Source organism: Sesamum indicum, linkage group LG8 (assembly GCF_026168435.1).
Source record: "Sesamum indicum cultivar Baizhima isolate 11 linkage group LG8, ASM2616843v1, whole genome shotgun sequence".
NCBI lineage: Eukaryota > Viridiplantae > Streptophyta > Magnoliopsida > Lamiales > Pedaliaceae > Sesamum > Sesamum indicum.
The window spans coordinates 27151993-27221775 of NC_142664.1; the positions used below are offsets into that span (position 1 = coordinate 27151993).

Consider the following 69783-nt stretch of genomic DNA (forward strand, 5'->3'; position numbering starts at 1 on the left):
GGCTAAGAATTTTCAGGAAAAAAATGATTTTTTTTTTAAATTTTCTTTTAGAGAATTGACAAAATTCAAACTTAATATCAAAAGTTACTTGCAGCCACAAAAAAAAAAAAAAAAGGTTTAAAGGCACTTTTTCTGATCCTATAATTGAGATATCATTCGTATGTATAAGCTAATAAATATAACACTTATTGTTTTTAAATTATTTGTTTGAACAAAATTACTTCTCATGTTATGTTGTTGGAATCACTAAACACAGTTTTGTGAACAAAGTCATGGATCTATATATATATATATATGTATATATAGTTAAAAATCTTGTCCTGTACTATACATTTTGGGCGCATCGCAGGCACACACAGCAGTAGGGGAGATAAATGTATGTATGTATTTTTGGATATATATAGATAGCCAAACAAAATGAGTGGGACAAGAAATGTATGGTTGAGGTAGAATGATGTTTACTTATGTGGCCGTTGGTTGTCGTGTCAAGGAATATTTATCATTCACTCATTCCTCACCCACACCTACCTCACATATGTTGTCCCCCAATATCTTCTTCTACTCCATTAATATTTGCGGGGATTATGAGTAGTTGTTGTGATTCAGGTCGCGTTGTATTCGAGTTGATTAATGGATCATAAGGTTAATCTCTCCACTTGAGTGAAATATTTGAGATTACTCAATTTGTTGGGACGACATAATAATAACCTTATCATATTTAGATCAGTTCTGTAATAAGGGAATCAAGATGAACCCTATACAAATTGTGTGAGATGATGCATGGGTGATGGCTATACATACCATAAAAATAAGGGTAAATTTCGTCGAGTTCTTATAAAATTTGATATAGTACTCTAAAAATAAGCATTGATGAGGATATGGTACTGAAAATAAGGAAGACAATTTTTTTGCCCTTGTAATATTTCGTGTCTTTCTTGTTTTTTTATTTATTAGATTGCTCTTCGGTATACGAATTTAAGAAAAATAATAATTATTAAATTTCAAACAAGTTTGAGATTATATTCGCTTTGGATTAAATTTCAAATAATTGTAGGGTTATAGATTTCAATGCTTAATTAATTTAAATAAATATGATACATAATAATAATAATAATATAAAAGCAATAGAGCATAGAGGTGGGCCAAATTATTTTTATATGCTTTTCTAACTTCAATCTCAATTGGGCTTCTCAAAGGCGACCGTATGAGTTGTACTTCTGCCCACGCCTGTTGGGCCAACCTAAAGACTCATCACTTTTAATTAAATAATTATAATATTAGTAAAAGAACGTAGTTATATTTTTTGAATTTTAATATAATTATAATATATTTTTATTATTTATAAAATTATTGATATTTCACGATTTAACGCACATTTAACAATGAGTTTATTTTTATATGTCTTTATGCTGTGACGAGGTATATCTCTATTATTATAAGGTATTTTAAATGAAAAAAAATTATTAGATTTACAATAAACAGTAACACGTCAATAAAAAATAAATATAAATTTTTATTTAGTTTTTTTTATTAATATCAATAGTAAATTTTCGTTGAAATTTATTTGTCGTACGAGAACGGCAGACATGGACTTATATGAATAGGAAGAGGGCGGCATAACTGTGGAATTTCCTTTTTCTATTGGTTTCCAGCTTTGTAGGTTTTTGGCTGTAAGCCTTTTGAGTTCTTTAGAGATTCCAGTTCAAACCGTCTCCAATTGTGAATAGCTGTTGGATCAAGGAATTTGACCAAGAACCCATTTTTATAAGGCCAACGTCAATGTCAGCACTACAATTTTTTATTTCTATTTTTTTTCTGGCCTACAATGTCAGAATTGAATATTATGCAATTAATCATGTAGTTTATCAGTGTTCTTGATATGGGTTTGTACTTTTTTTTTTTTTTTCTATTTTTGTAGGCCATGTTAGCAAAAGACGAAAGAGTGATACAGGGTGGAATGCAAAGACATGCTTGTGGCCTTATAGGCATGAGGAATCATTTTTACAAGGTCATATGAGCAATCTTTTTGACTTATTATGAGTAGGCGTATATAGAGCAAAATTTATGTTGTTTAGATAATTTTTGTATGTTCTTGTTGTTCGAGATTGGTTTTTATCAAGATAGTTTCATGTCCATCAACTATTTATGCAGTCCGTAAAGTATTGAAAAATTATTATTTTAGTTCTACATGTAACGTTGGGACAGATTTCAAGCTCTAATAACATATGAGCGAAACTCATATATTATGATGATTGTGATTGTGCCGAATGAGACCTTGTAGGACTTACTCGGGTGTGACCAAGCAAATATTTGGAATTGTTTTTTTGGTTGGGAGCAGTTATATTGAGACACACAATAGGCATATTTTTTACATGTAACATCATTATAAAACTGTTGAAATAAATTGGAGACTGAGTCAGTTTGGACTTATCTGTGTCTGGTTAGGCATAGGGGTGAACTACCACAAGGACATTTGTCCTAAGCTTCTTTTCTCTCTTCAAGAAACTTTAGATTTCTTCATCAGTTTTAAAATGTCTATGGAGAATATGATAAGTCTCTTGGAAATGAGTTCTAGAGTTCTGGTCTTCCTCCTGCTTGTTTCCACTCGGATTCTGGCTATATTTGCAGTCACATATAGTGGTGATCGTAAGTAATTTTCCATGATCGCATGTTGTTTCAAATTTCTGTGCAAACACTTTTTGTTTTGCATTTGTTATTCTTGGTCAGTTGAACTAGGCCTGACATGCATCCCTGGAGTCTGGGAGGTTTAGTATTACGGTACTCCATTGATTTAGGGACGAGTTTCTTTGTCTATACTTGATAAAATAGCTCAAAAACTGGGACTGAAAAATGATTCAGATGGCACATTTCTCAGGACCACTTTTGCTAATATTAGTTGGTTTGATGTCTAGATAAATTAGCTACATGTTATTGAATTTTAAGTGGCTGTATGACTCTTGTGGGCATAGTCGGGAATATTACAAAAATTTATTAACGATATTGGTTTCAGATATTGTAGCAGCAAAAACTATTTGCAGGATGTTGTTATTCTCTTTCAGCGTGATGATATAAAAGACAGAAAATATAGTTTACTCCAGTGATTATTGCTTACAATTCATACAGGAAAAAATAAGATAATGCTTTCTGTGATTAATTCTATCAAAACAGATCCTCCAGTGCAGCAACACATCTCTACATATATTATGTATGGAAAAATCGGCAACATATGACATCTCTGTGCATCAATTAATAATTCCTTTTGAAACACCACTAGAAAACCAAAAAAGAACTGAAAGTCACAGTAGGATGAGGCTGAATTTATTTTCGTTTCTCATCTGGTATCTCTATGGATAGTGTTAAAGATTAGGATACAGTTATAGTGATCGTTAAATGTTAAATGGTTCTCATATAGACACAAGACTTAAATGCATTTTTCAAACTTATCTAGTATGCTCATGGTTGTGGTGGGATATACTTTATGTTGCATAGAAGTAAAATCCACCATTTTGTATCTGTTCCAGTTGCTGCTCTAATTGCTCTCAAAGCTACCTGGAAAAACCTGCCGCCAAACTGGGTGGGTGGTGACCCTTGTGGCAGCAAGTGGGATGGTATTAATTGCACAGATACACGTGTGACATCTTTGTGAGTCAGCATTTAAATGCTATGAAATGCTTCCCCATAGTTTTCTTATAACCTTCTTTTTTAATGTTAGTACTTTAATTGCAGAATGTTGGCAGGCACGGGCTTGGAAGGTAGCGAGTTCAGTGATATTTCATCATTGACTGGATTACAGTTTTTGTATGTTCCTGTTTCTGTTGTTCGCTTCTAGGTCCTAAGCTATTATTATTCCATATTTCAATACTCATATGTTACTCTTACAAGAATCCATATGAATGGCAATCAATTGGTTGGTCTACAAGCAAACCATATCAGTCAATAAATTTACTCCTGTGCAATTGGATCTTTCCTCTTTCTGCAAGCGCCTTTTATAGTTTAACATTACCAGAATTGCATTAATAATCTTTTTTCTCTGGTATTAAAGGTGGTAGATAGTATTTACCAGTTACGGAATAATTTTTGCAGAAGTTCAGTGATTTGGGTTCTGGCATAATGCGGAACTGGTGGCAGACTTATGGTGTCAATTATTTCCATTGTGTCCTGCCACCTTGTATTACAGTTCTTGTAGTTTCAAGAAGGAGAAAAGAAAGAAAATAAACATACTGGATTCTCATTCTTAGATCACAATTATGGTCCTAGATTCAATTGCATTCAACAATAGAATTCATCAGTGTCCTGCATTTTCTGATTCAATGCTTCTGTATGCAGGGATCTTTCCAATAACATTGGTCTGAAAGGGGTTCTTCCATCTTCTATAGGGAACTTGAAGAACCTTACGGTTTTGTATGGAAGAACTTCACTTTTTCCTGTGCCTGCACTTGGACTAACATGTCAATTCGTACTTACATTGTATCTACGATTTTTCTTGTCATGTAGGATTTTGATCGGCTGCAGCTTTTTCGGTCCTATTCCCGATTCAATAGGATCTCTCCAGCAGCTTGTATACATGTGAGGAGTTAAATCGTATACACTTTTTTTACGTTGTCAAAAGTTTATCAATTAGCATTGACTTCTGAAGGATTTCAAACTTCCTTGTGGTCCTTTTGGGATTTCATAATAACGCAGCTTAACTGGGAACTGAATATTGTAAACTTTGTCGTTTTACAGATCTTTAAACTCTAATAGCTTTAGTGGGTCAATTCCACCTTCCATTGGCAATTTATCTCAGCTGTCTTGGCTGGATCTTAGTATGAACAAGCTTAATGGCACAATCCCTGTCTCTACTGAAACTGCACCTGGTCTGGATCTGCTACTTCGAGCTAGACACTTGTAAGCTTCCTCTTTTAGAACCATCAACTTTTTCAGTTTTCCTTGTTGGCATACTTTATCTGATCATGCGAATGCCTCTTCATTGTTTACAGCCATTTCTCAAATAATCAGCTTTCTGGCTCGATCCCTGATCAACTATTCAGTTCAAATATGAACCTGGTACACGTGTGAGTTTGCTTTTTCACTCATTGTGTTTCTGTATCTACAAACCCGATCATTTGTATAAACAATGTACTCTTGGTTGCTGTAGTATTTTTATTTTCATTTGACCATCAACAGAAAATTTTCATACTTATTTAATTTTCAATATACCAACTTAAAACTTCTATAGGAATGCATTGAGTAATTTATTTTCAGAACTTTTTGGCATGGGTTATTACATTTTATTTCTGATATCACCTTCCTTAGTCAAACACCAAAACAGCAGCATTTCTTTTCTTGCCATCGTTGCAGAGTGGAAGACACAGGTTTTTGGATATATTTCAGAAAATTGTGTTGAGAAAATTCTTAGTCGCTCTTCTTCACCGTCTTCAATTTGTTTTTCTTTTAGATTCTTTGGAATCATTGAGATATCAGTATATTAACACGGAAAAACTTTATGCTTGGTCCTGTACTTAATTAAAAGGTTAGTCACCTCATCAATCGTTTCGACTTTTATCTCTCATTAACAACACCATTTTTCACTTTAGGATATTTGACAACAACAAACTTACAGGGAACTTACCCTTTTCTCTCGGATATGTTCAGACATTGTTGGTCGTGTGAGTATCTCTGCCAGTCTTCTCAAATTTGTACGATACTTTGTTTGCCCTGAACTATTTCTGCAATGATGCTTGAAAATCTTCTCTTGGATACAGACGCTTTGACTGGAATTCTCTTGATGGACCTATCCCTCCAAATCTCAGTAACCTTACAAGTCTAAATGAGCTGTAAGTGGACCAAAGCAAAAATTTGTAGCACGTACTGATTCTCTCAGAAGTAAGATGTGAAACTGCTTTCTTTGAAATTCCTAAAGTAGTTCCGTTTGGTGGTTATCCTCCCAGGTACTTGTCCAATAACAATTTCAATGGAAATATTCCCAACCTCACAGGCATGCACTCCCTATACTACGTGTAAGTTGGTAACAAGTATTCCAATCTGTAAATTCATGAGCACCTGAGCAAAGACGGTTGACTCGTTTTTGTGATATGAATTTCAGTTCATAAGGAGTTGGTTATTTACTCCTATCATGGATTGTTTGTTTCTCTCCATCTCATCATTGACATTCATGTGATGTCGTTTGTTAGTCTCAGATGGCTGCCTGATCAATGACAATTGCAGGGACATGAGCAATAATAGTTTCAAAGCATCAGGAGTTCCGAAATGGTTCTCAAGCCTCCAGTCTTTGACAACATTGTACTCTCTTTCTCTCTACTTCTGTCCTCTCTATTTTTCTCATTAGCTGCAAGCTTCTGCTTGTATGTACATATATTTGTTGTGTTCGGAGTCTCATTGGTAATGGTAGACCCTTCTCTCTGTGGCACCAGAACCTTGAAAATGTTGGTCATTTGTATTTTCAGAATGTCACTTGAAAATGTTTATTGTGCATGTTCATTATATCTGTGAAATCTTTTTATGCAAGTAGATCCAGTTAGTCAATTATAGCATAGACCCTTTTCTCGCACTAATTAATAAGTGATTCCAGAATAATGGGCAATACAAGACTTCAAGGACAAATTCCAGTTGACATCTTCAGACTTCCTCAATTGGAGACTGTGTAAGCTCATATCTAGGAAATTCGGATCCTCAAGCTATACTCGGATATAGATGTATTGCCATGCTTTCTCCAATTTATAACAAATGTCTCATCCATATCAGGGTGCTCAGCAACAACAATTTAAGTGGAATCTTGGATATTGGTAATAGCTACAGCAGTAACTTGACAGTTGATTTGCAGAATAATTCCATCACTGACTTTCAGCAAAAATCAGATTACAACTTGCAGCTAACGTAAGCCTATCTTTTAGCTTAATTCTTGCATTTGCAAAATCTTAGGCTGCAGTCTACTAGGTTCGTTGAATATAAATAAATATTGGGTTAGTGTTATTACTCAAATACAAACTCAGCTGAAGGTGTTTCTTGCTTTCTGTCTGTGACAGACTTGTTCAAAACCCTGTTTGCAACACAAACGGAGCAAATGCAAAATTTTGTTCTGTTCAGAGGCGTAGCAACGATCTTTTGCCATCAAATAGATGTGGAGTAATGTCCTGCGGTTCACATGAAATATTGAGTCCTAATTGCCAGTGCTCACATCCATACACTGGAACTCTGCACTTCTATTCTTTTTCCTTCACGGATATGCAAAATTTAACATATTACCGCATCCTTAGTAGGTCTCTGATGACTGCTTTTCGCTCCAGTGGGATTCCAGTTGATTCAGTCAACCTTAGTAGTCCAATGATAGACATTTACCTACAGTTCCAACTGCAAATATTTCCTTCTGGCGAAGATTCATTCAATCGGACATCAATTTCTGATATGGGCTTCCTACTCAACCGCCAACCCTTTGAGATCCAATATTTTGGACCATTTTTCTTCATTGATGAACAATATTGTTGTCTCCCAGGTACCCTTGTTACGCTCACAACTGGACACACTGTAGCATTACTTCCAGTGATCATTTATTGTTATGACAATGAATCTTTGTCTAATCCACCCTAAAGGTTATTAATTTAATAATTACCTTTTAGGATCAAAAAAGCCATCCCATGTTGGCATTATTGTTGGAGTAGCAGTTGGTGGTTCGATTCTTGTGCTCCTTATAGTCTTGGCTGGAATTTATGCTCTTCGTCAGAGGAAAAAGGCGAGAAGAGCTATGGAAATGAGCAATCCATTTGGTAAGATAGCTCTTGACTTAGACAAAGACAATAAAATTGTCAGCTAAAATCCATCCTATCTCACCAAATGTCGAATGAATGCAGCTTCCTGGAACCCTGAAAAAGAGAGCGGTTCCGTCCCGCAGCTTCAGGGAGCAAAATGGTTCTCCTTTGAAGATCTGAAGAAATGCACCAACAACTTTTCAGAATCAAATTGCATTGGTTCTGGAGGATATGGAAAGGTTCTTACATTCTTAACATTCTCTGTTTTCTCATTTGTGAACTAAAATTGTCTTCTTGGTACCCCTACTTTCAGTTGATGCTTGGCCCCCATCCCCAGAATAACCTTTGGATTAATTATGGTTAGATGTCCAATTCAAATTACTTTTTCATCTCTTTCATGCATAGAGAAGTGTTTAAAGGCTTGTCTTTCGCCCAACCTATTATTTGGTTAAGTTATTCTAATTTATGTATTCCTGGTACTCATTTGTGCTTCAGGGATTGCAAACTTGTTAAATAATGTGTTGCCTCCTCACGCTGCATAAAATTATCTTCATATGTATGTCTAAAGGTATCAGTCGAACATGTATAAACCCTATGTTTCATGGTGCACTGACAGGTTTATAAGGGAACTGTTGCTTCTACACAAGTAGTAGCTATAAAGCGAGCTCAACAAGGATCAATGCAGGGAGCGACTGAGTTCAAAACAGAGATTGAGCTTTTGTCAAGGATTCATCATAAGAATGTCGTCAGCCTTGTGGGATTCTGTTACGAGCTGGGGGAACAAATGTTGGTCTATGAGTATATATCTAATGGTACACTTAGGGATTGTCTCTCAGGTGACTACCTCAATTCTCAGCTATTTGTACCATGAGTGGTACTTCTTCCCATATTCTACAGGATCAGCCACACCCAGCAATGTGCCAAAAGTTCTCACTTGTATCTTGCATAGGCCATTTAACCTGAGAAAGACAGATCATTAGAATAGGCTAATTTTATTCCTTCTTGTTTCCCACGCATGTTTCGGTCCTGTCTTACAATTCTCAACACTTAAATCTTGTCTTAGTCCATGAGAACCTAGGATAAGGTACTAATTACTCTGAAAAGGTTAGTCTATGTGGATTCATTATCATTAATATTCGTATCTGCAGGGAAGTCAGGATTCTGGTTGGACTGGAATAAAAGACTGAAAGTAGCCCTTGATGCTGCCAGAGGTCTGTCGTATTTGCATGAACTTACCGATCCTCCCATCATACACAGGGATGTCAAATCAACCAACATCTTGCTGGACAATAATCTAAATGCAAAAGTTGCTGATTTTGGCCTGTCAAAACTCTTGGGTGATACTGGCAAGGGTTACGTTACAACGCAAGTCAAAGGGACACTGGTGAGTGAATGAAGTTCAAAAACTTAAGCCTGACTGATAAGTTTAAAAAGAATGCAGACCCGCAAAAATTGTTTTTGGTTTCTTTCTCTTCTCAAGTTCTGTTATGATCTCATTATAACTGTTTAGTTCCTCCTGATCATCTTCTTCCTTGTTTGATTCCTGAGAAGCAAACTGTTTACCCGTTAGCACACATTGGTCTGATGAGCGACATAATGCATTGTTTTTCTTTATGCGAGTAAACACTTTATATCCTATCAAAGATGTATCATTTTCACTCCAGGGATACATGGATCCTGAATACTACATGACTCAACAGTTAACTGAGAAAAGTGATGTATATAGCTTTGGAGTCGTACTACTAGAACTGATGACTGCTAAAGCCCCGATACAGCACGGAAAACACATCGTAAGATTAGTTCAGGAGGCAATGGGAAATACGAAAGAGGCTCAAAATTTTGACCAGATCATTGATCCAACCTTGGAGTCAGGATCAAAGCTTGTCGGCCTGGGGAAGTTTGTTCACCTGGCAATGAGCTGCGTGAGAGAATCGGCTGCTGACAGACCAAAGATGGGCGAGGTCGTGAGAGAGATAGAGAACATCATAGAGTTGGTTGCTCTTGACAGAAAAACAGAGAAGAGGTTTGATTCATCCAGCTTTGATGAAACAATCGACGAGAGTCCGCTCCATTCTTACGCCGCTGAGGGGTTTGATGTAAGCTATGGTTCGTTCCCTTTCCGTTTACAGCATCAGTGAGGGAGTCCGACGCTCTATTCACAGTCAGAGCAATTGTTTCCGTCCACAGAACAGCCCGTTAAAAGAGGACGGAAGATTGTCAGTTTCTTGATCCTCTGTTTCTTAACAGGCCAGTAGGCTGTTTCATTTGTTGATCATAGAAAGTGCATGCATACATTAGGTAAAGAATGTGAGTAAATACTGTAATGCTGTTGGCTGTGTCAATTCAATACAACTTCTTTATTTTTTTCGAAAACAAACAAACAATACTCATAATTCCCGTTTGGTTTCGTGTGATTAGGCATAATAAGATTACTTATTATACATAATCACCTTTTATTGTATATCAATACCAGTCTCAATCCTGATTTACGGGATAGTATATCCCACTTCTTGGTGGGACATTTTTCTTACATTTTTCCATTGGTTAGTATATTTTTCTTACATTTACGGGATAGTATATTTACGGGATACATTTTTCCATTGGTTAGTTTAAGGTAGAATTAAAAAATTCCTTTCTTACATGGCCTTCCACTTTCTCCCGGTCTCCCTCTCTCTCCCCTTTTGTCTTGTAACATACATATATGCTTAAAAGAATGCATATTAAATTATAATAATTTAATAATAAAAATATTAATTTATTTTTTTGGACTTTTAAAAAATATTTGAATTTTGATTAGTTGTTAAATTTAAAAAATTAAACATTTATTTTTTTTATTATTATTGAATATCTATTATGAACTTCGTTTAAAATTTTTTTTTTACAAGAATTATTAGTCTAAAAATTATTTTTCAATTAATATAAGAGTTTTTTTTTGAAAACTTTTGTTAATATTTTGTTTATAAATCTACCCTCCAAATTTACTTTTACATTTATAAATTATATACAAAAGTTATAACATGTATATTATAAACATAAGTGTAATAATAATATAACATATAACATAGAGCGTTCAGAATTTAAATTTTTGGAACAAATTCACATAGAGGCGCGGTTTTAATTTAAGTTTCTATTAATTAAATTAATAAATCATTGGCGAATAATAATTTACGGTTGCTATATTTCTAATTTAGGCCCAACTGCATATATTATAATTTTTTATGACATATCACTTCATTGATTGTAATAACTCATAATCATTTTGAATTAAATCACCCTATATTCATTAATAAAATATCACCAAACCATTACATATAAATTCTTCACCACTAGATAGGAAAAATTACAAGCAACAGCTATGTGATGTTACAAATGAACCTTTTTATAAAAAAATAATAACAATTTATCCTATATTTTTTAAAGTATAATAACTTACCTTCCTATATTTTTAAAATGAAGCAATTTACCTCATTAGACAGAGTAGTAAATTGCTTCATTTTAAAAAATATAAGGGAGTAAATTGCTATAATTTTTTTCATAAGAGAATAATTTGCTCATTTTCAATATCACAAGATAAATTGCTATTCACCATCACTAAATATGTACATTATGTATCTTCTCAGTTTTTTTATATATTATATCAACAAAATAATCTAAATATGATTTGATATTTAAATACTTTTTATCCCTATCAAAAAAAAAAAAAAAAAATATCATATGTATTCTTCAAACTGAATAAAATCACTAACGAAACAAATCCTTGTTCTTAGGTAAACGTTTACCCATACATGAAATCAAAACACACACACACACACTGAAATTTAGATATTAGCACGTCTTGACCTGAGTGCTGTTATAATAACTCGGTCTTTCACCCACTGCCATTTATATATTTCTTCCAAGCCTTAAAGGCGTGTGGTGCTTAACTTTTATAATGCGCTTATCAGTCAACTTGTGTGGAATATTTCCTCAGAAAATGACCCAAGAATTGGATTTCTTGAAAGAACCTTTAATGGGATTGAAAGGTCTTATTAATGTAATCATGTACATGAGTTGAAGTTTCATACTAAATCAGCATTTGTGCTGAGCAAATTCTATTTTTATTCTGCATGTTGTCTCAAATATTACAAGCCTGCCAAAACTGGCTGCCTTTTATGACAGGTTGAAGGAGATGAATGTTTGGCTAAGAAGGAGGAAAATGATAGGGGCCCCTGTTTTGTTCAAATTCTTGAACATGGAATAAACAATGTAACCTTATCTAGGAAGTTCAAATGTAGCATCATGGTGTGAACAAATAGAATATGTTTTCTTAGACATTTTCAGCAATCTTTGTTAAATCAAGTGGTAATTGGTAAGATATTTGATAATGAGTTGGTGGGGAGAAAGGTATTATTTGCATTCAACTCTCTGGATAGCTGGAGACAAGTCAATGTTGTGAAGCAGGTGCCATCTTGAAGGTTTCTCCTCCTGAGGCTATACACATCGTTCGAGCTTTTGAACTCTACTGTTTATAGGATTATGGTTGTCTGTTGAGTAATGATGAGTTGGAGAATTCATCTGTCTCTGCTGGTTGTTTTGGTCCAAGTTTCAGTTCTTGCAGCATGGACAGATCCATATGACTGTAAGTTTGCTGATTCTTGCTCCAAGGTGGTCTCTTCCTTACTGCCGATCTTTACTACGTATGATAGTAATGACCAGCAGTTCTAGATATTCAATTATTTTCTGAATTACTGTTTGGTTTCAAGTTTTCGACATGATAGCTTGATAAAGTGGTTGAAATTAGAAGCTATGCAGTTTCTCAAGAAATTCATGCATCAATGTGCTGTCTTTCTAATAATTTATGCTGGTATTTCTGTGTGGCTCTCAAAATAAGATATTCCGACAGTAGTGGAGTCTGAAATAAATTTTGCTAGTGTTTGAGTAGTTCTAACCACAAATTTTGTAGTCAGCCGGCTCATGATGTAACCCTATTGTAAATTAAAAGAAACTATTTTATCTGATACACAGTTGCTGCGTTGCGATCTCTGAAAGACATATGGGATAATGTTCCACCAAACTGGTCAGGGGCTGATCCTTGCGGAGATGGTTGGAGTGGGATTAGCTGCATTAACAACCGCGTTGTGTCCATGTAAGTACTTTTGCTAGTATTCACAGTACTTCAAGAAAACAAACTATGATATCATTTTATCGTTAACGCTTTCATGTCAAATTTCAGCACATTAGCGAGCATCAATTTGAGCGGTCAGCTATCTTCAGACATTGCAAAACTAGCTGAGTTGCAGACCCTGTAGGTTTTCTATTCTCCTGTCAAAATTTTATTGCTGCATGGAGGAAGGTGTCCTGTTTTGCGAAGTTGGTTATTATATCTGTTTTAGAGAGGGCTCGGTGCCTATCAGTTTGTTTGCAACTTTCCTCTATTGCGATATTAGTTCTTGATAATTAGCTTATCTGTACAGGGATCTATCATATAACGAAGGTATGACAGGACCTCTTCCATCGGCAATTGGAAATTTTCCGAAGCTAACAAGCCTGTAAGAAATCTTGCAACATTTTAATGAACCAGTTGACGCAAATCATAAACATATTCTAAGGAATTCTCCCTACTTGCATAGCAGAATTCTTGTTGGTTGTGGATTTTCTGGTCAGATACCCCCTTCAATAGGATCTCTACAACAGCTGGTATACCTGTAAGAACCCCGGTGTTCCATCTTTCATGCTTAATGTTTAAACATTAGTCTTACCCATGCAAGAATACATGACAGTTTAATAGCATTGTAGTAGCACGACTGCAAACGCTAATGCTTTGAGTTTTGGAAGTTACACTCTTCTAATCGTAATCTTTTGGCATTGCAAGTCTAATGATCTTATTCTTTCCGGTAAAGGTCGCTTAATTCAAACAAGTTCGTCGGAGAGATACCACCTACCATTGGTAACTTGTCGAATCTTTATTGGCTGGATTTAGCCGATAATAAGCTCAGTGGAAAGATCCCTGTCTCTGATGGAAGTACACCTGGTCTTGATATGCTTGTCAAAACAAAGCACTTGTATGCATACTCTTTTTTCACGTTAACATCGACTTGCTTTTATGAGTTTGATATGGTTAATGCTGTATTAACTCATCCTGCTAATCTTATGCAGCCATTTTGGAAATAATCAGTTGTCTGGTGAAATACCTCCCAACCTCTTCAGCTCAAAATTGACTCTTATACACTTGTAAGTACCTCTAAATATGTTTAAACTGAATGATATGGAAAATCCATTACTTCAACTGAGAACGCATACCAAATTGTTTAGCTTTGTCTTAATAATGTTTGTTTGAGTAGACTTCTTGAAAACAATCAGCTGACTGGAAGCATCCCTAGCACACTTGGGTTCGTGCAGACTCTGGAGGTTGTGTAAGTAACATTATCCCGTTTACTGCATCAACATTTTTCGGGCTTCAGAGAATGTGCATGAAAAGTATTTCATTTAGTGCAGGCGGCTTGACAGGAACTCTTTAATTGGACCAGTTCCACGAAACCTCAATAACCTCACCTCCGTCCAGGAGCTGTAAGTAGAGAATAAACGAGTAATTCAGTGCTTTATTTCTACGCCTGTCTATCGACTGTTACATCCAGCACCTACTTTGTGAGTAAAACACACATCTGATCGAACATTTTCAGGTTCTTGGCAAATAACAGGTTGGCTGGACCTTTGCCAAACCTAACTGGCATGAATTCCCTCAACTATGTGTAGGTGACATAGACTTTAGTATAATGAAGAAGTTTATTCAGCATAGACAGTGAGTAATAATATACTGTTAACTAAAATTTTGCAGGGATTTGAGCAATAATTCATTTGCTGCAACGGAAATTCCACCATGGTTTTCATCTTTGCAGTCCTTGACTTCACTGTATGTCACTGTATGAATGTGTGCCTAAAGAGGAGCTGTTTTTTATGTTATTTATAACCTGATATTACCTCTGAACTTGCAGGATAATGGAGAACACACACATTCAGGGGCAACTTCCAGTTGCTTTGTTTAGCCTTTTCCAGTTGCAAACTGTGTAAGTGAACTTTATTTCTTTTGACGGCATGTACGGAAACCCATTCTAGACAAGCTCACAACCCCACCTGGTTCTAGTTTCTTTATTTTCATTCCTTCCTGTTAACTCTGCGATCAGTGCATTGAAGAACAATCGGATCAACGGTACCTTGAATATTGGCTCCAACTACAGTAACCAACTGCAGCTGATTGATTTACAAAACAACTCCATCCAAGGCTTCACTCTGCAAGCTGGTTACAGTGTTCAAATCATGTAAACACTCACTGCTCTAAATCTTTTTACTTCATTTAGATGAAATGGTGACCTCATTGTCATTGTACTTTTTCATTGTTATAAGTATCGCTGAGACTTCTTTTTCTTGAAACGTCACTTGTTTTTGGTCCATATACACAGCCTTGTAGATAATCCAATATGTAATGGTGGATCAACACAGAGTTTCTGTAGCATTCCTCGGCAGTCTAATTCATCGTACTCGACGCCAGCTGAAAACTGCACGCCTCTTTCCTGCACTTCAAATAAAATTTCCAGCCCAAGCTGCAAATGTGCATATCCCTACACGGGTACACTCTTTTTCCGGGCTCCTTCCTTTTCCAACTACAGAAACTCGAGTATTTTTGCCTCTCTTGAGCAGGCATTGATGGTTACATTCCGGTCTCATAGCATGCCCGTGGATTCTGTTTCTTTGAGTAATCCAACAAAGAACTTAGATGACTACCTTTATGTGACTCTGCAAATATTCCCTTCTGGTCAAGATTACTTCAATCACACAGGAATTTCTGAAATTGGATTTATGCTGAGTAATCAAACCTTCAAGCCACCACCTGCATTTGGACCCTTTTTCTTTATTGGCAACAGCTATCCATACTTTTCAGGTGAACTCTCCTAAGGGCAAATTTGAAAGAAAAAATTTTCGTTTCTTGCTGCCTATTAACTTCTGTTTTCATGTTGACTGTCACGTCATCCTTCAGGTGGGACGGAGAGGTCAAACAAGTCATCCAACACTGGCATTATCATTGGAGCAGCAGTTGGTGGTACGGTCCTTGTTTTGTTGCTACTCCTTGCAGGATTTTACGCTTTCCGCCAGAAGAAAAGAGCTGAAACAGAAGCCAAGAAGAGTGATCCGTTTGGTATGTGTGAGACTCAATCTTAGCCTAACTTCTGTTAAATACCTCAGCAGCCGTGTCACCAACGTATTCATACTTGCAGCATCCTGGGACCCAAACACAAACAGTGGTGGTGTTCCTCAGTTGAAAGGAGCAAGATGTTTCTCATATGAAGAACTTAAGCGAAGCACAAATAACTTTTCAGAAACCAATGAAATAGGAAGCGGTGGCTATGGAAAGGTTAGAATCAGACCATCTATTGGTGTTAGAGATGTTTCTGAGTTATTCAATCGACCTGAGCAGTCTGTAATTGATCTTTGGGTGTGTTTCTCAGGTATACAGAGGAATTCTTTCCAACGGACAACTGGTTGCCATTAAAAGAGCTCAGCAAGGATCCATGCAGGGTGGTCTGGAGTTCAAAACTGAGATTGAGCTCCTCTCAAGGGTTCATCACAAGAATGTTGTCAGTCTAGTAGGCTTTTGTTTCGAGCATGGTGAACAAATGCTGGTGTATGAGTACATTGCGAATGGCACATTGAAGGATAGTCTTTCAGGTACTCCCTCTCCTTCTATACTTATATCTGATAAATAGTCTTTTGTGGTGATCTTAGTACATGTGCAATATGGGAAATCTCTGTCTCACCCGTTAAATTTGGAAGTTACCCTTTGTTTTACAAAGAATTTAGCTGGAAAGAAGAATGTGTGAACTTACAAGCTATATAAAGACCACCTGTCTTCGGGTGTACCTAAACAGAATGGTCCCTTTCTGACAGAATGGGAGGAAGACATACATTCATTTTCAAGTTTATAACTTTAACAGGCAGACTTTGTGAATGGATTATAGTTTGTGATCTCGGTTGTTTGTAATTGCCCCATAGAAATGTCACAAGTTCAGTGATACCTTTTCAGGACGATCAGGAATTAGATTGGATTGGATGAGGAGACTCCGAATAGCTCTTGGAGCAGCCAGAGGGGTGCAATATCTGCATGACCTTGCGAACCCTCCCATCATACACAGAGACATCAAATCAAACAATATCTTGTTGGACGAACGCCTGAATGCTAAAGTAGCCGATTTTGGCCTCTCTAAGCCTCTGGGTGAATCTGAAAGGGGTCATGTTACCACTCAAGTCAAAGGCACAATGGTAAGTATAACTTTAAAGCAATCTCTTGATCTCCACATGTTTTGCCCTTTTCATGTGAAGAATTATGTGTTAGTTCTTGAGGTTTTGCACTAGAAATCTCAAATAACTATAGCAGGAAGCTTTTTCTGATGATTATCAATACTTAGAAATGTCATTCGATTTTTCCAAAATCAGGGATACTTGGATCCTGAATATTACATGACACAGCAACTGACTGAGAAGAGCGACGTATATAGCTTTGGCGTATTGCTACTGGAACTCTTGACTTCAAGAAGTCCTATCGAGAAGGGGAAATACATTGTTAGAGAAGTGAAGCAAGCAATGGATATGACCAAGGATATGTATAACCTTCAGGCCTTTCTCGATCCAATAGTTGCTTCAGGTATGTCGTCAAGAAGTATAGAGAAGTTTGTTGATCTGTCTCTGAGGTGTGTTCAAGAATCAGGCATTAACAGGCCGACAATGAGTGAGGTGGTTAAAGAGATAGAGAGAATCATGGAAATTGCAGGCCTGAATCCTAATGCTGAATCTGCATCAACTTCAGCAACTTATGAAGAGGAAAGCAAAGGTTTGAACCATCCCTACAGTAACGAAAGTATGTTTGCCTACAGTGGGGGTTATCTCCCTCCAAAGTTGGAACCTAAGTAGGGTTGGTTCATGATGAGATGAACTAAGTTGTAAATTTCTATTTGGATCAATGTGTTGAGAATTGGGCATGTTTTGGATGTAAGAGCCTAGGAAAAGAATGCCATGTGAAAAAGAGAAAGACATGTAAACTGCTGTAGTCATTTGATGAGTGAATGATTGTATTTCTTGTGCAAAGAAGTCATTTTTTACTAGGTTTCTTATTCGGTGTATCTGAAATATTGATTTAGCAAAAGACAAGAATATGAAAGAATGATTGATGATCAACTACTAATCAGGTTATCTTGTTTATATAAGTTCTTAGTCAATATTTGCTGTAAATTGAAGAACTAATATGTTTTCAGGTGACAGTGTTCAAGAACAACAAACAAAATTCCATACAATACAAAACAACATGGCTACAGTTTAAAAAATTTGACCTTTCTCAGACCTTTCCAATCCCAGGAAAGCAACGTCTGAAAGCTGATTCCCCTCATTTGACTGTGAGGTCTTTGAACGTGGTTATTTCGGTAGATCACTATGAGCTAGAGAAAGTCAGCAACGAGTTTGATACCTCAAGTCATCGGCTTCTCCAGCACAGCAGAGAAATACCACTCATTCTTATCAATGCCACGGTCCAACTTCATGCCAGTATTCCACCTTAGTCTTCTGAATCCAACACGATCAAACATTGGTACATAAGTAGCATTCAGCTGTGAGCCAAAGCAAAAAAACCTGTCCAGCCAGAACAGTCCCCCAGGCCTCAGCACCCTGTATATATCATACAGAGTGAACTCAAGCATAGCATCAGGGATCCAGTTGCTGAGCACATGCATTGAATGGACGATATCCAAAGTATTCTCAAAAAATGGAAACCTCTGTGAAACGCTAACGTGCATCGGGATCAGCCCCCGTGATGCAATGAAGCTGTTGAAAGGGCCATCAAAGTTCATCGACGTTGTGACAATGGTCACATTCTTCTCCTTCATCCTGGCAGCAAAAGTCCCCGACCCGCCTCCAATATCCAGGCCAATCCGAATGGTTCCTGGTGGCTTCATGGCAAGAACTTGATCAATTCCATAATCCAGCCCGCCATTGTCAAAAAGCCATCTAATCTTCTCCCTTCCTTCTAAGTGAAAGCAATCTTTGCAATCATAGGACCCTGGAGCCTTCCTTCTTTCCACTAGGCATGTGTAGTTCTTGCAGGTGTAAGGGTCCCAAATAAGGCTTGAATCTGGTGGAATAGACCACAGACTCTCCGGCAATGGAGTTGGCTCGACATAATTAGCCGGTGACTTGGGGTGGCACCGCCGTCTAGGAAGCGGCTCACAGCCCTTAAGCATGAGAGTCTGCACAAAAACATCATCAACAGGACACTCTCCTCCAACCTGATATGACATATACTTCCTCAAGTCTTCTTTATGCTTCAAGCAACCCCCTCCAACCGAAGAGTAGACTTCATCCGACCCCATTCTCGGAGTGTATCCTAGTGGAAGCTTGTGAGGGCCAATGGCGAGCTTAGCCTCATCAGATACATCATCAAGAAGATCATTGTAAGTAAACTTTGTGGGGTTAGAGGCTTGATCAATGGCTCCATTGAGGCGGGAGAGTTGAACAACGAGCTCCTCGACTAAAGAGTGAGCTGACCTGAGTTCCTTCTGCAAGTCTGCAATCTGAGAGCGGCTGGCAATGAGTTCGTCTCGTGTCGAATTGAGCTTGAGCAATAGGGTGGTGGAATCAAAAACAGGGGAGGTGGAGAGTTGGGAAAATCTTGAAATGGGATAGTGCATATAAGAGTAAGGCCCTGTGAAGATGTATATGGTGAGAAGGTTGGAAAGTACAATGAGCATTAGTATCTTCAGCTTGTATTTCATTTGATTGTGTTGGCATGAATGCTTTCTGGATATGGACTCTTCACTTCCCATCTCTCTCTCTCTCTCTCTCTCTCTCTCTCTCACACACACACACACACAGAGAGACTTGAAACAAGTTCTGATTTACTTTTAGGACTTGTTTGGATGAAAGGCAGGCCTCATCTGCGAGCAAGAGAAGAGAATATAGAACAAGAATTAGGGAAAGAGTCTTGGAGAGAAGGAAGAAATGACACAGTATGCTGCATGCAGCTTCCACTTTATACGAATCTTGTATAAATTACATCCACACACGCTTTAACATTTGGCATAATTATAAATATACTCTTTTAAAAATCGAATATTACAATCACTAACCCCCAAAAAAAGTGTAAAAGTATTTGAATCCACTTGTACTTTCTCAAAAAGGGAAAAAAAATATAAAATAAAATTTGATGGAACGACAAAAACGCAGCCTAAAAGAGATAATAACATCTTACATTATCCTCGTATAGTTATTTTCACTTTAAATTAGTATTATAGCAGTAAAGTGACTATTGATACTTTATCTGAAGTATGGCCCAAAAGGGCATTTTAATTTTTCATAAAGGGTATTTTTAAAACAACACATCTAAAATTATCGAATTCCCAACAAACGTAGCTACATATAAGATGGAACAAACTTGAATCGGTGTAATTATAATTTTGGTATAAATGTATTAAGAATGGGAGAGTGGATCTAATTTATCCAATTTTATAGACATTTGGTTTGGTATAGGCACTTGTTCACATGTTTGTTTGAGTATGATACAATCTTGTAAGAAGGGGCAATTAATGTGGTAGAGTTGGTAGAGAGAGTGTTAGGCGTGTAGCTCGCCGGTTTGGGCGTTCCAAGTCTGATTATCTTATGCAACTCTCAATCTAGGATCTTGAAATTTTTAGATCCAAATGCCCTTTAATAATGCACCTATCACTTCAACTTGGATTAGCTTTTAACGTATTATTCCTCAGCCCTCTCAAGAATTCAACTCTTTTGACCAAAAATAAATAAACGGAGTAATTTATATCTGATATTATTCTTGAAATTAGGTTTAATTATCAAAATATTTGTCGCCCTTTATAGAATACAAGTACATTTTATGAGATTGTAAGTGTATAAATTAATAATTTTTTTTTAGAAACGAAAGATTACGTAAACACTTCTTATAAGAAGAGTATTTGTAATTAGACATAACCTTACGCGAGATTGATATAATTTATTCAAAATATATGAATTGCAACCATAGACTTTTAGAATATGGAATCCTATATGTGACAATAATCAACGCTATGTGAACTAGGCAACTTTTTGTTTTTGGGCACATGGAGTAATTAAGAAATGTGACAATAATAAGAACATTAATTGTATTTTTATTTTTTAGATTATTTTATTTTCTCGTGATTATAATTTAATAATATTATTCCATTTTCAATAGTTTGACCGTGTAATCGCAGTTTTATTTATTTTTTAATTGCAAATTAATATTTTATATTGAAATAAAGATATTGCTAAGTTTTATACCTATGTGTATATATAAGATGGGCTAAAATGTATTTTATCTTATGTATTTTGTTGAAATAGTTAAAATACTCTCTGTATTTTTAAAATGGCTAAAAACCCTCGAAATTTTGTAAAACTCAACAAAAAGTATCCATTTCGTTAGTAATTAACGGAAGGTGCACTACACGCGCTCATTGTGCGTTTAGGGGTGTTTTTTTAGCTGTTTTTAAACTTATTTTGTTGGTGCTTTTGACTAAAATACTTTTATGGTGTTTATATATTTACATGTTTTGAGAGATTTTTTTTTTGCATTGTCATCTATTTAAAAAATAAAGTATTTTTTAAATATATTTACTTAAAAGTATGAAAGAAAAATATAATTTTTTTAAGTTTTATAATTTAAATTAAAATATTAAATTAACATCAAAGTATAAAATTAATATAGTAAATTCATTTTTCAAATTTAAAATATCTTAATTAATATAAATGTAAATAATTATAAAAGTTATATATATTAATAATTTAAATTATTCTTTAGTTAAAAGCATTTAGATAAATTATATTTAAATTTAAATAATTTTATAATTATTAAAATTGAAATTAAAACTTTCTTTTAATGATATTTAACATAAATTATTTTTAATTATTTAATATAATTTTTTAATTAATTTAAAATTCAAAATTCAAAAATTATCAAAAAAATATAGGGATGGTGGATGCCGCTGTCGCCCAGATTGGAAGCTACGACGAGTCACCCAAATTCGGGGGTTGACTGCATCACCGTCGCTGTCGCCATCGCCCCCTCTTGCAGGTGGGGATGGGGGGTGGAGAGGTCGCGGGGGGATTGGGCGGTGTGAGGTGCCGAGGAGTTGTGGGAGGGAGGTGGACTGTTGAGAGGGCAGCGGGGTTAGGGGATGAGGGTCAATTTTATTTAATTTATTTTTTTAAAAAATAATATTTTTTATAATTTATATTTAAAAGTAGTAAAATATAAACCCTTGATGATTTTTTAAATTTATGATTAAACGGTTAAAATTAATTGATTATAATCAATAAAGAATCAACGATTATTAAAATAAAAAATAATATATATTAAGTAAGGGTATAACAATTATTTTGTATAAATATTAATGCCGTTAGTTATATTTAACGGAGAGGAGCAATTAAATTAGATTTACGAAAACAAAAAGGGAGTTTTAACCTATTTTTAAAATAAAAAAGAATTTTTAGTCAACTTTTAAATTTACAATAAAAATATTTAGATAACCCTAAAGACTATGAGTGAATAGATCAGGGTAGAGTGGTTGGGCGAATTGGGAAAGCTTAATTAATTTATGAGCATCTTTTTGGGTGTTGACAATATTAAATTCAAAGTCTATATATTAAATGAAATTCATTTATTTCCAATACCGCAGTGAAATGTTTGGCAGATCTTTATTATTTGGTAGAGTCTATGATATGATAGAGTACAACAAACTGGTTCATCATATTATTTGAAAAATTAAAAACACCTATTAGAAAGCCGTCTAATAGATACCCTCTTGCTTGTAAGGCTATTTATTAAACGATCGTTAATTTCAAAAGAGTGTTTATAATTTTTTAAATAACTAAATGGTATTTATAATTACGATAAACATCAAGAGACTCAATTGTAATGGGATTTAAATACAATTAACCCTAAAAACTAGTATCATTTGATACAAACGTGTTGGTTTTTAGTTGAATTTGATAGTTCTTCCAATGTTTATTAATATTTATACCAAAACTGTCCTATTCGATATAATTGAGTAATCAATTATTTTTTTTCAGAATAATTATTCTTTAATAATCAAATCCCACATTGTCTGCAAAAAATTGACCTGCTGCCAGCCCGGTCGATAAAGCTCCCAGTTTTTTTATTCTTATCTATTTGAATGCATACATATATTTTCAAAGTACAATTACAAAATTGGTCTACTAAAATAAATTCATATGTATTGAGCTAATAATTTTAGTTCTATAAACTTCGATTTAATAACAATTTTAATGCTTTTGGTCAAAATTGGCTGAAAATTAGTTGTTCAAATTGGGAATTAGGCCTAAATATGGCACGCATATGGGAAAATTGTAACTCAAATCGGGCTTGACAGAATCTGAATCAATTGCAACTTGTCGTGTGATTAAGGAAAGTGACACTACACAACAAGTCTAATATACTTCCTCTGAAATTGATTTGGTTCGTCCAAATCTGATTCGAGTAGAAATTTTCCATGCATATGTATGTATATATGATTCTATAATGCCAACAAGACGAGGAGAGAGAGAGAGGAGAGAGAGAGGAGAGAGAGTTCATGTTCATTTGGCTAGTCCTGCATCTACATAGATTGCTACGTGTTTTAGTTGAGTCTAATTGACAGATAAAACCTTAATCGTTAATTTATCTTATTCAAATTAGTTGAAAGAATTAAAATTGTCGCTAAATTAAGATTTATAAAACTAAAACTATCAGTTCAATATTTACTGAACTAGTTTTGCTAAACCCCTTATATATTTACGATTTCTTTTTCATATTTTCATTATTTAATAACATAATAATATGGGTAAAAGAAATGCCCTCCTTTTGTTCTGTCAATTGTAACACTTATCCGTCTAAGTTTGAAAATTACTAGCTTTCATAACACACGTAATACTTGTGTGAATACAATTAAATTGACATGACAGAGGTTTTAAACATAAAAATCACTATATGAATAAAAGTTGCTCAAGTCATCAACATAAATCCAATTGGGGATAAATATTGTAGTGATAGGGGTGTAAAGATTATATCGACTATTTGAAAGAAATAAATAAATTATATTATCATCGATCTTTAAAAAAATAATTGATATTCTGAAATTTGGTCTTGCAGTGACACAAATCGATCAGTGAGTGATAAAGTAATTTTTTTTTACTAGCCATCAGGGCACGCAATATTTGTGAGCAAATAATCAAATAGATACAATATAAATTAAAGATAAATATGATAGTGTATTAACGGCTAAAAGATGATGTGGACCATTTGTAATAAATAAGCAATTATATTGGTATAAATATTTAAAAATATAATTAGTATTAAATTTGGTATAATGGTGTCATCAATTGCTGTATGTTTGTAGGTAAAACTGTCCTTATTCTATATACTTAGCTGTTGTGGAATATTATTTGTGACTGACATAACAAATTTGTCTTTATTTTTTTAAAATATATTATAAATCAAAGTAAAATATATAAATATACATTACATTAAAAAAAAGAAAAAATAATTGATTTATTTTTGTGATTGTTGTGAGTAGAGTGATTGCAGAGGTTATTTTCTTTTTATATTAGTAGAGAGAAATAAAATATCCATAAGAATAACAAATACAAGAACAAATATCACCTAATCCCAACATGTTCTTGCAATCAATAGAACCAAAGTCCTGGGGAATTGCTTTCTGGGGAAGTGTAGCCCTGTAGAACAAATCCAGGATGGTGGAAAATGTAAGGTAGTTGAGCTAGGTGTTCAACTCCAGCGCTAGAACAACGCATCCAACTAACACACCTTAATGAACATGGGACCATTTGCTTCCCTTTTTTATAGCACTCCATGCAGCGCATGTTTAATGCCATATACGACGACATGGTCTCCTCTCACCTCTGTCATACCAAATCAAACATACATAATACAACACATTAATTAATTAAATCTCCATAAATGGCTTCCTCCCTCAGTCCTCGCCCTTTTCTCCTTGTTTGTTTTGGAATCCATTTGCCACACCCACCTGGGCTCAAGATTTCACTTCGATTGAGGGTTTGATGTTGGCTTAAAGTTTGAGTTATTGGTTGGAATTGCAATGGGAAGTAGGGAAGAGGAAGGACGATCCTTGGCTGAAACGCCCACCTGGGCTGTTGCCACTGTCATCACATTTATGGTTACCATTGGGTTTCTGATTCATGGAGGTTTAGTGAAGTTTGGGAAGGTTGAAATCCCTCTTTGATTTGTGTTTATGTTGGATTTCTTGGAGTTTTTGTTGAAAATGGTTCAAAATCAACATGGGTTCTCGAAAATTTTGTTGATTTTTTGTTTGTGGTGTTGTATGGCAGTGGTTAGATAGGACTAAAAGGAAGCAACTTCTTGCTGCACTGGACAAGATCAAGGAAGGTAAGAAGAGGTGTGGTCTTCTCTGGTTTGTTTGTTTTGTTGGTGTCTTTGGTGAAAGTTGAATTCTTTGATTCTATGAGCTTAGTTCTTCTTTGGTTTGAACTCAGAGCTAATGGTGTTTGGACTTCTGTCGTTGCTGATGGGTCATTGGATCGTTTTCGTGGCTAAAATTTGTGTCAAGTCATCGGCAGTGAGTAGCCGGTTCTATCCATGTGTGGCTAGTAATTATGTGAAGCATGAAGGATTTGAGAATCAAGCTGTTGACTTAAGGTCTAATCATTTGAACTCCTCCACTGCGCGATCCTTGTTGGAAGACGTGCATCAAGGTTTTTGTCCCCAGGTATGCTTTGTGAAGGCTGATAATGTCTTTCAAGAACATGCAGTAGCAATGGTTTTAATCAGTTCTCCTGTTTCTTACAAGTTCTTATCATCTATCTGGAATAAGCTGGTTTTTCCTTTTTGAACATATTCAAACTGTAGTACTATACGAGCTTTAAGTACTTTTCTTAGCGTATTTTGTTGCATAGATTCTCCGTTAAAATGCACCGGCACTTGAAAATATAACGTCTATTTTGTCGGACACTCGTCGGACATTGTTACTGACATGAGACGTGTACGATGCTGTGCATGTCCATAATTAAGTGAGTCGTGTCACAATTGATGGTGTGTTCGAGTTCAATAAGCTTTGTTCTGATGGCCAGTGTTGGAGCTCGGAAGAGTGAAATCATACATGAGCTTGAGTTTGAGCTCGAGCTCGAATAGAGCCCGTTCATAAAAGAAAGAAACATAATAATTTTGAACTAAAAAACTAATTAAAACCATTTAGTTTTCTTAGCAAATCTTTATAAACAATATTAGTTTAACAAAAGATACTTGTATTTTAAATTCTATTGTAAAAAGATATTCTCAAAAAATTAGGATAGTAACAAATATTAAGTTGGGAAAAGTATTATTTTAGTCCGCTAAGTATGTCTAATTTTAATTTTAGTCCGATAACTATGCTCATTTTTGTTTAGGTCCAGTAACTAATGAAATTGCTTACTTTTAGTCCTCTAACAGATTTTCGGACAATTTTACCCATATGAATGCATATGGACGAAAACTGCCTTTCAAAAGTTGTATAGGGATAAAATTGTCCAAAAATCTTCCAGATGACTAAAAGTAAGTAATTTCTTAAGTTACTGGACCTAAACAAAAATGAACATAGTTATCGGACTAAAATTAAAATTAAGCATACTTAGTGGACTAAAATAATACTTTTCCCTATTAAGTTAGATGTTGATAATGATATGTGAATAAAATTTATTAATTACTTATTCAGTAAGTAAAAGGTGTCAGTGAATTAATTTAACTCATAATTTTGTAATTGTTGTTATTTTACATACATAATACCTATTAGTTTATATTTAGCAACATATTTAGTAAATATTCAGAAACATGCATTAGATCATACATACACAACTTGGTACAGTTACGCATTTATTAAATGAAAAAGTATATATTATAATATGTCATTTGCAATAAGTTTGTCCGGAGAATTTCTTTTTCTTTTTTTTAGTTATATCATGTAAAAAGTTGATAGTAATAATGTATATGATACAAATGCATATATAAACACTAGAGATATTTTCTAGAAATAAAATGAGAATAACCTGAAAGTAAATTTTTAAGATAAAATAATTGCAATTTCAGTATCTCATACTTAGAAAAGCTAGGTATTCCTTAAACACAAACTTACAGAGAATTTTATTAAATTAATTACATATATACATATGTTCATAGATTAAATACTGATTACATAAATATGAAAACCTGTTAATACTTAGAAGAATATCTGATTCTTTAAGTTTTATTTGCAAAAGTATTTTGGATTGGACTATAGGAAAAAATATGAACAATTGCCTATAAAAACTATCGAGATGATTGATTCATAGAAATAAGATGAGAATGAACTGAAAATTGATATTCACATAGATAATAAAAATCATATATGCATACTTAAATATGAAAACCTGTTAATACTTGAATAATGATTAGGTAAATATGAAAACCTGTTAATACTTGAATAATGATTAGGTAAATATGAAAACCTGTTATACTTAAATAAATATTTTTCCAAAATTGGAGTGACATAATATGCATTGATTTAGCATTTTTTAGATACATCTTACATAATTTTCAGAAAAAATCTGATTATTACTACTGATTACTGCATAAGATTTTTAAATATCTAATGTTGACTGATTTATATTAGTTTATGTGTATTTACTTGATATAGTATTTATATTATATATAACATTTTATATAATAATAAAAATGTAATATCTAAAAAATAGGAAAAAACTCCCGAGTTGGGCGCTGGCCGAGCTCGACCTCAAGTAAGCTCCTCTCAATCTCGAAAAGCTCAAGGACAAGTCAAGCTCTAGAGCAAGCAAACTTACTAGGATTACAAGTTGGCTCGACTCATTTGCATCCCTAGGAAGAAGCGGAGATGCACTAACTTGTATTTTGTAGCATTCAGAAGAGCAATATTGGCTTCATACTCAAGTTTTCCTCAACAAATGTTGTGTAGCAAAATAGAAATATCAAATACTTCACTTTTTGTTTTTAAACTTTTGGCTTCAGTTTAGAAGGAAAATGTTCAACATCTAGCTCTTCTCACAGGACCATCAACCGTTTGCTTCGTATGAGAGCCTTGAGCAGCTTCATCGCTTATTGTTTGTTCTGGGCATTACCCATGTCTCCTATAGTTTTTTAGCTGTTGCATTAGCCTTGATCAAGGTAAATATTTCAGCTTATGGTTACTTCTTGTTGCACACACATTAGATATTGCCCCAGCACGCTCAAAACTTGCTGTCACTAATGCAGATATATAGCTGGAGGACATGGGAAAACCATGCCAAGACAATGGCTCTTCGGGGCTTGCTAACAACAGATACTTCTGCTGGTGATTGATTTGATTCTTATGAATTTTTGTCCCCAGCAATTTTATCTTTACAATGAATATTTACAACTTGTTTCCTTGCAATATGTGATACAGCTCCTGAAGACAGGGGAAAAGGTGGTGTGAGAATGAAGCGCCTAACAACTTTTATATCTCATCACACTTCTCATCCATGGAGTCAACACAGACTTCTTGTTTGGCTGGTATGCCCACCTGTAGAGTATCATAGGTCTGACCAAATAACTGGTGAATTAAGACTTTCTTGATGCATTCTGATCAGACCTGTTCATATAGAGTTGTCTTTATTATTAGGTCTTGTTTCTGCCTAGATAATTATAGAAAATCAACTTCAGTAAAACATCACAGCAACTGATAGGTGATAAATTCAGTCAGAAAATATTAAATAACATCTCTCTTCCAGTGATCAATTATCTTACATACTTAATATGTGCTCTAATTCATCCTTAATGTAATATCGAAAGATATAGAGACCTTGGCACATTTTATGACCAATTTATTCCAGGGGCCATTTTGCAGCTGGGAAATTTTTTTTTGGTTTCTTTTTCCTATTTCATACGCTTTAGGCATAATTCGGTTTCATCATTTTCCTTTGTATGCTTTTGTGTTTATCTTGGCTCTTGAACTTTTCACGAACTGTTTTGTTCACAGCTTTGTTTCAGCCGCCAATTCTGGAGTTCAATTAACCAAGCAGATTACACGGCCCTGCGACTAGGCTTCCTTACTGTAAGTTGTCTCCTTAACTTCTTCATCAATCATTTTTTAATCCTAGTAAGATATTTTCAAGCAATTCTTTCAGAACTTTGACTATTTGAACTTATAATGATAAGAAATAACAGCATGGTCATTTAAGGGCCTGCTATTAGAGTTTCGATTACGAGTTACGACTTCTCTAGAAACACTCCACTGATGACAAAGATACATATGTCGATGTACTTTTGAGTTATAGGTTAAGAAGTTATATAACAAAGTGACTTTGGAGTGGACTTCGTTTTGCCAGAACTTGCATTACTGCTTATTGTTACCAAGTGAAAGTATAATGTTTTTTTCTTCGTATTGATATCTTTTGCAGACTCATCAATTACCTTTTACTTATGATTTCCACAATTACATGCTTCGAAGTATGGAGGAAGAATTTCGAGATATTGTTGGCATTAGGTACCAAATCATGGTTCTGCTTTTTAATATTTTTCACAGAATGTTATTCAATTCATTTCGTGTTTGTGATGCAATCTTGCATGCATTACCAAGTGTTACCCATTACTCACTATGCCACTAACTAGAGATGATTTTTCTTTGTTTTATACATAGGTTTGAGTCAGTCATATGACGCGAATGGACTACATGTGTATACACATTCCCTTCTCAAATAGGGAGGGAACTCGTGTGTAATACCTTGCAACCAACAACTCTTGGTCTATTTACTGCCAAATTCCTAGGTTTCCTTATGTTGTGTAATACAGTAAGGGGCAAAGTAATCTTATTGTGGCATTACAACGACTAACTCTCTAACACATGACGAACTGACAAACTTAGACAACTTTGAGCAGAAATGTGTATTTTCTTTCAGCAGAGAATTTCCATTACATATCAAGAGTACAAGCTGGGTTTAGGCTCCTAGTAAAACAATATATTGATATGTCTAATGATAGTCTGAGCTAGAATATCCTAATGAATAAAGTATTTACAAAAATATAGATAATAATTGTCAAGGCTGTATGAGTTATAAAATCTGGCTCTAGATGGAGCTGTACGAGGCATGAAATCCGAGCTTTTGATAGAGCTGTGTACCTATTTCTTGAATGTATCCTCTTTGTATTCTTCACTCTCTATCAGCCTATGGCAAGACGACAACCACTTTTGACTCTTAAAGCTGCAACTTTTCTCAAATTGGTGGGCTTAGTATCCGGCAATGGACTACTTTGAATGACCTCTAGATAAAAATAGTTCTTTTCATTTGGGAAGACATCCAAATCTATGCTCTCTCTTTAGAATATTACACTCTTGTCTTACCATGTATATAACACATAATCTTTGTACTATTTTGTTTAATTCTGAGTTGTTTCTCAAACTTTAGACTATGCTATGTATCTCATCGGATTCTATTGCTTTGTCTCTGCTGTGGATCTGTTTAGTTTATCGTATTCAATAAAGAAAGTACATCCATGAAGTTTCAACAATCTGCTGTGTCTAAACCTGCATTAACCTTAGATACTAAACGAAAGAGTCTAACGATTCCTTCCCTCTTTTGCAGTATCCCACTTTGGATTTTTGCTATTACCTGCATTGTTCTAGGCTTTCATGGTAATTCTTGTAACTAAAAGTGTTTTTGCAAGAAATCTGTAGGAGAGAGTTTAAACGTGCTTCTATCTCATCATTTATCGTGATAAACGACATTTCTATGGAAACATTAAACCTCCCTTGATGAATTGGCATGAGGATTAGTTTGCATGTCTATGTGCACCGATTGAACGAGTAAGTAAGATATGGACCTAGGTTTGAAGCTTCTCCTTTGAAATTGAAGTGATTGAAGAAACTTTATTCCCTTGTTACAGATAAGCAGGGTTTGGTTTTAAAAACAAGTACTTCCTTTATTCTTTTTTAACAATTTGAGACACCTGAATTAAAGATGAAGATAATAGAATATAGCAAACTATAAAATATATGACTCCTTTGTATGCATGTGGGCTCATAATTCCTGTGTTATGAGTCTCATGGACTGTCTTTGTAGCAGGACCTTTTTTCCCCTTTGACAATCAAAATCGGCAGAAGGCAGTGATTAAATTTGAAGAAAACATTTATAAATCAAAGCAATTTTATTAAAATTAACGTACATAGTGCAATTTCCAGTTAAATCATGTTGAATTTTATTTCTAAACATTTATAGACTTTCTTCTTGTTATTACTGTTCTAAGATATAATAGTTTCTGGCCTCAGGAACAAATATATATTTCTGGGTTTCTTTCCTCCCTGCTATTGTAAGTTTTTAACTAGTTTTTCTCTGATTAACCTTCAAAAGTTAACAGTATTTTCATTATCCTTCAGATTTTCCTTGTACGATTTTCTATCTATTGCTCACATTTCTTGATCATTTACTTCAATTGTGCTCAAGCAGTTGATCCTCCTGGTCGGTACAAAACTGCATCGCATAGTTGTAAAGCTGGCTGTTGAAGTTGTAGATTCAAGTCATTGGACAGGATTTGAACAGTTCAACCTAAGGGATGAGCTGTTCTGGTTTGGCAACCCGAGGCTTCTTCTTCGGTTGATACAATTTATATTGTTTCAGGTTAGATAGCTTTCCTGATACTTTGAAATTCGATTAGGAACAGATAAACAACCATTTCATTATTTCTGTTGTTGTGGTATTGCAGAACGCATTTGAAATGGCGACATACATATGGTCTATGGTAAGACTTTGTTGATCCCTATAAAATACTTAGCTGTATTTAATTTTGAAAAACAGAAGTATTTCACTTCAGAAGCTCGGTATAGGGTTCTAGTAATTGGTAATTAAGCCCATGAAAGTTAACTAGTCTCATCCGTTAATCATTTTCTATGTTCTTTCTTTTTAATGTCCTTTGATTGGAATTTTTCCAGTGGGAAATAAAGGATTCATCGTGTTTCATCGGTGATCGCACTTTCCTTATTACTCGCTTGATATTTGGGTATGCATTTTCACTGATCTACTCAGCAACCTGTGCTAGAAAAGAAAGATCAATTTGTGAGTTCAGTCAATTTTCGTGCAGGATCGTCTCCCAGTTCTGGTGTAGCTTTATTACATTCCCTCTCTATGTTATTGTTGCTCAGGTAAAACAAGAGATGGTGGGCAACTTACGCTCTCTGTTGTCTTTGGATGTTAACCTCGCTGTCTTTTCCCATAATTCGAACTTTATTGTTGCAGATGGGGTCGAAGTTTAAGAAAACCATAATATCTGAAAATGTGAGGAAATCACTTCACGGGTGGCGCAGGAAAGTGAAGACTAGACACGGCGGACAACCTTTCAGAATGCTAACTGTGCCCTCATCCGTGGATGAGGGAGATAAAAACTTTGAGAGTGTCTCTTCCACTAAGGGTGGATACTCAACAAGATTTGAAGGTCGCTTCATGCCTAATCAGAATCTCTCTTCGGGACAGTCTGAACGAAATGAAATATCATCATTCAACGAGAAACTCCAGGATCAGGTTTGTTCTGCTCCACAGGATGAATATAGCAATGAAAGATATGGTCAAGAAATTAAACCTAGTGATGATGTAGAGGAGATTCCTGTACTTCCATCAAAGGAACAGCCAAACTAAGTTTACTCGCTCTTTTCAAAATCAAATTTTACACAGTTGAAAGTTGGTATGTTCCTCTTCCAGAGGATTTTATCCATGACTTCCCAGCTCTCGTGGTATTGCTGTTGTATGGATGAAATAGTCTTCGTGTTAGTTTCTTGTTCAACCGGATGCTGATCGTTAGATCAGTCGTGCCAGCGCCCCTTTCTCATGCAGCACGGCCCAGTTCATATAATTGTAAACTTCACTTTCATAGGTAAAGGTCATCTCGTTGATCTCAGGTAGTGTGATTGATTCTTGAAGTCCTTCGACACAAGTGTCAAAGGTAGTGAAATAAATGCGGTCAATAGTACATCCATGACATGAAGAATTGAGATACTTATAGTGTTGAGGTCCATATAAATCAGTCACATTAATATGAGCACCGATGACTGGATCAGATCGATCCAACTGGAGTAAAGTGTGCTGCTCTTTGCAGTGGTTAGTAAGTCTTGCAAAGCCTAAAGGGCCTATTTGGGTGCAGCAACGGGGGCATCCTAGACGATCAATGTTTACTCTTCTTAGTTCCACGTTAATTACTGCAGTATGTATTGTGGGGGAAATTCTAATTTGGACCAATTGGTCAGTTTAAAACTAATTATCTACCAAATGTAATATACTTGTGATGTGATTACTGTACAATTCAAGAAAAATGATAAATCACATTAGAAGGGATTGTTTGGTTCGATCAAACCTTATTTGAGTATAATTTTCGGTTTTGAAGAGTGTTTCAAAACAAAACTCAATTTTTTAAAGAGTTTATTGCACTTAAACCCCCTTTTAAAAATGTGAAATCATATTTTTTTTCTAAAGAAATTTTTAAAATTACACTTATACTTCCTTCAAGAATTCTTTTTTTACAATTGTACCCCTTCAATTAGGGTTTTCGTTTTGCATAGAAAATGTTGACCTCAATAAAAAAGAAAAATAAAAGATACATAAACTTTTAATTGTACCCTTTATTCAGCTTTGCAGTCCCAAGTTTGTTATTCCCATATGTTTCTTAGAGCGTTTCAAAATGAAAATTACTTTTCTACATTGAGATTGTGGTCGCTTTATTAGTAATTTACAGTAGACTCTCTTTAAGTTTGTCATAATTACATATACTTTTTTCTTATTTGCAAGATTACAAATACCCTCACTAAAATTATAAATACCTCACAATGGAATATTTTAATTTCAGGGGATATTTATAATTTTTCAAACGAAAAATAAGTATTTACAATTATGACAAACTTCGTAAGAGAATTTACCCTATTTTTTATGGTCAAGTCTGAATTTATTTATATATTATATAATTTATGACGTAACAGTTAGAAATTGAAATTTTTATTGGGCTGAGACAATATGAAGATTAATTATTTTCAATTATCAGGTAAAGTTATTTATGAATTTATCAAGTCCACTTTTTTATACTAATGACTTAATTCCTTGAAATTGAATATAATCAAATCAAAAATCCAATATGCCAAAATGCTACTATATATTGATCTGAATTAATCAATTTGATTTCCATATTCTGGTTCGATATTCCATAAATTGAAGTTTGTGTTCAAATTAAAAAATAAATAAATAGTTAATTATTTAAAAAATATAAAAACACTTCTAATTTATTTTTGTTAAATTTTAATAAGTAATAAAAAATAGTATAAAAATTAATAGTTATATGCTACTATCATATTATTTGTTATAATTTTACACATAGATAAGGTATTATATACATGTAAATATATTTGCTTCACATTTATATCCATTTTGGAATAAAACTTGTCTTGTATTTTATTATCAAGTTTCTTTGTTAATTTTTTTTTTATCGACAATATTCTGCCTATTATTTTAGAATTAATTTCATTTACTGACATGTAAAATTTTAAGAAATAAACAATTAATATAACCTTTGCTTAGTTGTCAAATCTATTCAAGAATTATTATTTTGCCAATTTTCACTTGTTAAACTTGGATTAATATTTTTCCAATTTCATAATAATAATAACAATTAGTATAATATTCACTTACATAATAATATCAAATTGGCATTGTACTTAAAACTAATAATAATAATAAAATACTCCCAAAGCTATTTATATTTTTAATAAGTATATATATATATATATAAAACCTCGATATTGGTAAGAATTCCACCAATGTGATAAATTACTAATTATGTGCTTTAATTTAAACCAGTTTCCAATCAAAACTGCGGAAAGTGACAAAAGATTAAGAGGCAAAATACAGCTCCATCACTTTGCATCATTATGAAATTTGAATATTAGTAGTTTAACTTATGGGAAAAAACCCATATATCAAAAATAGAATCATGACAATTCAAATATGTTGAGATAATCATGACATGTAATAACCTATATATTTATATATTTGGTCACTTAATTTCTTGTAATATATTAATAACTATTTTCTTTTTTTTTTTTTTTTTGCTTTATACAAAAGTATAATCATGTAGCAGCAGTGGTGGGACATGACAGCACCTGCTTTTTAAGGTTTTCAATTATCATAACCAACTTTGTATTGAAACGATTCACAAAGCATTTGGGTAGCCATCCTGCAGGATCCAACTGCAACAAACAAACAAACCCCAGTAATTATAAATTAAAAATCAAAATTCATTGATGAAACTTAAAGATTTAAGAAAGAAGTCCAAGGATTTGTTTGTTTTCATTTTCTTGATGTCTGAACACACAGTTGAGTGTATGTTTTTGCTTATTTGTTCATTTTGCATTAACAGAAATGCAAAACCAAACATATTAAAAGGAAGTGGATGATTGAAGTTTTGCTTACTTGGGCTATGTAAGTAACCATGCATGAATCATCTTCCAGCTTCTCAACAACCCATCCAGACTGCAGCAAAAGCCCTCTTATTGAGTTGTTTTGCTTGGGATGTAGTCCAGCTGCTATCTCTTTTGGAAGAGAAGCCACTGCCACTACCTGTACATAACATTTTCCGCGTAAACTATGTTGTTTCTTTAGGAGGTGATTCGATTAAATCAAAATAAATTCTTTTTTTGTTCTTGGGAGATTGACGGGAACAGCTTACCAGAGTTCCATCGTCCATTGTTTCGCGTCGTTCGTAGACGATGAATTCCCTGTTTCTGAATAAAGGTTTGGATTTCTCTCCAAACCTTAGTCGGATGATGCTCAGGTTTTCTTCAAGGTCTTTGATGTAGTTGGCTTCCACTAAATCAGCATCCCACTCCTGCTAAAACTTGAATATCATTGTTTATCAGAGCTAGTTTTTTGTAGCACTAAGACAGAACCAGGGAATGCGCTGAACAGTGAATTGCTGACCTTTGCAGCATCAATTGCATTGGCCACAGTCATGAACTGCTGGGGCGAGACTGATTTCAGCACCCGACGACTTCGGAATGTGTGAAGTGATCCGGATCTACGTTTTGATATCTCCACCCCGTTCTCCATGGCAACCACTTTCCAGCCATCATTCAAAGTAAAACTCTCATCCCTGTTGGTATCTGAGGCCGAAAGCAATTCCTGAATGCAGTTCTCACTGGCGTGGAACACGTATCTTCTCAAGGAATCCTCACTTATAGACCTGTAACGACCAAATCCATAATCATCATAATGTTGCAGCTGCGATTAGTAGTCGTTAAGCAATTATAAAGAGCGGGAGACATGCTTACCAGGATCGGCCGCAGGTGGAGGGACTGCTACGCATTTTGGGCACGTTGCGACGTTTTGAGGGGGGTGCTCCTTTAATGCTGGGGAACTGAAAGATTGAGAGTGATATATATGCAAGAAGATGGAGAGAGAGAGTTTGTAAACAAAGTACAAGTCTTAGATTATTCTAGGTAGGAGAGAAGATGGTGATGGTGTGTGTAAAATAATGTGAAGTGGGCCGAGAAGATAGAAGCACATGCAATGCCAGAAAACCCTCCATGATTAGAACTGCACGTCTTTATATCCATTTCTCTCTCATAAAAGCCAACAGCATTCCATGTGCATCATCTTCCCCACTCCTCTTAACCCTTATTAATCTCCTTCTCAAACACCAAGAATCTCTCTTTCTCTATCTCTCTCTCTCTCTCTCTCTCTCTCTCTCTCTCTCTCTCTTGTTTTTAAGGAATAAACAGAGAAGAAAAGACTAAGAAACTAAAAGCCAGGCTAATAGAGCTCAGTCCACATTTATAGTTTACCAAAACATGCCTGGTTTTGGGTGACAAGAACAGAAACAAAAGCACTCATTCAGGCCCCCTTGGTCACGTGCCTGGAATAGGTTAAACTGCTGAATTAACACACCAAACAACCACCAACAATGGACAAAATTTAGTATTAATCTCTGTTCTTTCAATCTGTACTTGCTAACTCAGCCATACATTCTCTGCTTCCTGGCATGGGAAATTGTATATACAGTAATTTGACTAAATAATTGAGCCCATATTCCTGCACTCGTAAAACGAGTTCTTGGACTCATTCGTGCGACGCCCTTCAAGTTGCAGATCATGACAACGGCAAGTATGGTGCTGCATGAATTTCTCGACTACAAAACAATATTAAGAGTGAGAAACAACTTAGTAAACTGTGACTCGATTATTCATAATTTTCTATTGACCTGGCACTATCAAGATGAAGTATATGCAAATTAAATTTCAGATCTCCAACAGTAACAGCAAAGTATTGTGATGAAATCAATTGCACTGCTTTCAAAAGAAAAATTAGTTTATTGGGGTTCATTATGATATCAAATAAACAATTGAAAGATGCTCAAGTTTCCAACTCCAAAAAGGAGTTTAAGATGATGGCTTTTCCTGCCCCAGGAAGCCTTTTGCTTTAAGGCTAAACACTGTGTCCCTGACAGCATCTTCTACTGGAATAAATTTTAATCCCAAATCAATCAATCTCTTTGCAGCATCCTTGCAAGCCACCAACCCTGGTTGCGTTTCACCCGTAAATCTGTATGTTGAACTGGGATTAGTATAATCATCCAAAAAGGCATATTAATTCGACACAACAATTCACTGGATTATCTGGAATAACGATGTAATGACTAGTGATATAAAACCATTGTCAGCTGACTACATAATTAAAGATAATTTACTGTTGATATGATAAGCTTCCTACTAAAATTATAGGAAAAGTTGCCACAAGCCCAAGAAAGTCGGGGAGTTTGCAATCACACAAGCATAGGTCAAGGAGAAATAAATGCACCCTGGAAGAGTTTCCTATCATGCACTCATAGTTCATAGTGGTGTACAACTTTTCCTTACATAAAGGACCTTCATTACTTATCATTTCATCACAAGGATTGTAATAATAAGTGAAAGAAATGGGAAAATACTTATGCAAAGCTCTCCGATACTATCTTGCAGCATTGTATATCACTTTCTAAGCAAAAAGATTGATGTTTGATAAAGAACTAAAGGATCAAGAATCAACAAAAGTTTTCATCTAGTTACTTTATTGTAGCATGTCATAAGGTAAAGAATAGATTCTTCATAACTCATACTCACAACTCAAATTCAACCTAAACCAAATGGTTGATCAATACGGCATAAAATAGGGATAGGAATTAAATATCTCGACCACTCAGTTTTCTCAAAGTTGATAAGAAATACGGGCCCTATCTGCTATCGAATACAAACCCATATAGAATACTTTCTGAAAGTTGATTCTTGCAGCGAAAGCAAAAAAGGGAGAAGATAATATCCGCCTCTAGTGGGCTAGAAAATCATAATGATGCTCAAATGGGGATCCCGCAAAATATTGTGATCCAAGAAATAGAGATGAAATCACCAAACTTTTTAATGGCAATTCATGAAGCATCATTAATTCCATCCAACTGTTATCATCAATCCAATCTGCTGTGTCTTTATTTCCCCTTTTCAGCATAATCATGCTCAATATCACACAGAATTTGGAGCACTTCACCTTGTCTTAAACCTTCCAACTCCAAATGTACAACATCTAAGATCATATGCAATATTTGAAGTTGAGTTTCCAAGTGGCAGAGCATTATCGAATTCTAGGTATTATCAAGTGAATATTATCAAACAGTGGACTTTTCGCATAAACAATTCCCAGGGAGAAGCTAAATCTGGCTTATGTGGGATAAAAGTGCTTCATCAAAAAATCGTTAAACTTAACAGGCTTTTATTAAAGGGACACGAGCTCAACAAGGGAATAATAATGGACCTGTGAACGGGAAACTCGGGAAAGAGTTTTGAGATTTTCTCAGCAAAATCACCAAACTGATAGATACCATTGGTACACAGGTATCTACCCGAAGCAGTAGGAGTTTCAAACAAGAGTATTTGTGCTGTTGCTACATCTTTGACATGCACAGCCCCCAGCCAATGGTACTCCTGTGTATCTTTTGACCCCTGAAGCAGCTGTTGCAAGACGGCACAGCTAGCGTTCAGTCCGGATTGCAAAAGTTGGCCAAGACAAGTAGCAGGATTTATTGCTACGACATCCACATTATTTTCCTTTGCGAACTCCCATGCAGCTTTCTCAGCAAGAGTTTTTGACACCGGATACCATCTCTGTCAAATTAGAAAACTCATATTAAATAGCCCGTTCATGTGAACTGAGCTGACAATGAACATTGTTCCGAGTTTGGAGCTTTGAGAAGTTTATACTTGAGAGCTAAAGCGACAATGAAACAGAATGGTCACTAAGTCACATGCATCATCCAATTTTCCTCATTTTACAGAAAGAAAGCTCTAGATTTCACCATGACTATTCAACTTAAAGCCCATCAAGTAGAATAAGCTGAAAAAACAATTCTACTCACTCGATATAATCTTTAATAGATCATTTACCCTACTGCTCGTTGCAGCATCACAGGCAGGATATTAATCAGATTATTTTTCTTCAAAAGATTTTTTTCATTCAGTACGAAATTCATGAAATGCTTCAATTATGATGATAGATGACTAATAGGGTCATTGGCCTGCACAAACTTTGGATTCTGTCACTCCAGGAAAGATATCATGGATCTTTTTGGTTTTTTTGGGCCACAAGGATAATCTCATATGCTATTGACTGGGAACCAATTCTTTACAAACTGGCAGAGGACCACTCTGCCGATGAATTCTGCTTTTATCAAGTACCAGTCACACTTTCTGTGGTTCCAACCATTACTCAATAACTCTATGCCGTCCAAAGAACACATACCCCGCCAGTATCATTTTTCAGCAGTCAACTAGGGAAGACGATGTTTGGTTTTCCATATCTACCATTTTTCTAAGTGGTCCACGAATAGCTACGTGTACCTTATTTAACACTTCTCTGCTTGTGTCACCACACCACAATGGGAAGCTTGCTTTTTTATATCTAAAATAAGTTAAAGGAATTCTCCACGCACATGACCATCAAATCGGCAACAGAAGTATTTCGATTTCTACTTTTCTTACCTCCTTTTTCTTGTTAGATCGGTATAAATTGCTTGAACCTGAGCAAATTTAGCCACGGAACTCAAATGAGTCAACCACATAAGTTTAGCCACTAAGCGGAGGTGGAATTTCATCTGTTTCATCTAAAGACTAGTGGATTGCTCGCTTATTACAATACTAGATTTGGTAGCCTGAGTTTCCAAGCATGTCAGAACGAAGTAAAACAAGTAAATGACAAGCAATGAAGCTACTCAAAAGGTCATGAGAACTTGGAGGTTGAGCACTGGTTATTAACGGGGTCGTTTTAGAATTACATGTGACTACGGCAATTTTGTGTGCTTTTGGTGCTTTCTTAGCCTAATGCCATCGTCAAACATCCTAAAGGTTGATTTTAACTAAAGAAAAGCTGAGTTTCTCCTATATATAAGTTTAACATTACAGCAAAAGCAGTCAAAAACCTTTCCACTAATCCCAAAGGGACTTTTGTAATTTTAGTTTGATAATATTTCAATTTCACAGACAAACTACAAAATTGATAGAGAGGAGCTTATGACTTTTGAATTAAATTAACTCAAGTTAAGTTGTTGAAGAACATTAACTGTAAATTAAAAGCAAAAGTTCTCTTTTCAGTTTATTAGCAAGTACCTGATTTGTTCTTAACTTATTGCAAACACCTCCATTAATCTATTATGGTATATTACTCCCAAGAACTACGTCCGATAGGAAAATTCGCGCGAATCAATTACCAAAAAATGTACAATCCCATGACAAGTATAATACAAACCTCCACAGAATCTATTTCTTATCCAAGCACGAATCACATGTTAAAGAGTCAAGCCCACTCCTTCGGTACAATAATTTTATGATAAACTTGGTCTACATTAAAGAAAACGGGATAATTATATCTACACTTCATAACCTATCGTGTGTTTACACAAACCATCTTTATCTTTTGAATTATTACATATATGCCATAAAAAATATCAATATTATTATACGAACCAATCCTACTCTTTTAAATATTACACATCCCCAAAAAATATCAAAATTATTACTCAAACTACCATGGTTTCAATAATTATGCAAATGATATGGGTGCTATGGATAGAGGGGTAAGAATAATTATCCCTTACGAAAAGTGCAAATATAAATAATATTAATTCGAACAATGTAATTTTCTAGTAATAATAATATCAAGTAAATCGAATCTGAATTAAAAGTTTCAGAGATAGAGGGAAACCTGGCGTGACTTGCAATAGTCAAGATCAGTCCACGATGACTCATCAAACACCTTGCCAGTGGGCCACCCCGGGTTAGGCACCATGGCGGAGATTGAGGAAGTGAGCACCACGCGCCGCACCCCGAACTTCTTGGCGGCGGCAAGCACGTTCAGAGTGCCCTTCACCGCAGGTTCCAACAACTCCGTCTGGGGATCAACGGGGTCCTCGAGCGTGCACGGAGACGCCACGTGGAAGACCCCACCCCCGGCGCACCCCTCCACGGCCTTATCCACAGCGGCGGCGTCGAGGAGGTCGGCGTGGTGCACGATCAAGCTGACGGCGGGGCTGGTAGCGCCCGGGATGGTGAAGAGGTGAGAAGGGTCGGAGCCGGGGAATATGGAGAGGTGGATGGTGGTGTACCCGTGTTCCAGAAGAGTTTTCACTAACCATGAGCCGATGAAACCGTTGGCCCCGGTGACACACACCGGCGGTTTGGTGGCGGCGTTTCTTGGTTGGTCTGCCATAGCAGTCTGTACTGCAGCTTAATTGTTGATATATATATATATATATATATATATATATACGTGTGGGTGCATAAAATCACACACCCAACACGCAATTATATGCAAGTATCGAGAGATTAATGGGATTGTTATGAGAAGGAATTTGCAGCGTTGTCGTGTAATCTTTATCCATAATAGTTGAGAGTTCTTGAGGAAATCCGAGTCTTAAAACATCACACTTGCCTTAAAAATTCAAAGACCAAAGATCATGAGTTCAATTAAAATGTCTAATGTTTTCACTTTATATTTATATAAATTTAAATTAACTTCAACCCTTTTTGTTGCATAAAATCGTTTCACCTTTCGTTAAATTCAGAAACAATAATTTGGTTAAGTGCCTATGACACTAACAATGACATGTGGAAGTAATTGTCCTAGTTGGGAAGGGAAGGTCATAACAATTTTGATACATATGGATTGAGGAAAAAAAATTCCCTAATTATGATTTAATAGCACAAATAATCCTGAATTGATGGAACATTTTATAATTAATCGAATAATATAGTCATATAATTTTTTTTATTCAATTTTGAAAGATCGAATGAATTCAGTTGGAGACATTATTATAAACAACTTGCAAAGACTGCCTTCGACCTTAACAGCTAAGGTGGCCTATTGTCCGCCACGACCTCAAAAATCTACAGTCTCCTCTCCACCCAAAATTAAGGAAATACACAGGGGCCGGGCAACAACCACACTGGGCTTCTTTGAAGAACTCAAGAATTTGGGCAAATGTATGGAGCAGTGGAAAAATCTGAACCCGTGAAGTGAAATTCATGTTTCGAAGTGTGATTTTTTCATAATTCTTTTGCCAAGATAGTCTTGAGAAGGTAAGAAGATGAAGGATTATACATGGAATTCAAGAACAAGAAGGGTGATGATATAGCGGCTGACCCATGAAACCCATATCAACCACGCCATCATCGTCATCTTCAGCCCTGGCATTGGCATACAGTGGCTACAATTATTCTTCCAAGATTGTAGCCAAGAAAAGTAAGACCCCTCAAACACCATCGCCTAAGGTATTTTTATCTTTTTCCTTTCGTCTTTCTTGATGTTAATTTGTTGTAGTAATTTACTTGGTCGTATAGGGTATCTGAATTGATTGCACATATGCAAAGAGGTATCTGAATTGATTGCACATATGCAACGAGGTTAGGAGAAGAAGGTGAACTGTTTGAAGCTCGGTAATTGAAGTTTTTCTCCATTTAGAGCCATTGTTGATTCTTGGGCACTGAAGAATTTAAGTGTGATTTTGATTTCAAGTTTAGCTGTTACTGAAGCAGGATGGCTTTCTTGATGCCCAACAAATTTTAGAGGGTTTATATTTTAAGCTTTCCCAGATGCATAAGCAGCAAGAGGAGCTCTAGGAAATAATAATGAGTTGCATGCCTCCGATTGGAATACTGTATAAGTTTAATTAAGTGGTTGCATCTACTCAGTATGATCCGGCATAAGTATGCTTTAGTGGGAGGTATCATTCTCGAATGTGTAATGAATTCAGTTTTTATTCAGTAAAGGTTTCTGTTTTAATAGGGCCCGGAGCCACCACCTCCAAGAATTACATCAAATGTGAAGCAGAATCTGCATATCTTAAGATTATGGAAGGTTAGGTTTGGACTGAAATCCTCAAAAGTCTTGGAATTGAAATTTCTACTCTATTTTTCAGTTATTAACTGCTTTGATGAAAACCTCATAGGATTTTCAAAATAGAAAATCAAACACACCGAGGCCTGCTACTAGTTATCGCAGAAAGAGGGTCGAGAAGGATGAAATGCCAGAAGACACAGAACTCTATCGTGATCCTACTTTGGCGCTTTACTAGTAATGCTTTTTACTTCTGATATTTAATTAAACCTGTTATCCCAATCCAGTTTGTCGGCTATTAACATCTAGTGTGTTACTTATGTGTTTATTTAACAGTACAAACCAGGGCATAGAGACTGCAAGCCCTGTCTTGCTTGTTGATGGTTATAATGTATGTGGCTATTGGGCAAAGTTGAAGAAGCATTTCATGAATGGAAGACTTGATATTGCTCGCCAAAAGCTTATAGATGAACTGATAACTTTTAGTATGCTAAGAGGTTTGTTCTTCAATCATTCTTGTCTATAATTGCAGAATGTTGTTATAAAACATAAGTAGAATATGTATTGAAATCTGACTGTAAGCAAAGTACTTGTATCATATTTGGCACGTTTAATAAATACTGCTAAAGGGCCATGCTTTTATCAAATAGCTTCGATTCTTAAATCATTGGATTCTTTTCTGAGAGCGGTGGTCTTAACCTTGAAGAGATTGAGAAGTTTAGTTTAGTTAGTGCTGCCAATATTTCGATGGTTAAAGGGTCTCATTTCTGAGAACTACTACATTCCCAAGTACGGGGAGCGTAAGAAAAGCTTTTACACTCATTAAGTACTTGTTGTAAAGCAATACAATAACCAGAGTTGGGATGGTTAGAACTATGTAAAATAAAACTAAACAGTTTGTTTCTGATTCTCAGCAAGGATTGTCAATGCTCTTGAAGGCTCTTCTCTTGAGCTTCTCAAGTTAGTTCCAGAGGATGGTTTGGCTGGTGGGGTCAAGTTCTCCTTTATTTACCTAATTAGCAGCCAATATTGTGAAAAATGCTCTTTGATAGCTGTCTTTGACCATTTGATATGAAAATTACTGTGACAGATTCAACTAGTCAATGGTACAAAATTCTCTTCCTCACAAAGAACAGAAAATTTGGCATGCATCCATTTTTCCCTTTTTAGTCAGCTCAACTTATTTTGTATGAGGAGAAGAAATATATCTTTTTCTGTCAGATTCGCTGGAAGCAGACAGACTCGTTTTTGTAACTGAGTCCATAGATGGACTGTGATTTCTGCGTAACTAAAATACCTTGTTTCATCTGAGATTCCTGGGTAACTTGGAGCTAGGTTAATGGCTTTGAGGACTTTACATTTTTCAATACTGGGTCTCATGATCGCGTTTGATATATTTGGACAATAATGTTGGGACTAATGATGAAATATTCTACCATGTTTAATGGTGGTTAAGTTTCTATATAGAACATACTATAAGCTGATAGGCATGTGTCTTAAATTAGGCTCTATTATTTACTATTACTTATCTTATGTATTATTCCATCTACAGAGGTGAAAGTGGTGGTTGTATTTGATGCTATGATGTCTGGCCTACCAACACATAAAGAAAATTTTGCTGGGTACTCTTTTGTGAACCTAAACTATTGTCAGCTACAATTTTCTTGAAATTTTTATTTTTCTGTTCTAATGACATCAAAATACAGCTTGTTTGCTGCTGTTTTGTAATCACATATTATCTTATTTGTCACACCAACTGATTGTAGTAATCAAGACTTTCTTTCCGCTAACCAGAATGCGACGGACATACTGTTTTATAGATCTTGTCGAGTGTTTATGAATGCTTTTTATGCACTTTTTATGGGCGTGAATATCGTAAATCATTCCTTCGCATCTCTCAGGCACTAGTAAAATATCTGCCTGTTTTATATGTTTGATTTTCTTGATAGACGCTTTTCAACTGAGTCATGGAGAATTCTTTGTCAACTTAAAGTAAAATTATAATAAGTTCAAGTTTATAAACCCTTTTTAGTGTTCTAAACATCTCATGAAAATCAGATGCATATTAGGTTTTGTGTACTCATATTTTAATTCTTCCATTTAAGATGATTGGTTCAACAGAAAATAAAACCCTTCTCTAACCATATGTACCAAATTTTCATTTAGGTGGCTCACCAAGAACTACAAGTATCTGTATTTAAAGTGTTATCTCTATCCGTAAACTGGACATCAAAGCATCCTTCCTTATGATTCATCATAGAAAACGACATTCCACTTCTAATTTCCTTAATTGAAATTCAACTTGTCTCGTGATGCATCGATATCTGTCTTATGATTTTGCAGTATTGATATAGTATATTCTGGCGAAACCTGTGCTGATGCATGGATTGAGAAAGAGGTGAGAAAGATAATTAATATTTTCATTCTCAACTTCTTTGATGGATTTTTATGTATTCTTCTGTTAAAATATATAGTGCTGTCTCCGCTAATAGTTTGCTGTTTTTATATAATTAGGTTGTAGCTTTGAGGGAGGATGGCTGTCCAAAAGTCTGGGTCGTGACATCCGATCATTGTCAACAGCATGCAGCTTATGGAGCAGTATGTATCTAGCAAAGTTGTGTATCTGCTGTTATGGAATGCTTTCATATTGTTCTTTTCTCTTGGCTGCAATATTTCCTCTTTTTTGCAATTCCCTATTTGTTAGATTAGTGTACATATGTCCCGAATCTGCTGCTTTATATCGTGACTTGATCATTTTTTGCTACAAAATCTTCGATTCCATTTTATACTTCATCTAGATCCATGTTTTTTTGTGGTTGTCGGACTCGATAACATTTCTTGTTCATTTTTTCAAACTCAAACACTAGTTTGGTAGTTTTCAGGTGTTTTCTTAACCTCTTTTGGCGAGGGGTAAAGCTCATGTTAACCTTGATAATAGTTGCCTCGCGAGGCATGTAGCATTTGGTTTATCTCAGTTCAACGACCACCTGTTCTGGATTATTTGTCTTTACAAAGATTCTGTTGGTTAAGAAAGTAATAGACTTTCCCACTATGATGATTCTCTGCAGGGAGCTTTTGTGTGGAGTTCAAAGGCATTGGTTTCTGAGGTAATTACTATTAACAGATTTTGCTGCCAATCTTGGATTTCCAAAACTTTGTATCTTATCATTGTGGAGTATTGATACCATATGCAGATAATCTGATTTAAGATTAAAACTAGTTAGTACCGCACGAGAGAATTATGTTTCTAAAAACTAATAAATAAAAAATTTATAAATAAATTCAAACTTTACAATATAAAAATGTGCGGTCAGTAAATAATCTAAAATTTAATATAAAAACATCAACAATAAAAAGTATTGTTTTATATAAAAATAAATTGAAATATGTTACTAATTTAAATCTTTGGGTAAAGATAAACAATTATGTATTAATCTAAATTTAAATAAAAATAAAAGATAATTTATGAAAACGATATTCTGAATCTTTTGGATAAAGATAAACAGTCGCAGAACTCATTCAAAAGCATGATTTTAGATTTGTCCCAGGTGTTGTAAATTTCTTGTCTCCCATTTTTCTGATTATGTAAGTGTAATGCCAGATCAAAGCTTCACAAAAGGAGGTAGAGCAGATGCTGCGAGAACATAGGTAACCTCAAACTTTTCGATGAAGCTCGAGCTCAAGAATTTGCTTGTTCTTTGTCATTGCTACACTTTTCCTACCCAAGTAATCACGAATAAAAGACCAAACACACAATGAATGAATTTGGTAGTCGGGTTTGCAAGAACATCCGGACCCGACTGTTTCTCCATCAGTCCTATATTCTCGTATTTGTGAATAAGTTCTGGGGACAATCTTCACTTGCTTTACTTGTATGATTAGTTTAGGCATTAGGAGCGGCTGACAGGATTTGGGCTGTTCTGTTGTAATCGTTGTTTATTGATTTTGCAGGTCGACTTCTATGCAGGGTAAGTTGTTGAAGCACAATCTTGATTCTGAAGTTGTCGACGCCCTCAAGGATCTCAGAGATAAGCTGTTGGAAAATCCATCAACTTCATGATTTCTAGTATGTGGCCCTCAACTTTACACCTTGTTGATGAAAATAAATGTCGATATGTTCTGTCTTTGTCTACTCGTCCGTCTGGAGTTCAGACGGATGATTAGTCGTTTCAAGATTGTGTATTTAGTTGTCACATAGTGCTTTACGTTCATCTGCAAATTTGTAATTTAGGTTTCGAAGGATTTTTATTCATTTATTTATTTTCGACTGTGAGTTCTAATATGAAATGTACTAGGTGCATCAGTCATGGATGAAACTTGGCATGCAGGTTCCAGCTTCGGAAGATTCGGACAATCAATTTTGATCCTCTGAACATAAAACAAAAGTTTGATTTCGACGGAGCAACAGATGGATAGGGCAAACCACATTGACACCTCAGTCAAATTACACAAACATTCCTGTCTTTTGTAAAATTATATCTACACCCCCTAAGACCCTACTTGTAATTACATCTACACCTTTATTCAGAAGTAAAGTTTATACAAACACTCCTAAAAATGCTACAGTGACACCTCTTGGGGGTATAGTTATATTTTTGCGAAAGACAGGAAATGCTTGTGTATTTTGTCCTGATCTTAGGGGTGTCAACATAATCTACTCTAAAAAACTCTGTGCGTTTGGATATACACATTACACAGAGCCGTTTGAAAGTTTTTGAATTTTATTTTTATCTTTTAACTATTAGTTGCATGTCGAAAAATCATAGAAATTAGAGTTGTTTGATTAAATCATTGTAATTTATTTGTATTAATGCAAAATAAATCAAATTATTTAATACTCGAACCGAGATTAATTGGGTACTTGGGGCTTGAATATGTAAAAATGACTACTATTAATCGAATCAGTTCATTTTTGACCTGGTAATTTGAACTCATCATCACCAACCATTTTGTGTCCAAACAAACCAATCCGACCCATTTGTCACTCGTATATATGTGCCGTGGCGGGTTCAAGTTTGACCCGCACCACCAAAGATGTATATTAACGATCTGAATTTGAAGGAATAATTTGACGTCTATCAATATTTTACAAATTTAATTAAAAATAAGAGTTGAAAATTTTACAATCTTTGTAATATGAAAAAATGGAAGTCGCTATTTTCTTTTTGTGCATTTTATCCCATTATTCAATATATAAACAAAAAATGGAAATAATGGTAAAGTAAAAGCGGGGAAATGAAAGTAAAGTCGTTGAAATTGTAGCCGGGGCAGTAAAAGAAATCACGAGACTTCCTGCCCACCATTTATTGCACCTCGGGTACCATTCATCCCCCCCCCCCCCCCACCACATATATATAAAAAGGATCACCTTTAAAGATACATAAAATTAAAATTATATTTATATTTCTTTTGAAATTTTTCTATTTTTATTTGATCATCTTTCATTAGAGTTTGGACAGAGTGTTAAACACATAAAAGTTACATAAATTTTTAATTTTGTCTCTCATTTAATATTTCTATGTATATTTTTATACTTATACAGGGATAAACATGACGTACACATATATGAAATGAGGTTAACGTCATTATATTTTTTCTGTATAAATTCAAATTTATTACACGAGAACGTTAAATGAGGGATAAAATTAAAAATTTATATAATTTTTTTTGCTTACTTCAATATTTTTCGTCTAAATTCTAACGAAAATGGGTTAGATGTTAAACAATAAATTTTCAAATGGAGTATAAATGTAATTGTGGAACTTTTTTCAGGAAAAGTGGTAATTTTTATTTACAAAAGAGTTTAAATATATTCAAATCTAAAAATTAATTAAATACAACAATAGTTTCAGACAAAAAATACATTATACTCGAAACTTCACGACGAGTTCTGGAAAATTTGAATCTCAAGTATTATTACATTTACTATATAAATAAAATTAGTACGACCAAATTTGATTTGACCAAGAAATCAGGACATACATATTATTATTTATATATATATATATGTGTGTGTGTGTGTGTGTAGCAAGTTGAAGAACAGGGAATTAAATTTATGTCTTAGAGTCAGAGAGTCAAGATGGCAATGAATGAGGTTGTAATAGGACAATCTCATAAACCCTAACGGCTGCTCTGCCCCACCATTCATTTTCATATTTATCTCTTTTGTTTCTTTTGCCCACCATCCATTTCATATTAACTACTAATCACTTCCTTCTTCATAATTAATTTATTATATTTGTTTTTATTTAATGTTCTTATCAAATTTTTTACATATTTAATTCATCAACATTTCAATTTCCTTTCTTGAATTTTTTAAATTTCCAATAAATACTTACTTCGTCCTAAATTATTCTCATCTTGATTTTTTTTATTATTTATGCTCGATGAAATTGTTCATGATCACAAATTTGTGACGATTTATGTTCGATGTTCATCGAAAATTCCATCATAAATTGCAATAATCGTAATCAATTATTATGTTTTTTTTTCTATAGGACTGTATATGTATGTGGATTCGAAATATTTATTGAATATTTTGATCTATTATTTTATTTTTATTTTTATTTTTATCTCTAGAAAAGGATGGTAATTGGTAAGTGTAGTATTTTTTTCAAATTTGACAAGAAAAGGGTATATGAATATGATAAATGTAATGAGAGCAGACAATATATGTTGACCAATATATAATGAGCATAGAATGCAATAAATCAGGCGGTGGTTTTGGGACATATTAATGTGGTTGGTAGAGGCCACATTCCCTTGTCCTTAGACTAAATATTATTGCTATATCTTACCCAAAAAAATATATATATTATAGTAATTAATTGATCATATTGTTGATGGGATTTGATCAAATAAAATTTATATTCACTCACCAATATATATTGATATTAATTAATGATTGTTTTTTTTAATACAAAAAAATTTAAAACGGTATGCTTTTTTTAGTATAACCGCTAGCCAATGTAGCTTGATCACTTGTCCGCAGACAAAATGTCGAAATTTTGGGATGTTAAACGACCACCTCATCTAAAAGTTTAGTGTTAGAGATATGATTATTTAATACCTTAATACGCACTAAAACAACAACATTTAATACATACGTACACTTGAAAACTTTAATATTATCACTTTACTTTTTATTTATGATATTTACTCTTTTTTACTAATTATCATAATTATATATATATATATATATCCTGAAAGCACCAATATATATACCGTAATTAAAAATACGAACAAAATATAATTTTAGTCTTGTAATTTAATGTGATAGTATTTTTGGTCCCAGAAGAATTAATTTTCACAATTTAGTCTTATAACTTTAAAATTTTGATAATTTGTAGCCATTTTTTTGATCAATTTGACTGAAAATTTACATGTGACTTACATATACACAATTAAATATCAATTACAATTCTGTAACTTGGAAGGTGGTATTTTTTGTTTTGCACGAATCAGTTTACTAGACTAAGATTGCAACTTAATTGAGTCATGTGCAATTCACGTGCAATTTTGACCGAAAAATAACTAAACTTGTCATAATTTTAAAGATATGGGCTAAATTGTAAAAATCAATTCGTACAGGATAAAAAATATCACCCACTTTATGTTAGCGGACTAAAGTTGTAGTTTTCCTAAAACTAATAATATATGCATATCATTGATAATACCAATCGAATATTTCTACTAAAATATTAATATTAAATAATTCTCGTCTCTAATAACTTAAACTTTTAAATGAGGCGGCCGATTTATACGGTGTTAGAGTTTAGTTTTACTCATTTATGAAATGAAGATTTCACGTGCAAAATTTGCACATTTGAAAAACGCGTTAAATATTAATATTAAATTAATTTTTAATTTCCCTCTGTGACAGCCTAAACTTTTAAATAAGACGGTGGTTTAACAAATTCTGTTTATTTAATGTAATTAAGCTAATCCTTGTGGATTTAATTTGTGTCTGCTGCTATATTTCTTGAATCCACCGTCGAGAAGTTAAACTAATTGGATCCTTCTTGAACCTACTAATTAATTATTAATAAGTCAGAGGAAAATTCATATTATTTTAATTATAATGATTATCAATGTCTTAATCACTTTAATTTGATTAGACATATAGCAAACTCGATCGACTTGTTTGACCATCCAATATTTATGAACCTAATGATATTAGTTTTGGTCCGTCACGTTAATTATTATTCACCGAATTAATTCAAAGCATATGATATTAATTTTTTAATTAATTAATTATTTGATTAACCTCAGGTTCTGGTTCTGGTTCATTTTCAGCCAGTCTCAACCTCCTCACTTTTGTCAAATTTTCACATTTGGTATATATTAGGGTTTCTCGATTAATTTACACTATATATACACACACCAATATATAAGAAAAGATATTTTTCTCTCACAAACAGCGGTTATGACGCAGCAACACCAATTTTATTGTTATGCCGATAATACTTTTAATTTTTTTTTTTGTTTCTTTCTTTCTTTTATTTTTTCTTGAAAATATATTGTGTTGGTTTATATACATATTTTCTTAACCATAATATTATTATATGCACGCAAGGACGGCGTGTTACGACGGTTAGCATTTTATAAAATGTGATTTATTTAATACGTAGAGTCAAATTCATAGGTTGATTCTATATATAAATAATTCAAACCAACAAATGCGTGCAAACACACAAAAAAAAGAAAAGGAACTACTATAGAAATAGACATATATACACCTACATTCGTATGACTTGAACTCACAACTTTTTTATTGTGAGGTCTTGACCTTACCAGTCGAGCAATGCCGATCATTAGCCTACACTGACAGATCTTGATCAAAATTTCATTATATAAGTTCGAATTATAGTTTTCTGATATATAAATTAATAAAAGAATGATTTAATTACAATATATATATATATATATATAATATTTTACATATGAATAACTGTGTATTTTATTATATGATCAATTGAGATCCGTTGATCCCAAGATGTAACTAGTTAGGGGAGAGGACGATGGCGAAAATCTAAGGATTCTTGATAATTCGATATTAAGATACAATTTCAAGCTCGATAGATTACAAATTGTGGGGTCGAGAGAATTTGTAATGTAAAATGTAATTGCATATAGGCCGATAACCTTTTTGAAATAGTTTTTAAAGGAACAACTTTCTAGTATACAAACTTCAATTAAACAAATAATTAACCCCCAAAAAGACTTGAAAAATTGAAGTGGTTTTTCATAATAGTGTTGTCATTTTATTACAAGTCGAACATTAGAACCATCCAAAAGCAAACAAAATTGACAGCCTAACTGCAAATGTTGACAGGGCCAAAAAATCATCTCATCATTTAATACAAAAAAGTTGTCATTTGTCTTTCTTCACTCATATGAGGCTCCAAAATTACACATTTCAGCACAAATATTCGTAGCCACAATTAACCTCATATAAATCCGTCTCCATAATTCTCAAAACCGTCGCTTTTTCTTTTCTTGTCCTTTTTTCATAATTCAAGATTCCTTATCTCATAATATTCAAGCTGCATACATAAGTTCAATTTTGAGCTTTTTACAAGGGAGCCCCAAAGATATTCGTTTTGATCAATGTATTCAATACCACAATTTTTTTAAAAAAAAAACAGACAATTTTCACATAATATGTAAAACATTATAGTGTACAAAATATCTCCTGAGTTTCAATGGTTGTGCTTCATTTGGGCAGCATAGTTATAACGGAGACAAATGAAGGAGTCGAAAAGATTGGTCGGTCGGGATATGAACAATCTTAGTTAATAGGTCGGTGCTCGGCTCCAACTCTATGCATGTGTTGTCCAAACCTTGTTGTGATCACCATATATACATCGCATTAATTAATTATGTTTGTTTTCTCATTCTATATATACTTAATTAGTCACTCCAAATATAATGTTATACACTACTTGTTACGTGATTGATCACTTTTTTTAATTATATACTAATCATACAACAAGTATATTACACTCGTCATACAATTCATAGAGTCTAATGAAACCAAATCCAATCTGGCTAAGAATTTCCCGTGATATTTTTATTACATCAAGTTTGATGTGGTTGAACTAATCACGTACTAAATTAAGTGTATTTATGATGCAGAAAATATACTACACATTTTTTATGATTTCCCGTCGATGAACCTAATTCTGTACATACTTGACCATGTTCTAAAAATTGGTGCATTATGCAGGATTGTCAATGATCATCTCCTATCAATCGTAAATTAGACTTGATAGTTTTCAAATTATCGAACTACTTTCTATGATTTTAAAATAGATTGAGTTTCGTCAAAAATCAGGGCTCGAATGTAAATTTAGATCAAATATCATTAATAAGATCCATCATTACGAGTCTCAACCCAAAGAAATAGACAGCCCGACGACTGAAAATGGGGACAAGAATAAAATCTAAGACAAAGCACCGTCTCATTAAATAGCAAAAGTTTAAATATGTCTGTCGTATAGGCTCCAAATTTCAGTTTGAGCACATACAATTTAAAGCTGGTTTAAAAATTTATTTACGTGCGACTCGGACTCACAATCAAGAAATTATCAGTTCGAATTCTACATAAATTTATTTTTTATCGCAGTGTCGTTTTTCTTTATTTACTTTGAATGTACGTACATTTATTGATTTATAAATATAGATATAGTGAATTAATATTTGAATGTGAATGTAATTACTGATATAATAATGAACGGCATCTTATTCGATAAATAAAATAAATCTATTTCCACGAGTACTTGGAAAGTGACACTAAATTCTTTGAATTATTTTTGCACAATTTGAAGATTCATTATTAATGTATGAAATTGAAAAGGTGCATAAGTTCAATTTAGTGCTTTTTGGGCAGGAGCCAAAGATATCTGAATCGATGGTTTCAGTGCCACAAAGTGCTGCATCATTTGTTCTTTTCTTATCTCTTCTTTTATCATGTGGAGCTCAATTCATCACTTTTCACATTCGTATGAAGAACTAAAATTGATATGTTAGAGTGTGAGTTTGTCTGAATATTACATTTAGAATTAATGAGTCAAAATAACTCCACTACAAATTACTGATTTTGAGCAATGTATTATTATTGTATTGATGTTTCATGTGTTAATACATCATCATTTCAGTCGATCAATCTGATGCTACATAAGTTCATTGAAGAACCGTTGGATGTCATAAGTTGTTAGAAAAGTGAAATCTTGACGTTACATGCATAATGAGTCAACAAAAATCATTTTAGTGACCTAAGCAGTAAATTTGGACACACATGTTATATATACGCGGTATGTGTCATATGGGAACCGATCGTGTTTTCTAGCGGGTTCATTGGAACCGCCGGCATAATTTCTTTTTTTTTAAAAAAAAAATGAAAATACATTAAAGTAAAGGAGGGAAAGAATAGGGCTTCTTTACTCACACTGCAATAATATAATAATTCGATAACTTAATCGATTCGATATTCGAACATTGACTGCATGTGAGTAATAAATGTTGATGATATTAGAGACTGAGGAAGAAGGAGGGGGTTGACATTTGACAAACCGCCAAAATGGTCGAGGCCACGGATTCTTGTCGGATCCAATCTTGAAATGGCCCAATCATCCGCAGCCATTAATTAAAACATTTCCCTCCTCTAATACTATTGGTCAGAATCATTTCCAATCAAATCCTTCTTCTTCTTTTTCCCCATAAATAAAATAAAATGAAATAATAGTTTGTCGATATTTCAGCAGATGACTAAAATATGTATTATGGGATCAACTTCCCACCTTTGTTTTTTTTAATCTTTTGTTGTCTGGAGTTCCCTGCCTAGGATGAATCCTATTTTCATATTTTCACCTAATTATGGTTTAAAATTTTTAATTATATTTTTATCGTAAACTATAACTTTTAGCACAATCACAAATGCCAGGAATAATAATATCAAAAATTATGTTTTTCAAAAAAAAAAAAAGGAAAAAAGGCATTTACAATGTTATATATATTTTTTCTTTTTTAAAAAAAATAAAATAGTATAGTTTAAAAGGATTTTCCAATTCAACTCATTGTTCAGTTATAAGTGGGTGACCTAATAATTAATTTACCTAATTGTAATTACAAGTCCAATTACATTACCTTTAAGAAACGATTAAGCACATGATGAGAATCCCAAATAAGTAAAAATAATAATTAAATATACTAGATAATCATTTCACTGCAAACACATGTCGGCAATCTAAGATAAATATTTACACGTCTGGTGGTCCTGTCCATATTAATCACCTCATCATAATACGCACGCACGCACGCAATTATAAGATCTTAATCTTAATTATCAAATGATGTGCCACTCAATTTATTAATTGGTACTGTAAGGTTGAGGCTTCATGAACAAAATCGAAATCATAGGCTCGAGTACCATCGGATATGTGGGTATTTATCGAATTTATTTTTGAACATACTACTAGGATTGTAAAGCGATCAAATTGGGTCTAGCACATTATTGTCAAGACATATTGTTTGAATTATTGACTTAATTGAGTTCAAACGAAGTTCATTTGAATCAAATATGAGCAGAACTCAAGTAGTTTGATATCTCTAAGTATATCACCTTATTTTTAATTACATTGTTTCAATCAAGTTTGAGTTGAATATTTTGAAGCCACGCAATATTTATTGGTCGTGATTTTTGTGAATGTGGCTAAAAATTTAATTTATACTATTTTTAATGAAAAATTCAAACACTTGCAAATTTAACACTTTTTGGGCCGTCAATGAGGTCTATCTTAGGTAGCGAGGTTATGGGTTCGAACCTCCTTTTATGCATGAGATGTTGTATCTATTGTATAGTAGGTGTGTTGTTTCTATTATAATAGTAGGCGTTGGTTAGATATTATTGTAATTGTTTGTTAGTTTCCAGACATAAATGATTATAATCGATGTATTTCAATTAATAACAATTCATTACTCTTACTTAAAAAAAAAAAAAATACTTTTGGCCCCATCTAACTTCAAAATTGTAATTGAGGACAATAATCTATAAAAAAAAAAAGGAAATTTTCTCCAATTTCTACAACAAAAAAAAAATACGAATTTCACTAAAAAAAAAAAAAAGGCACACACTTGACACGTGACAATTTCATCTTCCAATAGATTTTCAGGAGAAATTGGACCAAATGCGTCATCCCCAATGATGTTGCTTGTGGCTCGAGCAGTACCCTGTTGCACGATATATTATCCCTTCTAGTTTTGTACAATTTTATCTTGAAAAAGCGCATCGTTAATGAGAGAATGCTTTGAGATTTATAAACTACTAAAACTTCTCGTCTGCAATTAATATAAAACACTTGCCTACGTCACCCAAACTATACAAATGCATTTTCCCCACATTTTTAATGCAGAATGTAAAGAACTTCTAGTACTCAAAATTAAATTGTCCACAGTCTACTAGAATACTCTCGCTAATAAAGTGAAAATAAATTATAAAGCTGCTACTCAATAAATTAAATAATGAAGTTGGTAAAGTGTTATGATCCCCACCTTAATAATTAATTTCGTAATTACACTTAATTAATTTACCTAATCAGTTCTAGCCCCCCAAAACTCTCCATTTCTATAGGTTTCTACTCGAAACAACCAGACTCTTTTATTGACTTTAGGGTACTTAATTTCATAATCATCTAATTAATTATTTTTCAATTAACCCTAAATTCTTTAAATTAATTTTATATTGTAGCACGTGTGCCTTCATTAATTCCTTATAGTGCATAAATTGATCTACGAGGACGGTTTTGTTTGAATGGAGAGACGAATTTACCGACGGTTCCTAATTCATTTTTTGAATTGAGAGATGAATCTCAAGTGCAAAAGTTTCTGTCTCTAAGTTTTTCAAAGTATAAGATTTAGAGACGGAAAATATCCGTACCTAAAATTCTGTTCTCATATAGTGAAACAGGTCATTGTATTTAAATTTTAGTTTTTGTTTAAGGAAAATTACAATTTGCTCTTTTTAAGTTTGTCGTAATTATAAATATTATCTCGTTGTTTAAAAATTATAAATACTTCATAAAATTAACAGTCATATAACAAATACTCCTTGCAACGGGCGCCTGTCGCGAAGGTGTATTTGTTAATCGATGACCATTAGTTTTAAAGGAGTATTTATAACTTTTCAAATAATAAGAGAATATTTATAATTATGACCAAAAAAATCGAGAGAGCGGCCGTCGTAATTTACCCTTTTATTTAATTTTGTATGTTTGTGATTAATATTTATTGAAGTATCTAAATACGTACGTGTACATATATGTGTATGTTGTGTGTGTATAATTAAGGGACCCACAAGAAATGTCATGATGTAAAATAGTAGAAGGAGACAAGGTTTGGCTTTTCCAACACAGAGCAAAAATGTGTATGCAAATATCACATGGACAGTGAGTGAGTGATTGCTTCTTTTCTGATCACAAAGAAACGCGAGATTCGCCCCCTTTCTCGTCTATACATATAAATCGTTCTTATCACACTACGACTTCCATTCATTAATTTCTAGGGTAAACTAATTAAGCCAAGTTCTAACAAAATTTTATTAGATAATAAAAGAATAAAATGATATTATGATTAGTTTGGAGTATTGAGAAAAGAAAATATTAACAATGATTGTTTACGCCGACCCCCTTTCATTATAAGATTTAAAAAAAATGCTGAAATTAGCAAAAAAGTAATTATATTAATTTTTAATTTTATCCCTTATATAATATTTTATGTAATTAATAATTTTGTACTTATAAGAGAAAAATATAATAATATATTATATTTCTCTCTTTATAAATACATAAAAATACATTAACATATTAAATGAGATGGGTAAAATTAAAAATTTATGTAATTATTTTTCGTCCAAATTTTAATGAAAGTGTGTCGGGTGTAAAGCAACCATTAACTGATTATGCCTAGTGAAAATACAAATCTAAAGCTAATTAAATATTAATTAATTTATAATCAAATTAAAAGAGTTTGAATTTTTTTATTTTTAAAAAAAAAAGGTATAGTAGATGTAGATCATAATTCATAGGTAGGAAAAGTAAGAAATCTAAAAGAGATTGTGGAAGGGCAATAAAAACAAAAGGGAAGGAAGCTCTTGTTATTGTCATTATGGAGAGAGTGGTCACGGGCTTCTCTTGACTATGCAGAAGATCAATTAGTCCCAACCCCCCACCCCCACCCCACCCCACCCCATCCCATGTCTAAGCTCTACACTTAGGTAGTGAATGGCATTAGCTATATAAATATATACATCGAGTGTGAAAATATCAAATGATCAGAGAATTTATATTATGTATTTTAAGTTTATAGATAAAATTATATTTTTAATTTTCTAATTATAAATTATTAGCTTTTTTGGTCCTATAATTCACCTTATTTATTCATTTAGTCCTTTTCTTGATGAGTTTATCGAGAACCTCTCACATTTGGTCCTTTTTTTGACAAATTTAGTCATGTATTAACAAATTTAATGATGGATCAAATTTGTCAATATAGAACTAAATTTACTAAAAAAATGACCGTATGTGAGAGGTCTTAGACTATAAATTTGTAATAATTATCTTATATATGTAATTATTTAAATGAGAGCACGCATGTATGCTCATTTTCTAATATTCCTCCTCATTAAAAAGAAATATGATTTTACACTATGGTTATTTATTATAGTTAAAAGTAAAAAAATTATAGCAAATATTAATTAACCACGGTTAATAACGTCTAAATTAGTTGTTGTTTTTACAAGGCCAAAAGATTTGCTACAGCTAAAAATTATGGCAAATATTTTGGTCACACGTAAAATCATAGTAAATGTTGATTAATCGTAACCAAAATTTAAATTTTCGCAACGATTTTATCTGATTATAATAGATAAAATTAAGTTATTTATAATTTTTAAACTATATTTAATATTTTATAATATAAAACATATTCAATTTTTTTTTTGTAGCGACCCGGATATAATTAATAGCTAGGGTAGAATTTGTGTAGGTACTTGAATATTGAGTTAATTATATCTAGTGGATATATAGGTAGCTACGTACACGTCCAATAAGATATATGAATGCGACTTTACATGAAAACTTGTAATAATTATTTAAAAAAGCTCTTATAAGTACCGAAATTGAAATTCTAGTTTATAAATGTAAGTCAAGAAGAATTAATTAAGGCATGTAATTGATTTTCGTCTTATATCTTGTCAATTTTGCTCACTAATTAATTGAAATATCACCGATGATGTCTTATCGATCCGAGAGCCGAGAGTTAAGAACGAGGTCCCGTAAATAAGTTCAAAATCATGTGTCCACTTTTCATAAGACGTACATGTATTTATTTTATTTAATGGAAGTTTATTCAAATCAACGTATTGTTTAATTTATTGATTTTAATGTAATTATGTACGTAATCAAGTTGATGAAAAGATTTTAATGACAGAGAGAATTAAGAACTTAATAATTTAATGGCTACTTGTTGAAATATTTGGTAAACTATACAACTTTAATTAATTAAAATAGACTTATAGGATATGAATAATTTATATATGAAGAAGCTCATACGTACTTACGTAGCTGCTATATAGTAAATTTCTCCGTCATTCGCCACTCTGCAAATTAAAAAATTCAGGTAAATTAATTAAATAAAAATAATATATGTATGACGATCTCTATATTCAATTAATTAATTCGTCGTGCGCCTCTTAATTAATATTCTAAAAGTTCTTTTTATTAATTAATTTTCACTAAATCTACTTATAGTAGGTACCATTAATGAATTTTTTTAAAATTCAAATAGTAATATATATATTTTAATTGTATTTTAGTCTTATAATATATTATTTTGGTAGTTTAGTGTTGTAGAATAGTCCACTCAAAATTTTAAAGTTGGCTAAAATTAAAAGTGGGGCATCATAATTTGGACCAATTTTTTTTCTAATGAATTACAGAATTAAAATATCAAATGACTATAATTACGAGACTAAAAGTAGAATTAAGTTTGACTTGAAATATATATAGAGAGAAAAATGTGGTCTTCAAAAAAGAACATTAATGAATGCAGGCTGCAGTCCTATTCATGTCACATTGCAAAAGCCAAAAAACATAAATAAGAAAACGCACTATACTATATAGTAAAACTATATATATATATATTTATGTATTGAATTTCTAAACATATTTTACCAAAATTACAAACCCCATATATGTAATATTTGAAAGTAAAATGACAAAAATTATAATGGTGGGAATTGGGAAATGAAAAAGAGTCCAAAGACACCGCAATTTGGAAGAAGAGAGAGTTTGGCCACCCCACCCTGTCCTCTTCTTGTCATGTCCCTTTCTCATCTTTATACACCCCTTACTTCATCATCCATGTAGGCCCTCAACCCCCCCCCCCCCTCTCCTACCTCACCATCTACACATCTTTCTATTAATTCATCCCCTCCTCTCTCTCTCTCTCTCTCTCCATTTTCTTCTTCCCCTACACCACGCTCTTAGAGAGAGAGAGAGAGAGTCAAGAAAGAGAGAGAGAGGAAGCCCTTTTACTTCAATTTCTTGGGTTGAGTATACATACATCTATTAGTAGCTAGTAAGTAAGCCAATTCTTGAATCTTAATGATCTCCCTCTTATCCCTCTTACCCCACCACCACCCCCCCAAAGAAGAAGAAACAACTTGCACTTCCAATTGTTGTCATATAGTGGTATAATAAGCCCATGTATGTATGTATAGATTGAACATCAAGAGCTAGAGAGGGTTAATTATATTTGGAAAGAAAGAGCAAAAAAATTAATCATAGAGGGTTTGGCCATAGTTTTATGGCAATTGCAGTAACCATGAACAATCAAGAAGACGGAACCAGCAAGCATGACGACCACGAGAATGACATGGTGATGCCGGGCTTTCGCTTCCACCCTACAGAGGAGGAGCTCGTGGAGTTCTACCTCCGCCGTAAGGTGGAGGGCAAGCGTTTCAATGTCGAGCTCATCACTTTCTTAGACCTTTATCGCTACGACCCCTGGGAACTCCCTGGTACATATATTCGTATAAATCTATAGATACATGTGCTATATATATATCTCTTTTCGTCTTAATCTTGATAGCCCTTTTCATAGTTTCTTTTATACATAGATTACTCATGAGAGAAAATCAAGAATTCTACATATGTTTGATTGTTTTTGTACTTTATGTGGATGTCAGCGTTGGCGGCCATAGGGGAGAAGGAGTGGTACTTTTATGTACCAAGAGATAGGAAGTACAGGAACGGAGATAGGCCAAACCGCGTGACAACTTCCGGCTACTGGAAGGCCACCGGAGCTGATAGAATGATCAGAAGTGAGAATTTCAGGTCTATTGGCCTCAAGAAAACCCTTGTTTTCTACTCCGGCAAGGCCCCTAAAGGAATCCGAACCAGTTGGATCATGAATGAATACCGTCTCCCACAGCACGAGACCGAGAGACTGCAAAAGGTTTGTTTGAATTTTTATCGAGCTTTATTAATTTAAAAAAAAAAAATCTTTCCCAGAATTGAAATAAATTAAAATCTTTTACTACTCCTTTTGTTTGTTTGAATCATCTGACTGGATCGGAAAGACTAGGGTAAGACAGGTAGCTAGCCCTCCAGGGGGAGGAGATCAGAAGATGGAATTTAACAAGAATTGATGTAGTGCGTGATATGCAAGAACGACAGACTGACATGTGATTAATGTTCACTTCTGCTGTCTGAATGAGAATTTCTTAAATGTTCACCGTGAGAAACTAAATGCCTGCATGATGATCTTTAAATTCTGAGAAACATTAAATATGTATATATGTAATGAAAATCCATATATATCAATAAATAAGGATGAGGAATAGATGCATTCTTTTAATTAAATTCCTTTTAAAATTCAATTTAATCAAACTCATCCCACATTGTCTTTTTAATTCAGGCAGAAATTTCTCTTTGCCGTGTCTACAAGAGAGCTGGAGTGGAAGACCATCCATCTCTCCCCCGCTCGGTCCCAACCAAGGCCTCATCCTCGTCGTCCTCAAGAGGGCCGCAATCATCACGAAAGCAGCAGCACAGCCAGCAGACGACCAGCCAAGAAATGTCGTTCCAAGCTAACTACGGAGGATCACCGCCGCAAACCGATGGAAAAATAAGCGAAACGAGTCAAAGTAGCAGCACAGACATGGGCACATCTCTTGCCCTTTCACAGCAAAATTCAAGTTACTCCATCACTCCGGCTGCAGCATTAGTCCCCAACATGGCCAATTCTTCCACACTTCAAACTCCTACAGCAGAAGATGATCATGGTGTGATGTTACAGCAATCCAAACAAGCTAATTCTAGCTCTTCTTTATCCCCAAACTGCCCATCCATCTATGCCACCTCTTCCTCCCATGCGATTGATGACCTCCACAAGCTAGTGAACATACAAGCTGCTTCAATAAACCATGAAAATCATCAGTACAATACTCCAAATAATGGCCCCCTTAATCTTCTTTCCCACTTCTCCACGCAGCCGGAGCCGCTGCCGGCTGCGGCCCTCAATGTCGTCGGTCCGGGCTCCGTGCCGGCCATCTTCTCCGACAGATTGTGGGACTGGAATGCCATTTCCGAGGCAGGCAAAGATTACATGACCAACCTTTTCAAGTAACTCATATCATCATCTCATGTACTATGCAAATATATGATCTCTATGCGTAACTTAATTAATGTTATGATCTCATGATGCCTGATGCTAATTAATTAGTGGTATGTTGATTAAATGACTTCCCTTTTTCTTGATTCTTCTAAACTTTGTGATAAATTAATGACTTGTTCTTGAGTAACTGTGATTTGATTATAACTTGTTAGGGTTTCTGGGTTTTTGCTGGATTCTTGATTAAGTTAGTATAATTAGCCCTTGGAAGGAAATTTAGTTGCTGATCCTTAATCAACCATAGGGTTTCTATATATATATGGAAATGGGCACCATCTAGAAAGGTAAATAGATAGGTAAAGATAGATTTATTAAACGTAAAAATATAAAAGAAAATGTGAATCACAGCACATAGTTTTTCAGGATTTATGATATCATCCTGACAATACATAATCTATACTGTATAATTAAAATTTTTAAATAGATCGCTAGCTCATATGTCCTAGAATACTTAATTTGATTTCAATATCATCATTCCTGATCGATGATTCTTGGTTTTTGACTCATGACAACAAATGTACCTGCTAACTAGCTATGATATGTATGTAAAGTTTTAGCAGAGAAATGAAGCGCCTTCTCTCTCTCTCTCTCTCTCTCTCTCTCTCTATATATATATATATATATATATATATAGAACTCTCTGTCTGTCTCTCTCTCCCACATGCAAATTGAGACCAGCTGTAAGAAGTGATGAGAGAATGATAATGTGATGATGATTGAACAGTTAGATAAAAATGATGAGTTGCAGATGACTGCTCAGAGACAAATTAAGGTACAATATTGCAAGTGTTTTTGGACCCCCCACTTTTCACAAGCCTAATTACCACCAAGACAAAATGTGTTGTCCGAATTTGTCCATTTTGGCTGCACCTCAATTTTGAAGTAACTCATCATGTTCATGTATATGTGGCATATCATGTCCTCCAGGTATAAGCTACTTCAAATACGTACCTACCATAACACATTATTGGGAATTCTTTCTTTCTGTGTGTCCGTAGTGACACATCAAAATGGACTTCTGCCTTTCCTATAATAGATTTTCTGTCTTCATCTCAACATGCATCCATCCCTCAGTTTCTGAGTTATTAAAGATGTTAGAATTCAATATATGTAGTAGCTGGTGTGTATGTACGTACTACTGGTCTTCATATATGCCTCAATTAATAACTCGAAAGAACTTGAATCTAGCTGATTGGGTGTTTCTTTTACTTCTTGAATTGAATGATTTAGGGTTTTGAGAAACCTATTCGTTGCATTGATCTTGATCAGAGTTTTGTTTGCGAAAATGTTTTAATTTGTCGGTTGAGTAAAAGAAAATGTAATCAAAGGAAATGGATTCGAATTTTACTAAACGTGTGAGTATTTATCTCACTTAATTTACGTATGTGAGTCTAATATTGTAATTAATTTTATTTCTTGTAATTAATATTATATTTATGTATTGCTCGAATATTGGAAAATTGGAATGTTCATCCTGTAGGGATGGCAATTTTGGTCCTGTGGAATTAAATTTTTTGTAATTTAGTCCTGTAACTTTAAAATTTTGATATTTTTTTGCTAAAAATAAAAATACATTTACCGGGCACATGATCTTGTTGAGAGTATCCGCCAGATTAGACCAAAATTATCAAAAATTTCATACCAATTTAAAAATAGAACAAGTAATAAAATAAAAAATAAATTGCAGCTCATAAACTCATCCAAAGTGGAATAAATAAACAAATAAATCCCTATTAAGCCCCAATTTACCTATAAGTAGAGCTACATTCTTCTCAATTCATTTCTCTCAATCTGTGGGCTATAAACTGATGATACCCTAAATTTCAAGTTTCTACACTAGCTGAGCTTGCATTTTCATATTTTCAATCGAGTCCCTGAAGTTACCATTTATGTTATTTTCTGCCCCACACTTTTGCTTTTGATACCAATATTTTATTTTAATTAAGTTGGATAAATATATTTATTTTCTAACCTATAGAATTGGATTATTTGGTCTTAAAAAAAACCCTTTAAACCATCTTGTGCGCTAGTTCAAAACACGAAAATCATCATAAAGAAATTCATAATCATAGCCATTGATATCTAGAATATCCAACGGCCACCAGGACGATACGTGGTTCTGTGCAAGACACTCTACAAATATCCAAGGAGGCTACTTGATAGGCATGCAATTAATACAAAGAGTTCTAGCTTCCCGATCACATGCAACTCCTATTATAACTCGTACTAACTTAAATAATTGGAGGGTTTGAATTGAAAACCACTCAACATGCGTAACAACTTATAGCAATTCTTACTGTTTGAGTAGGGGATCATCCGTGAACCCATCTACAGTTCAAATCAATCACATCACTGTGTTATATGGGCGCATCTCAGACACATTCTTATAAATATTGCATATATAACAAAATGAACAAATGGCGTTCTAAATTATAAGTTCGATATGTCTTAAAATTTTATTTTCTATTGTGTTTGTATCATTAAAATAAATATAATTGTAAAATAAATTCACTTAATGAATAGCTGAATCTCTTTAAATTTAGGAGATTATATGTATAACAATTGGATACTCATTAATCCACATATTGAGTGTCGCATACTATATTTAAGAAAACAAAATTAATTTAATTTTGCATTAATGAATAAAATATAAGTACATTAACAAGTGTTGCAGCTCCTAGTCAACTACACATGAACATTTGAAGTCCACCCAATCCATAAGCTATATAATACAAACCCCTGCAAGGTGTAAGAGTTGCAATGTATAAGTATTATTTGCTTGAGCTGTTCTTCAATTCTGTGTGTGAGTGCTTTTAGTGATGATCTGATGTTCTGAAATCTTCTGCAGTTCCTCTCCTATCAAATATGATAAATGGTAGTACTGCATTCTCACTACTTGGGCTGCTAGATATATGACTGTATTTATAATTTTGAAACTTATCAAATATGTATATATATATATATATATATTTGCCGACCTAATTAAGCTAGTTGTATATGTATCGAATTAAGAAATAATATTTATTTTTGGGATATTTACATTCTTCTCCCTTGAGATTTGGTATAGTTACATATAAACCAACTGTGATTTGAGAAATTATATTTAGCACTCCTGAAGTTTACTTCCGTCTAACATATAAGTCCTTCTATTAGTCAAAATTCATTAAATTTACTGATATTAAAAAAAAATTGTTAGACGAAAGTAAATCTCAAACGTGTTAGATGTAATTTCCCAAACTACAGAAAATTTTACATATAATTATATCAAATTTCTGGGGACGAGAGTGTAACTATCCCTTTTTTCTTTTAAATAGAAGTCGAATACATGTTTATTTAGCAGATATTAACTAACTTGCTCTAATTCTTCCATGTGACCTATTTCGAGATTTAGCCACGTGTCTCTTCTAGGCCGATGGTCTTGCCCACCTAGTCTTAGGTTCTGAGTTGTTGGGCCTCCATTCTTCCTTGAATTGGGCTTATTTCGCCCACCAAACCCCAATAAATGGACCATACTTTGCGCTTTACAATAATTGGCGATCACCATCATCCATAACATCAATCAACAATGCATTATTGACCATCCATCGATTATAAGAACAGAAGAATAAATATTCATACGCCACATGAAATTTTAGAAAAAGGCATCATTGATTGATTTCTTTGGATGAAAAATGTCAATGAATAAACAACACCAATAAGCATAGTAGCAAGAGTAAGTACAACATAACATTTGAGAACCTAAATACAATTTGCTGAGAAATGCGGAGTAGTAACCTCCTTGTTTTTGGTAAGTTTACACTGTAAAGGTGCAGTCACCAATCATATAATGCCAAAATGGAAAGACACTCGACTTTTTCAAGAAAGTTGGAAAAACAAGTTAGAGAGAAAGGATTACCAAAAAACGGAGTGCGGTGGTCTCCCACCACCAGGGAGTTAATTTGAATACTTTCAGCTAAATAACCCATCAAAATGAGTAGGCTCCTCCCCAAAATTGAGAAAATTCGGACCAACAGATTTTCAAAACTAGATGTGCTGATTACCCTGAACACTAGCAACTTAATTTTCTTTTTATATCAAAAAACTACTTTTGCATAAAGAACTATACATGGGATGGGTGGGGGGTGATCCGTCTCCCAAACTTTTCAGTTTTCATGTAGAAACAGTGTTTTCTAATGTACCGGCACTTCTTTTGTCAGACACCATTCGTTCAGTCGTTCTTCCAGGACCTCGTGTGTTCTTGCTGGCAACACTTTTACTATCAGAATTCCTAAGCACGTTGCGCTGCATTATACGCACAGGAATTCCACCCAAATCAAAGTCTTCTTTCAGTGACTTCGTTAGGAACCTGAGTTCTGTATCTGATAGCTGGACCTTCCCAGTAATGAATGCAACAAAAGTAGGTGGTCGGGCCTTCACCTGAGTGAAATATTTTATCTTTGGTTGGGCAGACTGGTCTTTCCAGGAATGCCTGCTCATGACCTAGACATAAAGCACTATCGTAATTTAAAATGACAAATTTTAATGCCGCTTCCATGACTGCAAAAGAACAGGAGGATTTCAGCAATACCTTGCGTAGCCAGCGGTTGAGACGAGCTGTTGGCAATCTGCGACACCACTTTTCATATGTATCAACAACCTGGCGCATCACAGCCACCCGGCCTTTCCCCTCAAGTGCAGAAACAAATACCACAGGTATCCCTGCCACCTGCATGCAAACATCTATCAATGCAAGAACAGCTTCTTCAAGCAAAATAATTTTAGTTATTTGTCACAAGGGCAGCTGTTGATTTTTCGCCATAATCAAACAGAACAAAAGTATTCTCAATATAATATTTTCAAAATTCAATCTTTCAACCATTGAGTGAGAACAAGACTAGCAATATGTACTTTTAACAATTCATGCAGTCTCTTAACACCAACATATTCAAGCAACAGTGGAATGGAAACAAGTAGCGTTCAGGGAGAGCACATTCTAAATAGAAATGAAATGCTCCCAACGACTGTTTTCACTGCAGGAAAAATAACTACCAAACTTGATGCAGGCAGACTTAGCATCATAAAAAAGATGGAACCACCATGTTAGGTATATAGATGTAGATTGCTCTAATCTGTACCAACAGACCTGGGGTATAACAGTCTGAATTTCTTCAGGCACAGCATTGAGCACACTTTCGTACATTCTTGAGCTCTGCTTCCCCTTCAAAAGATCCATCTTGTTCACCACGACAACCAAACCTCGACCTTCTTCCACTGCTCGCCTTGCTATGACGACTTCAGTGTGCTTCATGCTCCGTCGAGCTCTTGCAATCTATTTTGGAAAAAGTAACAAATAAAGGACGGTAAAAAATTACTTGCACATTCCATTTTAGGTATCAAAGGACACGTTCAAATCTCAACGGCTTGAGGTTAGTGAAGACTTGAAGGGAAGGGGTACGCCTTGTTCTGCCCTCTGAACCCCCTACCCCTCTGCTGAAATGCATATGGGATGAGAGATAATAAAAAAAATGAAAAATGTATTGAATAACTTAGGAGAAAGAGCAGTATATTAATAGTGCTAAACCATGTTGACAAGTTCAAGATCTTCCTGTAGCAAAAAGGAATATATTTCTCCTTCCTTCTTTTACATATTTAACTTGTGGGGGACGGGGTTAGAACTCAAATATTTTCTGGACAAAATAAATATGTTCTTCACTGAAGAGTTTCCAGGAGTGAGAACTTCTGTGAAACAAAGTAAACACCAACTAATGGGCAAAGAAACCAAACAGAGTGCTTAACATTGCAAACTTACCTCAATATAATGCAAACAATTAAGTACCATAAAAGAATAACATTAACAGCTTTCGTGGTGCATGCTTAAGATCATATCGATGGAGAAGAATCAGAACCTCACAAAGCTAAGGGTTTCAGGCATATAATCAGTTAAAAGTGATCCACAGGCAATAATAAGCTGGATGTTATAAACAGGCAACTCCACCTTCTATGTGCAGTTTATCCTTTTATATCATTTTATTGGTAAATAACATTTTTTTTACCGTTAACAAATTTACTATGCTAAACCAGGGAGATGTAAACCTAGCATTACAATAGTGCCTGACAACATTACCTTTGTTTGTCTTTAAGATCATGGTATTGAAACATGTCGACTGTAAGACAGGGATAAAATCTTCAGTTGAACAGCAAAGATTTGTGTGTCCATTGGGATTATGATGCTTAGTTTGCAAGACAGAAATCATGCAACTGCAACTAATTAAACCAACAAACAAGCATGAAATTCACAACAAGAAAAGAACTACAGCCAAAACTGGTAAGTCAAAAAACTAATACAAGATGCAGCATTGCACACATCAGACCTCTTCTGCATCCAGAACTAATGCAACCACATGGGCCCTCATGAGATGTTTCCTTGATTGCACAATGCTCAAGGATGATGGCCCCTTATCCTGTTTTGTCCTCTCCAACCAACCTGCAGTGTCAACCTGATGAAAACAAATTTATAAACGTTAAAGTTCCTTTCTGTTACACAAGAAGTTCTCCAGAGGCCCAGAAACATGTTAATTGGCTTCTGCAAGTCTTTTCAGATCACCAGTTCATGAGATAATCTTGCACCACCTAGAAGCAGGACTAACCCACCATATATTCTACCCCAAATTCCAAGAACAAATGCATACGAACTAATAGAGTATTTCTCTGTAAGCAATAAACATAAAAACATAAGATACAAAGTGATCAACAAATAAGAAAGATGGTGAACGCTACCAAATAACAAAATTTTAGTCCTATGATTGATCAGAACTATCAACGAAGGGCAAAAAGAAGTCTAGCAAATAAGGAA

The 69783-nt window shown here is 34.1% G+C and overlaps 9 protein-coding genes across 13 annotated transcripts in view; 5 read left to right on the forward strand and 4 right to left on the reverse strand.

Moving 5' to 3' along the window:
- The first annotated feature begins 1586 nt into the window (after window positions 1–1586).
- On the forward strand, window positions 1587–10234 carry LOC105169416 (leucine-rich repeat receptor protein kinase HPCA1). Of its 2 annotated transcripts, XM_088883301.1 has the most exons (20): window positions 1587–1781; window positions 1919–2008; window positions 3522–3642; window positions 3727–3798; window positions 4327–4401; window positions 4495–4566; window positions 4726–4887; window positions 4980–5054; window positions 5577–5648; window positions 5745–5816; window positions 5931–5999; window positions 6208–6282; window positions 6572–6643; window positions 6745–6876; window positions 7026–7492; window positions 7617–7763; window positions 7848–7984; window positions 8362–8581; window positions 8894–9129; window positions 9410–10234. In XM_088883301.1, exons 4-20 carry the CDS (start codon window positions 3728–3730, stop codon window positions 9881–9883), a joined length of 2628 nt encoding a protein of 875 aa, XP_088739427.1. In that variant the 5' UTR covers window positions 1587–1781; window positions 1919–2008; window positions 3522–3642; window position 3727; the 3' UTR covers window positions 9884–10234. The 2 variants fall into 2 exon arrangements, with proteins under 2 accessions (XP_088739427.1, XP_011088110.2); XM_011089808.3 differs by lacking the exons at window positions 1587–1781; window positions 1919–2008 and adding an exon at window positions 2423–2646.
- Window positions 10235–11794: 1560 nt separating this feature from the next.
- Window positions 11795–17875, forward strand: LOC105169417 (leucine-rich repeat receptor protein kinase HPCA1). Its single transcript, XM_011089809.3, has 19 exons — window positions 11795–12363; window positions 12750–12870; window positions 12958–13029; window positions 13199–13273; window positions 13358–13429; window positions 13625–13786; window positions 13881–13955; window positions 14066–14137; window positions 14220–14291; window positions 14405–14473; window positions 14560–14634; window positions 14717–14788; window positions 14906–15040; window positions 15182–15660; window positions 15757–15915; window positions 15995–16131; window positions 16226–16445; window positions 16801–17036; window positions 17211–17875. The coding sequence occupies exons 1-19, from the start codon at window positions 12279–12281 to the stop codon at window positions 17682–17684; spliced, it is 2862 nt and encodes a 953-aa protein (XP_011088111.3). The 5' UTR covers window positions 11795–12278; the 3' UTR covers window positions 17685–17875.
- Window positions 17876–17937: 62 nt separating this feature from the next.
- Window positions 17938–20163, reverse strand: LOC105169030 (putative methyltransferase At1g29790). The gene has a single exon (XM_011089288.3). The coding sequence runs from the start codon at window positions 19583–19585 to the stop codon at window positions 18236–18238; it is 1350 nt and encodes a 449-aa protein (XP_011087590.1). The 5' UTR covers window positions 19586–20163; the 3' UTR covers window positions 17938–18235.
- Window positions 20164–24555: 4392 nt separating this feature from the next.
- Window positions 24556–33179, forward strand: LOC105169031 (MLO-like protein 4). The gene is made up of 15 exons (XM_011089289.3): window positions 24556–25027; window positions 25152–25209; window positions 25317–25549; window positions 27874–27990; window positions 28078–28156; window positions 28250–28356; window positions 28823–28897; window positions 29244–29329; window positions 30426–30475; window positions 31109–31149; window positions 31287–31457; window positions 31543–31578; window positions 31769–31836; window positions 31918–31978; window positions 32073–33179. The coding sequence occupies exons 1-15, from the start codon at window positions 24902–24904 to the stop codon at window positions 32466–32468; spliced, it is 1704 nt and encodes a 567-aa protein (XP_011087591.1). The 5' UTR covers window positions 24556–24901; the 3' UTR covers window positions 32469–33179.
- A 1719-nt stretch (window positions 33180–34898) lies between these two features.
- LOC105169033 (Polyketide cyclase/dehydrase and lipid transport superfamily protein) lies at window positions 34899–36913 on the reverse strand. The gene is made up of 7 exons (XM_011089291.3): window positions 36833–36913; window positions 36663–36723; window positions 36140–36225; window positions 35790–36051; window positions 35539–35697; window positions 35283–35429; window positions 34899–35059 (listed from the first exon to the last, which is right to left on the reverse strand). The coding sequence occupies exons 2-7, from the start codon at window positions 36699–36701 to the stop codon at window positions 34940–34942; spliced, it is 813 nt and encodes a 270-aa protein (XP_011087593.2). The 5' UTR covers window positions 36702–36723; window positions 36833–36913; the 3' UTR covers window positions 34899–34939.
- Window positions 36914–37133: 220 nt separating this feature from the next.
- On the reverse strand, window positions 37134–41877 carry LOC105169032 (NAD(P)-binding Rossmann-fold superfamily protein). The gene is made up of 3 exons (XM_088883349.1): window positions 41091–41877; window positions 38649–38998; window positions 37134–37409 (listed from the first exon to the last, which is right to left on the reverse strand). Exons 1-3 carry the CDS (start codon window positions 41592–41594, stop codon window positions 37247–37249), a joined length of 1017 nt encoding a protein of 338 aa, XP_088739475.1. The 5' UTR covers window positions 41595–41877; the 3' UTR covers window positions 37134–37246.
- A 318-nt stretch (window positions 41878–42195) lies between these two features.
- On the forward strand, window positions 42196–48080 carry LOC105169034 (yacP-like NYN domain protein). Of its 4 annotated transcripts, none has more exons than XM_011089293.3 (11): window positions 42196–42655; window positions 43170–43241; window positions 43333–43457; window positions 43557–43717; window positions 44773–44842; window positions 45564–45618; window positions 45735–45818; window positions 46289–46327; window positions 46822–46868; window positions 47172–47286; window positions 47516–48080. In XM_011089293.3, the coding sequence occupies exons 1-10, from the start codon at window positions 42530–42532 to the stop codon at window positions 47278–47280; spliced, it is 888 nt and encodes a 295-aa protein (XP_011087595.1). In that variant the 5' UTR covers window positions 42196–42529; the 3' UTR covers window positions 47281–47286; window positions 47516–48080. The 4 variants fall into 4 exon arrangements, with proteins under 4 accessions (XP_011087595.1, XP_011087596.1, XP_011087597.1 ...); XM_011089294.3 differs by having other exon boundaries at window positions 47525–48080; XM_011089295.3 differs by having other exon boundaries at window positions 47549–48080.
- Window positions 48081–60669: 12589 nt separating this feature from the next.
- On the forward strand, window positions 60670–63018 carry LOC105169036 (uncharacterized). Its single transcript, XM_011089296.3, has 3 exons — window positions 60670–61296; window positions 61465–61733; window positions 62196–63018. The coding sequence occupies exons 1-3, from the start codon at window positions 61083–61085 to the stop codon at window positions 62904–62906; spliced, it is 1194 nt and encodes a 397-aa protein (XP_011087598.1). The 5' UTR covers window positions 60670–61082; the 3' UTR covers window positions 62907–63018.
- Window positions 63019–66842: 3824 nt separating this feature from the next.
- The window catches only part of LOC105169037 (GTP-binding protein), a 6320-nt gene continuing 3379 nt past the window's right edge, over window positions 66843–69783 (reverse strand). Inside the window, exons 7-10 of the mRNA XM_088883439.1 lie at window positions 69302–69427; window positions 68074–68259; window positions 67519–67656; window positions 66843–67430 (exon numbers count right to left, since the gene is read on the reverse strand). Of these exons, the coding sequence (XP_088739565.1) occupies window positions 67101–67430; window positions 67519–67656; window positions 68074–68259; window positions 69302–69427 (780 nt within the window). The 3' untranslated portion in view covers window positions 66843–67100. The remainder of the gene's footprint in view (window positions 67431–67518; window positions 67657–68073; window positions 68260–69301; window positions 69428–69783) is intronic.

Excerpts from the sequence above, each read along its gene's own strand:
- LOC105169416 (XM_011089808.3), top strand. The coding sequence starts at position 2,532 with ATGTCTATGGAGAATATGATAAGTCTCTTGGAAATGAGTTCTAGAGTT. Across the intron at positions 4,402-4,494 it reads TTGAAGAACCTTACGGTTTT|GATTTTGATCGGCTGCAGCT; the intron begins GTATGGAAGAAC and ends CTTGTCATGTAG. Across the intron at positions 8,582-8,893 it reads ACTTAGGGATTGTCTCTCAG|GGAAGTCAGGATTCTGGTTG; the intron begins GTGACTACCTCA and ends TCGTATCTGCAG.
- LOC105169417 (XM_011089809.3), top strand. The coding sequence starts at position 12,279 with ATGATGAGTTGGAGAATTCATCTGTCTCTGCTGGTTGTTTTGGTCCAA. Across the intron at positions 14,635-14,716 it reads TTGCAGTCCTTGACTTCACT|GATAATGGAGAACACACACA; the intron begins GTATGTCACTGT and ends CTGAACTTGCAG. Across the intron at positions 16,446-16,800 it reads ATTGAAGGATAGTCTTTCAG|GACGATCAGGAATTAGATTG; the intron begins GTACTCCCTCTC and ends ATACCTTTTCAG.
- LOC105169030 (XM_011089288.3), bottom strand. The coding sequence starts at position 19,585 with ATGGGAAGTGAAGAGTCCATATCCAGAAAGCATTCATGCCAACACAAT.
- LOC105169031 (XM_011089289.3), top strand. The coding sequence starts at position 24,902 with ATGGGAAGTAGGGAAGAGGAAGGACGATCCTTGGCTGAAACGCCCACC. Across the intron at positions 25,210-25,316 it reads ACTGGACAAGATCAAGGAAG|AGCTAATGGTGTTTGGACTT; the intron begins GTAAGAAGAGGT and ends GTTTGAACTCAG. Across the intron at positions 31,979-32,072 it reads TCTATGTTATTGTTGCTCAG|ATGGGGTCGAAGTTTAAGAA; the intron begins GTAAAACAAGAG and ends TTATTGTTGCAG.
- LOC105169033 (XM_011089291.3), bottom strand. The coding sequence starts at position 36,701 with ATGAGTGCTTTTGTTTCTGTTCTTGTCACCCAAAACCAG. Across the intron at positions 36,226-36,662 it reads TTCTTGTCACCCAAAACCAG|TTCCCCAGCATTAAAGGAGC; the intron begins GCATGTTTTGGT and ends TCAATCTTTCAG. Across the intron at positions 36,052-36,139 it reads TCCACCTGCGGCCGATCCTG|GTCTATAAGTGAGGATTCCT; the intron begins GTAAGCATGTCT and ends TGGTCGTTACAG.
- LOC105169032 (XM_088883349.1), bottom strand. The coding sequence starts at position 41,594 with ATGGCAGACCAACCAAGAAACGCCGCCACCAAACCGCCGGTGTGTGTC. Across the intron at positions 38,999-41,090 it reads ACTATTGCAAGTCACGCCAG|AGATGGTATCCGGTGTCAAA; the intron begins GTTTCCCTCTAT and ends CTAATTTGACAG. Across the intron at positions 37,410-38,648 it reads CCCGAGTTTCCCGTTCACAG|ATTTACGGGTGAAACGCAAC; the intron begins GTCCATTATTAT and ends TTCAACATACAG.
- LOC105169034 (XM_011089293.3), top strand. The coding sequence starts at position 42,530 with ATGAAACCCATATCAACCACGCCATCATCGTCATCTTCAGCCCTGGCA. Across the intron at positions 43,242-43,332 it reads ATATCTTAAGATTATGGAAG|GATTTTCAAAATAGAAAATC; the intron begins GTTAGGTTTGGA and ends AAAACCTCATAG. Across the intron at positions 44,843-45,563 it reads CATAAAGAAAATTTTGCTGG|TATTGATATAGTATATTCTG; the intron begins GTACTCTTTTGT and ends ATGATTTTGCAG.
- LOC105169036 (XM_011089296.3), top strand. The coding sequence starts at position 61,083 with ATGGCAATTGCAGTAACCATGAACAATCAAGAAGACGGAACCAGCAAG. Across the intron at positions 61,297-61,464 it reads CGACCCCTGGGAACTCCCTG|CGTTGGCGGCCATAGGGGAG; the intron begins GTACATATATTC and ends TGTGGATGTCAG. Across the intron at positions 61,734-62,195 it reads AGACCGAGAGACTGCAAAAG|GCAGAAATTTCTCTTTGCCG; the intron begins GTTTGTTTGAAT and ends TTTTTAATTCAG.